The sequence below is a fragment of the Lygodium microphyllum genome, chromosome 20 (assembly GCF_053477565.2).
Source record: "Lygodium microphyllum isolate KBCC chromosome 20, Lygodium_microphyllum_v1.1.10, whole genome shotgun sequence".
Lineage (NCBI taxonomy): Eukaryota > Viridiplantae > Streptophyta > Polypodiopsida > Schizaeales > Lygodiaceae > Lygodium > Lygodium microphyllum.
The window spans coordinates 48,710,399-48,782,487 of record NC_141154.1 but is presented as its reverse complement, the minus strand read 5'-3'; positions in this window follow the sequence as shown (position 1 = coordinate 48,782,487).

Sequence of the window (72,089 nt, the reverse complement as noted above, 5' to 3'; positions counted from 1 at the left end):
TTTATGTAAATCATCACCGGAATAGAGATCGATTGAGAGATCATCCTATGCCTCCTAATGCCCGCGAATTTAAGGTTTTTCGGGTTGCACTGCTGTAAGTGGAGGCTATGGCAGTGCTTCATGTCATAAAAATTTACCTCCACATGTAAAGGGGGGCTATGCCAAAGGCTGACTTGCAGGTATTTATGGCCAACAGTGTGGGCTATTATAAACCATTTTCAGCTATGAATAGGGCTGAAAAAAAGCATTTATGTCATATGGAACGGGAGTTGAAGCAAGTTGATATTTTGGCTAAAAATGAAGAAATTTCAGGACTATTTTATGGGCTGACTTATAATGATACATTGGCTAAAATACATGCAGCTATTCATGCAGAAAATCATCAGTCCATACAAGTATGAAAATTGGATATTTATGACATAATTCAAGATTTTGTTGATCATGAAGCTTTTGGATAGTCAAACAGGGATGAGGCAAGAGTAGGAACGAAGTACAAGACAGTTGACAAGAAGGTCAAGCCCGTGGCAACTCCACTACCTCCCGAAAGTGAGGGACTGGCTGAAAGGGCATCCAAATAGCCAAGTCTTTTTGACCCCAAAGATATTGGTCACCAATTTATAGCTGAAAGCTTACGGGAGCTAAAAATTGGTGAAGAATCTTTTCTCTTGCTAGCTGGAAAGCAAGCTTTTATGCAAATATTAAAGAAACATGGAAAAGATTTTTCGTTTCAACCTCATGAAACTGACTGTGGGGATCCAAATGTTGTGGCACCAATGGTGATTTTCACGGTTCCACACATCCCTTGGAATCTTAAACCAATTTCGGTACCAAGGGCGGATCATTTGCCTAAGTTACTGGAGCTTGTAAATGAAAAGATAAAGATGCGAATATTGAAGCCATCTTCAGCTCCATATTCTAACCGATGGTTTACCGTGCCTAAGAAGAATGGATCTTTACGATTCATTCAAGATTTACAGCCTCTCAATAAAGTCAATATTAGAAATGTTGGTTCGGGACCAATTGTTGATGAATTTGATGAGGCTTTTGCAGGTAGAGCAATTTATTCCATGGGTAATTTATATTTGGGCTATGACCAATTTCGGCTTGCTTTGGAGAGCCGAGGCATTACTACAATGAAGACGCCTCTCGGTTTAGTCCGCATGTGTACTCTACCCCAAGGAGCTACAAATTCAGTGGCTCACATGATGAATGCCATGCATAAAGTATTGAGAGATTATATTCCCCAACTTATTCTCCCTTTCCTTGATGATGTACCGATCAAAGGATGTGAAATTCATGAGAAGAATGAAGAGCTCAATGAGCTTGGATGCTGCAAGTTTGTTTTCGATCATATTAATGATTGTGCTCAAATCTTGTCTAAATTGGAAGAAGTCCATCATACTCTTTCAGGAGCTAAATCTGTTTTTGGAGTTGAAGAGGTTCTTGTGGTTGGGCATATGCGTGGCCCATATGGCCGAAAACCTTGTCCAATCAAGATTGATACCATCAGCGAAATGCGGGAAATATGCACAAATGTTTTGGAGGTGAGAAGATTTCTTGGAGTGTGTGTTTTCTATCTTATTTGGATCCCACACTTTGCTCATGTTACTGAAAATCTTTATCAACATTTAAGAAAAGGCCAAAGGTTTCTGTGGGAAAAAGAGCATACTCAAGCTGTTCAAAAATTGAAGAAATTGCTGATTTCAGCCCCCACCTTGAAGAGGGCTGATTACTCTAATGGACAGCCTATCATCCTCATGGTAGACACAAGTCCTATTGGGGAAGGATGGGCTGTCGGTCAACATGATCTTGAGGGCAACAGGTATGCAATCCGCTTTGGAATGAAGGTTCTTAATGAACATCAAAGAAGGTATGCTCAAATTAAAAGAGAACTTTGAGGAGTTGTAACTGCATTGAAGTATGATCGGGAATACTTCATGGGTGCACATATAGTAGTTGAAACAGATTGTCTTCCACTCTTGGGCATGATTGCCAACTGTTCCACTCCCGACATAGCTATGCTAAGATGCATAGCCTATATTAAATCCTTAAATCCTGATTTGAAACATATTGCAGGAAGAGAATTCAGTTGCTGACATGCTTTCATGTGCTAGATATAAAGATGAAGAAGAGATGATAGATGAGGAAGTAACAGAGTCTATATTTGCTGAAAATGATATTGTAGTTGCAGGTTCAAATCTGAAAATAGCAAGTATAGCTGTTCTTAATGATGGTATAATTGTCATAAATGTAAGTATTAATTACGGTAAGTACAACAATTACTATTGTTGTAACAGAATTTACAGTACCAAAGAATGAAGAAACAACCATGGAAGGACGATGGGCAGCTGAAAGACAGCATGCTCAATGTTTTGTTTTAGTTTGTTCTCATTTTAAGGAAGAATATTATGCAGACGATTGGCAAAAAATTGGCCAATTCTTGAGCCCTATGAAGAAGAAGGAAGATTGGACTAATGAAGAGTTCAAGAGAATCAGGAGAAAGGCTTATGGCTTCTTTCTCAAAGACGGCTATCTTTGGAGGCATGCGAAGAAGAAAGGAGGAGTGCCTGTTCGTGTCCTAGGAGACAAGAAGACTCAAAGACAGGTCATGCAAGAATTTCATGAAAGCCTACTGGCTGGCCAATAGAGGCATATGGGGCACTTTTGCCAAAACAAGCGAGAAATTTTGGTGGCAAAACATGTATAAAGACATTGAGCATTTTCTTGAGACTTGTCATGTTTGTCAAATGTACTCTATGGTTAAGCATAGAGATGGGCTATTCATTACAGATGGGTTGTTGATTTAGTAACCATGCCTACAAGAATTTGGAACATGAGATATCTAGTGCTTACTAGAGAAGATCTTACAAACCAGGTGGAAGTAAAAGCCTTGACAACAAAGTCCACTCAAGCTGTTTGTAGATTTTTACTTGAAGAAGTGTTTTGCAAGTATGGCTGTGTTGCCAAAGTAACTGCTGATAGAGGAGAATTGGATGCCGATGAGCCTCACCATTTCTTTGCTCAATTGGAAATCAAGCTATCTCTTACATCAACCTATAATCCTGAAGGCAATGGTAAGAGTGAAAGAGGTCATCAACCGATTCTCAAAGCTTTGGCAAATTCTTGTAGAGGAAAGATGAGAGAATGTCCTAAAATGCTTCCATTCGCATTATGGGCTGATAGAACTACCCATAGTGCAGTGACAGGTTATATGCCAGCTCAACTAATGTATGGGCAGCCACCTATTATGCCTATTGAGGATTCTATTATCACATGGAGTATCTTGCCTTGGGATGAAGGCATAAATAGAGAAGAGCTACTGATTTTACACATAAGGCAGCTTGAAAGAAGGCCAGAGGATGTCAAGTCAGCCATTGAAAGGTTGAAGGCAGCAAGGTTTAAGAATAAGAAGAGGTTTGACAAGTGTCGTCGACTCCGTCCAAGAGCTATCCAAGAGAATGATTGGATACTTGTCTATGACAGCAACCTGGACAATCAGTATAGTGTTCATAGGAAGCTAGCCAAGCGATGGTTTGGACCATATGTGGTGAAGGTAGTTCATGATAATGCTACTTACACTTTGGCTGAAATGGATGGGACCATGATTAAGATACCAATAGCCAGCAAACGTATCAAGCTCTTCAAACAAAGAGAGTCTTCTACTTATGAGCTTGATGACTTGGATGCGAGCCATCTTCTTGAAGACAAGGAAGAAGAAGAAGACTTAGAGGATGAAGATGAAGATATGCAAGAAGAAGAGCCTCCTTAACTTGCAATTTCATGAAGTGGCATATGCCGGAGGATGTGCAGGTTAGGAGGGGGTGAATGTCAAAGGGTTTTCTGTTCATGGCATAAAATATGGAGTTCTTATGTTTGCAGAAGAACTTCATTAGGATTCACATGAGAAACTTTCATACATAATCGAGTCATTATTGACCTACATTTGTCTTAGATGCCATTTAATCTCATAAGTTCCTTTGTAACTTGACATGCAATTTTCAGTTTGTATCATGTAAACTGACAAAAATTAAGTCTATGAGGTCCTTTAACTTGATTAACAGGTGGAAATCGACAATTTACAAGTTATGACACATTGGTTCATGAGGTGTATTTGCTTGGAAATCAAGAAGAGTGCCCAAAGTCCATTTGGTTTGTATGGGACATGAAGTAATGGTTGTAAGAGACTTCTGTGACTTGCAAGTGACCTATATGGTCCACTTTTTGTGTGGAAGCAGGAGAGGAATGCAGCCTGCATTTTTTGATGCAATTTTTGAGCCTGCACACCTATGAGAGATGGAGGGAGAGCTGAAGATTATGGTGCATGCTCCAAAGCATGCAAATACCGAGCAAACTAGAGAGCAAACTGAAGATAGACAGAAGATACAAACAAAGAAGGTGAGAGTCCTGAAGATAGAGAGGAGATACAACTACAATCACAAATACGACGGCTACGACCACGACTACGACTACCACAACAACTCTCTCTCTCTACCACTACCACTACATAAACAAGAATAGAAGAAAAATCAACAACAATAACAATAACTACTACTACTACTACAACAAACAAGAAAAGAAGAAAAAACTACTACTACTACCACTACTACAACAACAACAAACAAAAAAACTAAACAACAATAAACAAGTAAGGAAAAAAAACTACTACTACGACTACAACAATAACAACAACAAACAAGAAAACTACTACTACTACTACTACAACCACGACTACAATGACTACAACTACCACAACAACAAACCACTACCACTACAATAAACAGGAAAAGAAGAAAAGACAACAATAACAACAACAACTAATACTACTACTACAATAGAAATAAACAAGAAAAGAAGAAAAAACTACTACTATTATAATAACAACAACAACAAACAAGAGAACTAAACAACAATAAATAAGAAAAGAAAAAAAAACTGCTACTACTAAAACAACAACAAACAAGAAAACTACTATTACTACTACTAGTACTACTACTACAATCATGACTATGACCACGACTACGACTACCACAACAACAACAAACTAGAAGAGAAGAAATTAAACAACAACTACTACCATCACTACCACTACCACTACTACTACTACGACTACCACAATAACAACAAACAAGAAAATAAAATATTAAACAATAACTACCACTGCCACTACCACTACCACTACTATGACAACCACAAAAAAAAGCAAAAAAATAAGAAATTAAACAACAACTACTCTACCGCTACCGCTACCGCTACTACTACTACTACTACGACTACTACTACAACTACCACAACAATAAAAAAAATTTAAAAAAAGAAAAGAAGAAATAAAACAACAACAACAATAACAACAACCTCTCCCTCCCTCTCTCTCTCCCTCCCTCTCCCTCTCCCTCTCTTTCCCTATTATGTTTAATGTTTTCTCCCTCTCTCTCTCCTTCCTTCTTTCCTTTTCTCTCTTCCTCTCCCTCTCTCAATACACATGATTTTTAACCAAAAAAAGTAAAAGAAACAAAGAAAAAACAAAAACAAAGCAAGAAGGAATAATGCACTCACCGTAAAGGCTCGAGGATGGATTCGGCGGCTCCTCTTCGCCCTCCGTACACTTTCTCCACTTCTTCGCGAATAGCAACGGCAGCGGTGAGAAGCTTTCCTTCTCCCTCTTTCTCTCTTTCTCTCCCTCTCCCTCTCAAATGCAAGATGGAGTTCGCTCTTCCTTTCGCTCTCTCTTTCGTTTGTTCGAACAAAATAATGCGCTCAGGTTTCGGCCTGCGTTTTTTCATCTGAGCACCGTCGCTATTTGCGACGCTATAAGGGACGCCACTATTTTGCATCGGAAAGTGCCGTCGTTATACCTCCGTATCCTTGTAGTGTTGGATGCTGATGAGGCATGCAACTTTTTTACTCAATTGGGTATCAAGTTGGCTTTAACATCAGCCTAAAATCTTGAAGGCAATGGGAAAGTGAGAGAGGGCACTGGCCTATTCTAAAAGCTCTAGCAAAGTCTTGTAGAGGAAAGATCAAAGAATAGCCTAAAATGCTACCTTTTGCATTATGAGCTGACCAGACTACTCACAGTACAATGACTGGCTATATGCCAGCTGAAATTATGCATGGACAACAATAAATTATGCCAATTGAAGAATCTATTCTCACATGGAGTCTTCTACCTTGGGAGGAAGGCATCAGTAGACAAGAGTTGCTGGCTTTGCGCATATGACAACTACAAAGAAGGCATAAAGATATTCAAGCAACTATTGAGAAGCTAAAGATAGCAAGACTAAAGAACAAAAGAAGATTTGATAAGTGACATCGACTTCGGCCAAGAGCAATTCAAGAAAATGACTGGATGCTTGTTTATGACAGCAACCTAGATAATCAATGCATTGCTTCTAGGAAGATGGTAAAGTGTTGGTTTGGCCCGTATGTGGTAAAGGTCATTCATGATAATGCCAAATATTGGATTGGCTGAATTGGAGGGACTAGCAAAAAGATACCCATAGTTGAAAAAAGAATCAAGCTCTTAAAACAAAGAGAAAATTCAACATATGAGTTAGAAGACTTGGATGTAATTCAAGAGCATGCAGACATAGAAGAAGAAGAAGAGGCAGAAGATGAAAACATTGACATGGCAAAAGATACTTCTTCTAACACTACAAATCCATAAGACTTTGGCACATGCCAGAGCATGTGCAGAGGTTAGGAGGGGGTGGATGTCATGCCGCTATGCACACACTGTGTAAAAAAATCTAGAGTGTGGCTTTATTATTGATTTTGAGAGTCAATGCCATTTTAGAAATTAGTGTTAGTGTCCATGGTTCAAAAATATTAGATTTTTGGTAGCCAAATTTTGATATTCTTGATATTATCTCTTGTAAAAATCCATAAAACTATAGACAGCTTCTAGATTAGAATGACATGTAAAAGGAATCATGTAGGTTTCAACCAATTAGACAGGATTTTATATAAAAAGAGAGATTGATAAAGTCACGTGACATAGGATCATTGTTTTCACGCAGTGAACAACACTCCAAAAGTGGAAGATGAAGAAGGAGTGATCCGATAGAATTTTGGCCAAGTATCCTAGTATTTTACCCCTCTTTTGGAGCCAGTGGAAGCATTAGATTGGTAATCTGAGCAACATAGAGGAAGGTATTATGTTATACATGTTTTTATCTATTAGAGTTTTATCTTTTCATAATGCTGAAATAAATTGACAGGCTTCATCTCTGTTAGTATTTTTTTTCATTTTCTATTTCTTTCTAGGAGTATTCTTCTACGTCTTCTATTTCTTCAAAACCCTCCTCTTTCGTCTACTCCTCTCCCTGAATCTACCTTTACCTGTTGTCTCTTACCCCCGTGGTGGTCTTTCAACACCAAACGCACCAACACCATGTTAGAGAAAGTTAATGCTATCAGCAGAGGTGAATTCCAGAAGATATTTGGGGCTGATATCTTCAGTCATATTCAAAGAGTTAGCTACAGCAGTGTTTTTTTAATTCATTTCTTACTGTTCAAAATACATCTTGTCGAAATATGTAAGCATTATGCGCTCCTATGTAGGGAAATGTTTGTAGATCATTCATAGATGCTTTGAGTTGAATTACGAGGAGCTTTTTCTCTTATTTCTTGGATGTAGTAACTTATCCTTATCAAAAACTCAATTTGAAGCTCTCTTGAAGTAAGTCTCGTTGCCGTACAAGCCTTGTAATTGAGTCGTAAGCTTTTGTCCCTAATATTCTACATTGAATGTAATCATGCAAAGTTGATTCATGCTATGGCATTAGGTATGAATGATGGGTTGTAGAGTAGTTTATGATACATGATAGCAAATTGCACTTGATTTTATAATTTGTGATTGCTCTTATAGTCAAGAAAACAACCTTGATTTGAGTTAGAACTTATGAGATAATACTCTTGTGATCTTTGCTAAGAAAATGCAGTTGGAAGCTCTATTAATATCTTCAAGAACTTGGCTTAAAACCTTCAACCCTTCTCTTATCTCTACCATCTCCAGAGTCTAAGATCTTGAAACCCCATACATTCTTCTCTCTCAAACCCCTATGATTTACCATGAAGTACCTCTTGAACCCTTAAACATTCATTGTAATTTACTTATCTCTTGAAGACACATCTCTATGTATCTTGTCTAGTCTTCTTGCCAAACCCCTGTGGTGACCTTGAATCCTACACGCTGCAACAACGTGGCACGTGCATAAGGATTACTATTATGACACATCTCTTCTATGGCTTAAATAGACCTACTTCTTCCACATGTAGTGGCTCCTTGATTGGATCTTGTTCACTCGACTTCTATTGTGCCACCTGCATGATGTTTATTTACTATTTTTTTATAGCCTTTTGGCTTGACTTGTAATAACTGGGAATTTAATGGTCTTTTAAGAAGGGATGATAAAAATATTTTCATTTAAGTTAATCCCTTTCATGGAGAGAGAGACACAGAGAGAGAGAGAGAGAGAGAGAAAGAGAACCCGGGGTGCTCACTATAGATGTTGTATGGTATCACTTGAGTGCAAGGGAGGGGGGCTTTTGGAAGGGGATACTTAAGTGTATACATTAGAGGTAGACCCCTCTTAATTTCCTATATTGAATTTAAATTTAAGGAGGGTATAGAGGGAAAAATGAAGGGGGGGATATGTTTGATCACCTCTCTCCATAGATTTATTTCTACATGGCAACCAAGAGACCTTGACAAGTAAGGTTAAAACCCTAAACCCCCACATAGTAGGGTTATTGAATTAATCATAGTGTGGGAGGGGGGGAGTTGGCACTCTCCCATGGTTTTGGTAGAGAGATTTAACTCCCCTTTGTCCAAAGAGAGCTTGGTGTAGTCACTTTAAGTATAAAGGGGTTTGATTCTCCTACTCTCTCTCCTCATGTGGTAAGGGGGCACGGGCACTCAAAAACATTGTGACACATACTTTGATGGCATCCAAGTGCCACTACATAAATCACTTTGTGATATGACCACTTTGATACTTTTAATTTCTTAGGATAATTCCAACTTTAAAAAGAAAGTTAGTATATGTTCTATGAAGACTTACATTGAAGAAAGGGGATACATAAAAAACCATACATGTATATATCCTATAAGCTTAAATAGGGGGATATATTAGTCTTACAAGCTTCATAAATAGGGGTATTTTTAGAAGTCCTTGCACGCAGGTGACATGTCTTCTTTACTATGAGTGAACCCGAGAGAGAGAGAGATTAAAGTCCATTGTAAATGGGAACATATTGTGATGTTATGCATATTTGAACATAGACTTTCAGGCCCATTACATTATAGTGAGGAATCCTTAGGATCTCAAGTGTAGATGTTTGCTAGGTAGACACATAAAAATAAATTTTTGGTTTCGACCAAAATGTGAAGCTTCTAACTCAATGAGGGATGCACCCCCACCCAAAGCATGAGCCTCATGCCAATCTAGGATGTAAGGGTTTTAAACCATCGCTATCTCTCAAAGGCTGACAACTTCTCCACCTATACTACAACAATTTGTTGTTATAAATTGATGTAAGGAAAATACTATGTAAAGATATTGTGTATGCAAAGAAATTGACTCCAACCTCCGAAATATGTCTACCTACACAACTGTTTTTTAATCTACTTGAATATATCTAAATAATATCATTGGGGTTCACAATGAAATGGGTGCATGTACATTCATTTGCTAACATTCACTTAAATTTGTTAAGGTATATGCACTATTTCTTGTATCATGTATGCATATGTGCTTGTGGAAATGAAAATGACAAGACAAATCTTAGTTTTTATAAATCATTCAAAGTCTCATTGTCATTGTCTCTCTCCACCTATTTCTAATCCTTGAAGTAGTTTTGACAACTTATTTATGTTATTTTCTTTCTTATTCGACATTAGGATGCCATATCAAGAGTTGGAATTGGTTCATGTGAAAAAGGTAAAACAGTCTCATGAAACCCAATGCAAGAAAAATGACCTCTTTTGGTTTCTTATGAATCTTGTTGTGGTGATCTATCTAATTTTGCAATATGGATTACCAGTACTTTAAAAAATAATGCTTTTGTAAGACTTCTACTATAAATTGAGAGGATTTTTTGGATGCTCTACCTAATCAAGGATTATTTGAAAAGTTATAGTTTGAAAAGTGGATGTAAATGAAAATATTGAGATGGACTTGGGATTGATACGAGTATGGACAACAATGAAAAATAGATCATTGTTATTCGAGTGAAGGCTACCTTCAAGCTTTAAGAAAAACTCGATTTTGATGTATCAAATAGACCTTGATATCATGGTGGATAGGGAGACATTGAGGCACTTTTTCACAATATTATCATACATGATCCATGATTTCAACCTACAAACTTAGGAAAAATGAAACTAGCTACTCAAGAACTACATGCAAAATGTATCCTCATCAAAATAAGTGTAGATGAAAAGTTTAGATGGACTCAAAGTGTACAAGATTTTGGATCAAATGACAAGGACATCCTTGATATAAAGGGTATCATCAAGTTATTCAAATCACCACATTCTAATGCATCAAATGGAGCTTGATCTGAAGGATAGGGAGAACATACTTATTTTCCATCAGATTAGTGCATGCAACCCATGTTCCTGATCAAGAAAGCCACCTAGATATGAATTTCTAATGAGTGTCATCTTGTTTCAAACATTTTACGTCTTGGTTTTATATTTTTTGGGGAATTTTTTGATGAGTTAAAGGGCACCATGGCCATAAGAGCTCATTCTATTTAACTCTAGAATCTTATTATTATCACAGTTTACTCTATCATGAAGTTTTCATTCATCAATAGAGAGACAAATAGAGAGAGTAGGAGGGAGAGAAAAAGAGCAAGATAGCACACATATATTCTCAGGGTGCATATATCCTTGGCATATATCTTAGTATTGGCCACCCAATCACAAAGCAAGATTAAAATGACTTGTAGTGATGAGGTGTAAGAATAATGATGGAGGAATTCCACACCAAATAGTAATGCAATAACAAGATGCATCAATACTATTGATAGAGCAATTGAAATTGGTGGAGCATAGCATCAATTGAACATTCTAAAAAATATGGAAGATGCCACTTTGGTATAAAGAAAAGTATTGTAATAATTGGAGATGAGACCCACTCATTTGTGAGCCACATCTTTTTTTAAATACTTATTTGAATATACTTTCCTTGCTTTCTCTTCACTAAATGTATAGCCATATGACATCCATGCCATCTCCAAATCCTTCACATCATTTGGAATGTACAACATTATGAAATCCACATAAGCCAAATAGCAACATACAGATCTTCCAAAAACTCATGCATATCAATATAGTGATACTTCTTAGATAATCACCTTGCATAAGTGATGAAAAATATAGCTTTATCCTATCTCACAAATCAAAATATTGATAACCACAAAAGCACACACCTAATCCAAGTACTCCCTCTCAAATCATAGGGTATCGAAAGCTCATGAAATTCAAATCGCACGTAGCCATTTGTATATTTCTCTAGGAAACTCATTGATCCACCAAGATCAAATGATGGTAGTATCGTGTCAAAAAGTTGTTGCATCCTAGAGTTGCAATTTCACCTGAATCATATGGTAGCATTGAGGCCTCCCACATCCCTTTTGAAATATTCTTAAATCATTTTATTCCATTAAACATATTCACATTTTTCCCAACATCTTGCATACAAAAGCATACATCCATGTTTCCTTAGTCCTCATATATATAAAAGCATATGATCCTAGTACCAATCAACTATAAAGAAGCAAACTACATTATATATATATCTTTATTTTATGCTAGCAAAACACCTTCAAAAGTATTTTATTTTGCTTGCATAGATTGAAAAAAATTTGCATTCTTCATAGCTATCTCCTTAATCAAATAATTATCTACATTCTATGTTAAGATATCATTTGCACTCAGGGACATACATTGTCATCCTCTTGGTTGCATTTACTCTCACTATATCATTTCAATTTTCAAAAAATGCATATCTATCCATGGTCACTATATATTCTACATTCATTGTGTTTATATCGTATGTATTCAAAAGAAATGTATCATCTCCATCTTTAGGCAAAGCATATATCCACAACACATTTGTAGCATTAGGTAACTCATCAAATAAGGTTATCTACATCTTCAATATATTGAGCATATTCTTCAAGTCATGTTAACTCCCACTGTAACTTATGCATTTTGTGCAAAAGTTCCTTAACTTTATCTTGCATAGTCATTCATGTATCCTTGCAAACTATCTCTTTTGGTATTGTTTATTGTTCTTCTTAAAGTTGTGTAGCCTTCAACTATAGCCATTAGGGGAGATTTGGGGTCAATTTTTGGTTGTGAAAAAAATTAAGCAGATGGAAAGTGTTATGCAATTTATAAAATACCTCAATGGGAAAATTTTACAATCTAGGGAAAATATATTTGTCTATCCCTGGTTGGTGCTTCCATTAGTTATTAATTTGGATTTTGAAGGAAACTACTTAGATAGAAAGATATTACTTTGTTTGTAGTGTGTTTTTCCACATTTAGCTAGGACTTCATGCAATCTGCCATATTGGTACATATGGTAAATGGTGACATCAAACCAATGTTATTACTCAATCTCATTATTTATATTCATAAGAGCTTGTTACTAGGTCGTGACCCTCATGTGGTTTAAATCCACAATGGGTCACTATGAAGCAAGAAAGGATTCTCCCAAGGGTAGAGAGTACCATATCACTTGCAGGTGACTCTTTTGTGTAGTGATCCCCATATGGGTCAGCACCAAGCGAGAGATCCCCATGTCAATGGTGGCGAAGGCCCCTCATATCACATGGTCATGACCCTCGTATGTGGTGAAGGTGAGAATTGTATTTAGGAGGTGAGAAAAGTCTATAGATTCAACGAGTGCTGAAAAGTACAACCCTACCTACCCTTCCTTTGTGTGCAGTCCTACATATGCATGGAAATCAAATTGCAGCCTTTTGTAATGCAGGCCAAGTTGAACACGAAGCCCTTCATCATGGAAGAGTTAATATTTTATATTTTCCTAGCCCTGCCCAGAAGGGGAACTTAAAAAAGTGCCCTTTGGAGTTTGACAGACTTGCAATTACATATGCTAGCTTACTTGTTTCCATGGAGATATAATAGGTTTCAAACCCTCAATAGTAGGAAATTGACTTGTAGGGATACAATCCAAAAACCCAAAGTAGGGTTATCATCTCAATTTTTTGTGGTTGTCATTGGTACTATCCTTTATAGAGCAATGCTCATTGCACCTAATTTTAAATATTGAGAATGGAGATGAGATGAGGTCTTGGACGAGCTTCTTGTCCATGATATAGTGTCTTGGAGTGCCACTAATTATAGGCTATGCACAACATGGGTAAAGCAAGGAGGCATTGTGATATTCCGATAAGATGCCACGTGAAACTCAATCTCACACCTTTTATTTCCTTTTACAGGTCAGCCAAGGAAGTTTAGTAAGACTTTAAGAGTTATTGAAATGATAACATCCACTAATTATCATCCAGTTTGCATGGCTTCATTGGGTGCTTGTCAGAAGTGGAAAAGTTTGAGGCTTAGGAGACTGGCTTTTAATTGTAGCCTTGAGATAGATAAAATTGTTGCATGAGCCTACATCTCCATAGCTAATATTTATGTAGCAATGCAAATGAAAGAGGATGCAAGAGAAATTGAAGTCATGAAAGTTGCAAATAAGACTTGGAAGAAGCCAAGATGTTGTTGGTCGATTGATGCCAAAAGAAACACTCAATCCTTTTTAGTTGAGGAAAAAAAGCATCCACAAAGCGAAATACACTTATGAGAAGCTACAAGATATTATAGGAAAGATGCCATGGTAAGGTTATTCTTTGAGCTAGGGTCTAGTTTCACAAAACATATCTGAAGACATGAAGAAGGATGTGCTTTGTGGGCACACTGAGAAGTTAGTAGACTTTTCAAAGCAATTTGCAACTCTCTGGTTCATAATTGCCTATACCTTGATAAACACATCAGAAGGGTTAACTATGATTGTTGTTATGAATATACTAGTTTGTAATGACTAGCGTAGAGATATAGTACTCATATCTAAGATAGAGAAGCAAAAATTGAAGGTTAGAGATGCTAAATGTGTTCATATCTTTGTACTTGAAAAATATTCATGTAAGAATCGAGTAGTGCAAGGTTCACTTTTAGAAGAGCAGGGAATTGTAGTAAGGCTACTACAATGCACATCAAAATTTGTTCCTCGAGATTCAAATAAGATCAACCCATTACTAGAAGGCCTTTTAATTAGGAATACACTAGTGCCATGTGGTTGCTTGCAAAACTTCTTGGCATATGGACCAATGTTGATTTGCTAATCTGCACCTTGGATTTACACAAAGTTGTATCGATTAAATAGAATATCCACCTTTATTTTTGAAAATATGTGTTTGTTATTGACTCTATATTTTTGTTTTGTATTTTAGCCATTTTGCTACTCCAAATTATCTTGCAACAAAGAGTGGATAGTGTTATAACCAACACTACAAGCAATGATGTTATAAGTACTTGTTCACAAGTTGTAAAAAAGTTTTAAGAATGTAAGGTTCTCTACACACTTGATTTACATAGTGGTGGAAACTAGAGTTGACTAGACTAGTGGCCATATTTACCAAATTTTGATAAAGAAAATGAGATACACTGCCACTACCATTAGTCCCATTGATGACCAATAGCCAATAATAATGCTAGGGAGGTGTGTCTAACGTCATCCAAAATTCTACTCAAAGTTGCATGCATTGTAGGGATGTTGTCTCCTATAATAATATCAAGTTTCTTACCTTCTGAGCTCATTGACAAATGTTCAACTACATTCCCAATGTGATTAATCCCAATGATGAATAGTAAATATTACCTATACACATCAATACAAATCTATGTTCATGTATAAACACACACACACACACATCCCAAAGGGGGTAAATCTTCCAATGCTTGCTTGTGCATATAGTGTGTTTGTTCAATGATGACATCAAAGCAACATTAGCTAATGGAATTACTTTATATCCATATAATTTTGGGTAGTTCCACCCCCCATACCATAGCCCAAAAAAACAAAAAACAAAGAAACTATATATATATATATATGTATATAATTGTTTTACTTTCAAGAGAAGGCCATGGTATGTCTAACTCTGAGTATCTATTGACATCTCTTTTACAGAAAAATAAAATGGAAGAGTATCCATAGCTGAGTAAATTTTCCTATACGGTGGAGGAGCTGGACAAGGAGTATGGCCTATGTCTAGAAGGGGTGCTTCCAAGGAACTTATGTGAGGTCGCTCTCTGTTAAGACTAGTGGTTGACTGTCTTCAAGCACAAGCACCGAAAGGGTGAAAGATCTATCTGAGCAACATGCATGGGGGGTTGGAAAAAGACATGGAAAAGGGTGAATGGTGCTTCTCAAGCTGGTGTCCCTCATGAAAAGAAGCCTTGCTTCGCAAATTTTGTGATCAAGATTTCTATAGAGCCGAGGCTTGGGTAGGTAGGGTCAATCTGTGATTACGTTGTGTAATATTCCCCCCCTGTGCCTCCCCCCCATGAGACCCCCCCTAAAAATTTTTAAAATTTTAGATGTAATATTCCCCCCCTCGTGCCTCCCCCCCATGAGAACCCAACCTATTTTTAAAAAAAAAAAATTTACTGTCCCTCTCTCTCCCCCTACTAATTGCATGGCGGGGAGAGAGAGAGTGTGTGTGAGTAAGAGGTAGAGAGGGGGGACATGCAGGCCCCCCAGGTCGAGGGTGGCGGCTGTGAACAACCGTCTCCCCCCCTTACCACCTCCCCCCACCTTATAAGGAAGCCCCTCCCTCCTCCTCGTCAGTCCGTAGCCCCCTCCTCCTTAGTCATCATCATGCCCCCCCTCCATCTTCGACAGCAGCGCCCTCCCCCCTGGTGGTCGTCAGCTTGCCGCAGTGCCCCCCCTGTGGCCATCGTCAATGTTGGACAGCGCAAGGGAGACGAGGAACAGAGGAAGAGAGAGGAGAAGAGAGATATGAGACACCAGAAGTGGAACCCCAGAAGTGTGTCAACTGAGCACACATGATAGGAATATATAGAGGGGACCTGGGGCACTATATATAGACAAACTATATATAGCTAACAGGGGCGCTATATATAGATAGACTATGTATAGCTAACACCCCCGCTCAAATAAAGGTCCCTTACGATGGATGAAAAAACCGTGGGGGCTCAAGGGAAAAACCCACAGCTCTATATAGGCCTACCGTTATATTAATATTGAAAATATAAAATTACAAAGGTGAACTTACAAGAGCCTATTCATAGGAATCAAAGGAGCTACATCACTCGGGAATTACAACAACATCACTTCTGAATTACAACAGCCTATTCAGAGGCATCAAAAGAGCTTTATCACTCCTTAATATATAACATGTAAAATAAGGATAAGCGACATCACTGCAAAAGATAAAATCTCCAAGAAATTCCTTCAACTGAACTTGGGATGTAAGCAGTATATCTATCACATCAAAACTTAAAGAAAAACGTTACAGTGACATTAGAACAACACAAGGTCTATAGAGATGGTTCGCGACGCCGCTCTATATACAACATAACAGATGTGGGGCCCCATGAATAGAATATAAATAAAACAATTTGTCATCAGCTGGAATATAGACGCTCATCAACTAGAAAGAATATAAACGAAATAATGTGTCATCAGTTGGAATATAGACCCTCTCATCAGCTGGAAAGAATATAAACGAAACAATGTATCATCAGCTAGAATATAGACGCTCATTAAGTTGAAACAACTAAAACCTGATAGCTATGGTCATTCGACATCATGACATGTAATCCTGTGACAATGTCATTTCATAAAGGCTTAGCTGTAACCTATGAGTACGCCAAAAAAACCAAAATACTATGAAACTGACTTAAGAATGATGGATAGACAAGAGAGAAAGAATTACAGAATCCCTTTATAAGGCAGACAATAAAGAGTCAAATGTTGCCAAGTTTTACTTGCTCAAAGCTAATAATGAGCTTTGCAGAAGCAAACCAAGAACTTGCCAACTGTGGGACTTCAGTCTCCAATTGTTTTGGCATAGATTTGATTGGCATTGAACCCATCAAGCAACTAAGTGTCATTGTCACAAAGCATTCACATTGACAAACAGGTCTGCAGAGAAATCTAATTGTGGTCACACAGTATCTACCACAATAATAGTTGTTTTTGAGCAACTCTTTCTATTGCAGACGGTACAGCTCAGTGTTTTGATAGCATTTATGGAGGCTGTTTTGCAAGTATCTCCATGTGCCCATCAAGCAACTAAGTGTCATTGTCACAAAGCATTCGCATTGACAAACAGGTCTGCAGAGAAATCTAATTGTGGTCACACAGTATCTACCACAATAATAGCTGTTTCTGAGCAACTCTTTCTATTGCAGACGGTACAGCTCAGTGTTTTGATAGCATTTATGGAGGCTGTTTTGCAAGCATCTCCATGTGCAATTGTCACATACACTGTATCTTTTTTTAAAAGCAAATTCAACAAATTGCCTTACGGCATATCAGCAACCTTAACCAAAAGCGGGAGCACATTTCACAAAGACTCGATGACTCGATTAGGTCTTTGTCCCTGATGCATAGATGCTCATCTCATTCATCAGAGTCACTTCAAAATGTTAGATTCCCTCGATGGAATCTACAAGAGCTAAGATTTACGTTGATGTCACCAATCGAACACGTTGCTTCATGTTTAACATTCTGGACTTCTGTCATCCATGCCTCCCTCAAAGGGAAATTTTTATGATGCGGACTGGGAGCACACACTATTCCACAGCTAACGATGTTTCTTCCACCACATTGAGATGGCAGGATTGTGATGCAGAAGGACGAGGCAAGGAAAGATTGCACAAACCTCGACTTCCTGGAGAGGCTTGCATTGCAGGAGCTGAGCGATCTACGCGTCCAGTTGGAACAAGAGATCTCAGTGTCGTACTCGGCCCTGACCTTCTGGGACTTGGCGACAAAGGCGCAGGCCGTGAGGCTGCGGAGGGGCTGGAGGCCATGAAGATGGAGGGGGAGGAGTCCCGCAGCCCGCACAAGCAGGCATCGAGCATGCCCTTGATGGAGAGCACCCATTCCTTCTCCTCCAGCTCGGGCGTATTTGTGCGCTCTGATTGGATGTGACTTGGGTCCCATCCTACGGAAGGGTGGTCACGGTTAGCTGGAAACTTTTCTCAAAAGAATAGCTAATGAGACTATGAAGACCTAGCATCACTAGAGTTAGAAAATCCGATTTATGTTGTTTTAAGGGAACAGAATGGGACTATACCTTATGGGCAGAGAGGTTGAGCTTCGCATCCCTCTCGTTTTCCATTCTCCATGAACTAATTGCAGCACAAATCCGCTTTGACTCCATCATTCCTATGCAAAGTGGTTCATCTGGAGCTCGACGCTAGCTATGCTTAGAGACTTAGTTGATAGGAAAGAAACCCTGACTTTAGGTCGGTCCTAAGTGGGAATGGCCGAACTCTTTCGCTCGGGGCAGACTTAGGAAGACCTAGATCACAAACCCTGTGACATTCCTTGCGAGTGCCACGCAGTGCTTTCTAGACTCTCTTCCCGATGGGTTGCTAAGATGTGTCCCACAAGTGGACGAGCGGACAAGTTATTGTTGGTATCAGAGCAAACCAACGAGATCTAAAGATTACAAGGGAACTTAATGGAGGAAAATAAAGGGAATAAGGGGATAAACAGGGGAAGGTGAGTAGAATAGAGCAGTGTTTTCTATTGAAAATATTTCTTTACTCACTTATGGATGCTGGGTTACAGAGTCACGAAGCATGAAGCAAGTTCTTGGTATTCCATGTCATGTTCATGATTGCAATGCACGCTTCGAATTATCACCAGAGGCTTGGCATGATGGATATTCTGGACCGCATCTATAATCCATCGCCCCTGTATGTGGAGCGGAGATGGACGGGAGACTCATGAACATACTACATAGCAGCCCACCGACTCGCGTACCTTCAGACCAACTTAAAGAGAATCAAGTGGATGGAGGATTTAAAGATCATGAAGCTGTTCATCTTTGTCGAAGCTCGCGTAAATGCAACTTTGCACGTTAGCGGTTGGCAAGTCAAGCAGAACAAGTATGTCTATGAAGAAGTGACTTGGGTGATCTCTACTGATAGAATCAAAGTGTTAGGGCGCTATGAGAAGAACGGGTATCAAAGGAAGGGATACCCCAAGCTTCCTATGACTTACCGTTTCCTGAAAATACATGACCCCACTCCATATTATTATTCCGTCCCTGTAGCCGATTGTAACACAATCCTATTTTTCCCAAACTAATGATCTCGTAGGGAACAGTCACTTGGGAATAGCCTAAGGAAACTGTGCAAGGGTGGTATCTGCCACCTGCCTACCACACACAAAAGATGAATGAATTCTATGACTTGAACCAGCTAGGATTATCCCTGGAAGCATATTATTCGAAGTTCATTTCACTCCTAAAGTATGCACCTCCAATGGATATGATAAAACAAGTGTCAAAATTCTGTGTTGGGTTGAATCCACCCATAAACACTCGATTGGAATCAATGCGCCCAATGGACCTACACGACGCACTCATTCGAGCTGCTCCAATAATACAGGAGATGCAGACCAAACTAAGGAACAATAGGATTTGGCCTTACAAATATCAGAACAAGGGTATGTCTATGGCTCAGACTAAGAGAGCACAGGGTCAGAATCAGGGCCAAAGAAAGAAAGCTAGGGCCAATGATGTCAATAACTTTATTCCAACACAAAGCCATGATCACAACCCACGTTGCTTCCATTGCAACGAGCCTAGACACTTCAAGAGGGAGTGTCCCAAGCTTAGTAGAGGACATCGCCAAGGGCAATCCCAAGGTCAAAATAGAGCTGCTCATGGCCAAGGAACCACTTTTATGGCCAGAGAAATAACCTCCAGTGTTTCCAACAAGGAGCTGGACAATGAAGAAGATCCATCCATGGATGTTGACATTGAGAGGGCAACGGTTCACGCCATTCTTCAGAAGAAGCATCCGAATCGCCAATTTTCTGTGATTCAAACTCCATTAGAATATCAAGGTAAGAGCTTCAAAACCCTGTTTGACTGTGGCAGTACAGATTCTTTCATTTCACCAATCTGTGCAAAAAGATTAGGGATAGCCACAACAACTGCACCTACTTTACTTATGGAATTAGCAAATGGTCGTGAAGTCACTTGTACTAGGCAAACTGCTAAGGTGAGATTCCTACTGGGTGGGAAGCCAACTTCTGTGAGATTCAGGGTAATGAACCTAGGTGTCCATAAATGTTTACTCAGAATGGATTGGCTAACACCCAATGATGCCCATATCCACTATGGAAAGGGCTAAGTCTCCTTTCGAAATTTTGAAGGGGAATTAGTCACGACTCAAGGTGAGGTCGGTAAGCCAAAAATACAGTTGGCAAAGGCAACACGGATAATAAAAGGTGTTCAAAAGGGTTTACCTATCTATTTGATTAAACTGAATAAGCTAGATCAGAATCAGGAATTTGGAGAAGAACCTTCATGGCTAAAGGAATACGCAGACGTATTTCTTGAAGATCTGATGGAACTTTCTCCTCAAAGGGAAGTCGACCACGAAATCAAACTTGTGCCAAGAGCTGCACAGATCGCAAAGAGGCCCTATGAGATGTCCATCCCGAACTGAAAGAGCAACTCAAGCAACTATTAGAGCAAGGCTACATCTGTCCTAGTAGTTCACCATGGGGAGCTCCAGTGTTGTTCCAAAAGAAGAAAGATGGAACGCTTCGCCTATGCATTGACTATAGAGGGTTGAATCAAGCAACCATAAAAAATAAATACCCAATTCCAAGAATAGATGAATTGCTTGACCGTCTTCAAGGGGCGAAGATCTTCTCAAAGATAGATCTCAGATTCAGATAAGGATCAAGGAAGAAGATATCCCAAATACTGCATTCAGTACAAGGTATAGACACTTTGAATTCCTAGTGATGTCATTCTCGGGCTAACGAATGCTCCTGCTACCTTCAACAGGTTAATGCATGATATCTTTAGGCCCTATCTTGATGACTTCGTACTCGTCTTCTTTGATGATACCCTAGTCTACTCGAAACAGGAAAAAGATCATGAACCCTAGCTTTGCATTGTTCTTGAAACAATGAGAGCACACAAGCTTTATGCCAAAAAGAAGAAGTGCGCATTTTTCAAGCAATAGATTGAATATCTGGGATTCATTGTATTAGCGAAAGAAATTTCAATAGATCCACCTAAGGTCACAGACAATCTTGAATGGCCAACACCAACTTCTGTCAAAGAAATACACAGTTTTCTTGGGTTGACAAGATGGTACATAATTTTCATCAAAGATTATGCTTTGATTGCAACACCTCTGACTGATCTACTAAAGAAGCAAGTAGCAACTGTATGGTCACCTGCCGAACAGACTAGCTTTGACAAACTAAAGCAAAGCTTAGTATCAACACCCATCTTGAAACTTTCAGATCTTAGTAAGGAGTTTGTAGTGGTAACTGATGCTAGCGCACTTGCTTTAGGATGTATACTTATGCAAGAAGGTCATCCCGTAGCAGGAAAATTAAAGAGCCATGAAAGGAATTATGCTACCCACGACCTGGAGCTGTTGGCTGTCATCCATGCTCTCAAACTTTGGAGGCATTATTTGCTTGGTAACAAATTTTCCTTAGTAACGGACCACAAGATTCTTAAATAGATCTTCACCCAAAATGAGCTTAATATGAGGCAACGTCGATGGATCGAAGTGCTGGAAGAATACGATTTTGAAATCAAATATAGGCCTGGAAAATAGAATGTGGTTGCCAATGCTGTAATATTCCCACCCGTGAATATTGACTTCCCGCACACGACGTAAACCTTGTGCAAAGGTTATCTCTCGTATTGAAATTATCGGCGGTGTAATGTGTGACCTGCATGCGAGAAATGAGGTCCTCCGCATTGGTAAATCAAACCCGAAAGTTCGAAACCGCAAGTCTCACATAAACACCCTCTTGGAAGGGGCAATTTGAATATTCAAGGCAAATTTTTTTTATTTTTATCCCTTTTTCCCCAGCCGATGCACGACTGGAGAAAAGGGAGTGTGGGTGTAATATTTCCGCACACTGCGTACCGTAAATATTGACTTCCCGCACGCCGTGTAAATCTTGTGCAAGGGTATCACCTACATCGTATTATTGGTAGCTTAATCCATACCATTCACGCTCAAAAATGAGGCCGCCACATTGTAAATTAGAGGCTGGGGTTGAGGACCGTAAAAACCGCGTGGGAACACCCTTTTTGAAGGGGCAATTGGATAAATTCAAGGCAATTTTTTTTTAATTATTATCCCTTCCCCCGGCTGATGCATGGCTGGAGGAGAGGGAGTGTGGGGGGGGAATGGCCAAGGAGGAGTGAGTTGGACTGCATGAGGGGGAGTCCTCCACGTGTGTGGAGGCCCTCTTCCCCACCCCCCCCAAGGCCTATAAAAACTCCCCCTCCCCAGGGAGTCAGGGAGAGAGGAGGGCGGGCTGTGAGAAGGAGGAGGTCGCCGTCGTGAAGCCGCCACGCTGCCGCCCCAGTCCGCCAGCCGCCAGCCGCCAGCCGCCATAGCTGCCGCCCCAGACCGCCAGGCCACCTCAGTCCGCCGCTGCCCGCTGGATTACGACTTCCCCCCCCCCCCCCCTCGACGTCGCTGCAGAAGCTCAGAAGCTTCTTAGAAGCTTCTTAAGAAGCTTCTAAGGAGGGGGCTTCCTTAAGCCCCCTTCCCACTACATCCCCCATAGACCCATTCATACCCCCCCCCTCCCCGGGACTTTGAAGAGGAGAAGGTGAAGCCCATAAAGACCTCCCACAAGACCCTTCGTAAAAGGCTTTTTCGCAAAAAGACTTCAAAGCCCACAAGCCATCCGTGAATCAATTCCGTGCCAACCCGGGTTTTCCCTAAAGAACTCATAAAGCCCTCTTCCGCAAGCACCATTTATCCAAAATCTCGTAAAGGAATCTCCTGCGTACGAGGGAAAAAGGCAAAGGTCGGGAGGTTGCATGCCAAGGCAAGTCAATTCGTAGACCGCAAAGGCTAACCAGAAGCCGAGACCACGCCCACGATGGCCCCAAAAAGATCACAAGGTGCGCCTGCGGGAGGTTCATCTCCGAGCATACAAGTGGACATCTCCCCGAGCCCACAAGTCCAGGTTTTTTTTTGAGTTTATTCTCGCATAAAGAAATATTTAGGCACGCTTAATTCCATAAGGAAGAACGCATTTTACGCATTGTGGCAGCGTTAAAAATACATTTGATAAATTATCTCTTTAAACATTAGATAAGGTTGATGCATATCATGAATTTGAAACGGTTGCAAGTCCAGAGTTGTCCGCCTTAGAAGACTAGCTGCATGTTGATATTTTGGAACATTATCAAAGTAATGAGTCTAAACATATAGGGCAAAGAAGTGAAATTGATAAGTGCATTTGGTTACTAAACATGGTAGGAATAAGCGTGTGCCGCATTTTAGGCAACATCTTCCTTGTAATGATTCATAAGGAGGAGTTAACACCCATAAGATATTATCCGAAAAGAAATAGAAGAGTATGAAAATGACCTTATGAACTTGCAAGTAGCATGTAACATGGAATAAGTTAACACTAGCTTTAGTTGGTATGAACTTCATTAACTACATTGTAGCTAGGGGAAAGTTGCATAGTCATCATGCAAAAATTTCATTCATTCCAGGAGCCGTATTTAGGAAAGGTCGCATGGTTTATCAAAGCACGAGATTCCAAAGTGCAGACAACAAGGTTGTAGGCATGATTATTTGATGTAAGTCCTAGTAGGTCCTAGGAAAGTTAGTACCCAGATTATCATGCATTTTTACGATACAAGGAAAGATAGAGTCATTGTGAACCATGTGATGCGTAGAGGCGATGAATCACATGTTTACAGGTATTGTGGTAGTTGCAACTATTTTTCCTCTTTGAGATCTAGTTTATTGTCTCTAGGAAGGATTCATCCTTGTCGCAAGACAAGCATAACGAATTACCCAAATCATCTAGCCACAAAGGATTTCATATGAGCATGGTTCAGTCAAGACGTTAGATACCCCAAACACTAACTAGGGGTTGGCGCGTTAAGGATTCGGCCAAGTTTTCCCATTGTCGCTAAGTCAGAACCTTCAAACCCAATAGTCCTGACCATATTCCCAAAAATGTTGGGCTAATTGGATGCTCATGTAAACAATAATCTAGGATTCCTACCTTATGGACCAAGCATTCAGGAGGATGAATCTCGATTTGAGTTGGACTAAACGCTGTCGATTTAGTGAAATTAAGGATGGGTGGGTAAAAAGACACCCTAAACCCTCCTTCTCGTCTGAAGTTAATTCCGTGACCTGAATACGCCATTCATTAGGTGAAATGATCTCTTAGAATGGAGGCGACACTTGTGCAATACATTGCAACGTCACTTAGCTTTGCGGTTTGATCGTAAGAAGTTTTGCCATTCCGTGGATTAAGGTTGGCAGGTTCTTGCGCCAGTTTAAACTCGCAAGGGGAAAAGGGTAGTCGTCCTTTTACTCTATCCTCATTAGGGAAACTTTGTCAAGTTAAGGGAAGCTAGGCATTTGCTTGGACGAAAATGATTAATCAATAAACTAAAGCGACATGGTCGCCGGAATTTACCATAAACCAAACCTAAAGTATTGACAGGGTATGACCCTAGCCCAAGGACGATAGGAATCTTGCCAAGTTGCAATTGATTCCGGATCGAATGCGGGTTGCATTCGGAGAAAAGGAGTCACTCCTTACCAGTTTGCCAGCTAAAACGACCACTGGAATTGATTGTGCTTGTAACAATTTAGAAAGCACTGTTTGCATTGTTTGCTCAATGAACTAAAGGATGAAACGATATCTAAATACTTCAGGTTGAAGGCCTGAAGGGAGAGGCAGCTTCAGTTACCCCCGACTGCCTGCCTGACCCTAACCAAGGGGGTTGTTAACCGCGCCGGGAATGTGGACCGAACCCGCCATGAGAGGTCTCTCCGTTGAGTTCTACTTGGAGCAGGAGGACGCTTGGGTGCCAGAGGGGGCTCTGGCCGTAAATCCCTCGCCTTCCGGGCCCTGCAAAAGAGGCTAACGTGACTCGGGATTGGATCTCGAGGCCCGCATACTAGTCTACGGGCAGAAGCTTGGATTAGTGATTCCTGGTGGATTACTGGATAGGCTTCGGGCGGATTATGAACAAGCCTATGGGCGGAACTCCTTGTATTTCAAAGATAAAAGGATAAAATGATAATAAAGAAGTTGTTTGACATTGTTTTCTTCATGTCCTGTGATAAGATTACGTGAAGGAACCAGTGCTTAACAGGGCTAATCAAAGAAGCTGTTTGTTATATGTCAAATTAATGTGGTAGGTAATTACATAACTAAAACAAACCGAGGAAAGTGCGGAGGATGGACCATGGGTCCGTCCTATGGATGGGTGGTCCCGGTTAGCCAGGAACTTTTCTCAAAAATCTTCAACGAACAGAGGGATGATCATCATCGCCGAGCGAATAACGAGAAGGATGACTTAGATTTACCTGTTACCTGATTCACGCTGTTTTAGGGGAACGGAATGGGACTATGCCTTATGGCAGAGAGGTTGAGCATTGCATCCCTCTCGTTTCCCATTCTCCTTGAACCAAGTGCAGCGTGAATCCGCTTCGGACCTGGCGTTTCTGCGTAAAGTAGTTCGCTCGGGTCTGACGCTAGTTGCTGCTAGCTAATGACCAAACAGGAGAACCCAAATTCAGGTCGATCCTAAGTGGGAACGGCCAGGATACTTCCGCTACGTGGCAGACGCGGGAAGACCTAGATCGCAAGTCCCGTAACATTCCATGGGAGTGCCGGGCGGAGCTTTCTAGACAGCCTTTCCGATGGACTGCCAAGACGTGTCCTAGAGGATTCTAGTGGACACGTTACAGTTGGTATCAGAGCAAACCAACAAAGGATTTGTTTTTAGAAAATTTTACGAAGTAAAGAAAACGCTACTGTCCCAAACATTTCCTTACTTCAATGCTGTCTTGTAGAATTACGAAGCATGGAACAAGTTCGTAGTGTTCCGAGTCATGTTTATGACCGCGATGCATTCCACGGATTATCGACAAAGGGTTGAGATGATGAACATCCTAGACCGCATTTACAATCCATCGCCTGTGTACGTGGAACGGAGATGGATCGGTGTTACAGGGATCTATTACATAACTGCCTATCGACCTGCGTACCTTCAAATTAACTTGAAGAGAATCAAGTGGATGGAGGATTTGAAGATCGTAAAGTTGTTCCTCTTTGTTGAGGCTCATGCAAACGCGACCCTACAGGTTGGAGGTCGAAGGGTTAACCAGAATAAGTATGTGTACGGGGAAGTGATTCAAAGAATCCCTGCCGACCGAATCAAGGTTTTGGGACGTCATGTGAAGAAGGGATATCAAAGGAAAAGATACCCTAATCTTCCAATGAACTATCGATTCCTGAAAATCGATGACCCCAATCCGTACTACTACTCAGTTCCTGTAGCTGAATGCAATAATATCTTATTCTCTTCGAATTAATGTATCAACTTGTTCCATCGCCCCAAGAAATAATTGTATCTCGAAAGGGCTATGTTGATATGAATGGAATAAAAATTTTTCTTCCGATTGTCTTGACTATGAATATTGATAAAGAAGTAAAGTGATTTGGTCACTTGGCTGAAGGAATACGTGGACGTAGTTTCTAAAGAGTTAACAGAACTCTCGCTTCAAAGAGAAGTAGATCATGAGATCAAGCCAGTAATAGGAGCTGCGCCAATTGCGAAGAGACCATATAGAATGTCTATATCGGAAGCAATTGAGTTGAAGGAACAACTCAAGCAACTACTAGATTAGGGCTACATCCGTCCTAACAGTCACCATGGGAAGCACCAGTACTGCTCCAGAAAAAGAAAGATGGAACACTTCAACTATATATTGATCACAGTGGGTTGAATCAATCAACAGTCAAGAACAAATATCATATTCTTAGAATAGATGAGCTTCTTGATAGTCTTCAGGGTGCCAAAATCTTCTCCAAGATTATCTTAGGTCTGGTTACTATCAGATAAGAATCAAGGAAGAAGATATCCCAAAGACGACCTTCAACACTAGATATGGACACTTGAGTTCTAGTTATGTCATTAGGGCTTACGAATGTGCCTGCCACATTCAATAGGTTAATGAAGGATATGTTTAGACCATATCTTGATAAACTTTGTGCTCGTCTTCTTTGATGACACTTTAGTCTATTCTAAACAGGAAGAAGATCATGAACTTCAACTACGTATTGTTTTGGAGACAATGAGGTCTCACAAGCTGTATGCAAAAATGAAGAAGTGTGCATTCTTCAAACGTCAGATTGAATATCTAGGATTCATAGTATCATCAGAAGGAATATCAGTAGATCCAGCCAAAGTCAGAGATGTGCTTGAATGGCCAATACCAGTATCCGTCAAAGAGATACGTAGTTTTCTTGGCTTGACAGGATGGTATAGGGTCTTCATCAAAAACTATGCTTTGATTGCAGCACCTTCGACAGAATTATTGAAGAAGCAAACATCCATTGCATGGTCAACTGCCGAACAAACTAGCTTTGATAGGTTGAAGCAAAGTTTGGTATTAGTACCGATCCTAAAACTCCTAGACCACAGTAAGAAGTAGAGGTAGTAACTGATACTAGCATGCTTATGTAGAAAAGTCATCCTATAGCCTAATCTTCAAGAAACTGAAGATCCATGAAAAGAATTATGCTACCCATGATCTTGAATTTTTAGTTGTCAAGCTTTGGAGACACTACTTGCTGGGTAACAAGTTTACACTAGTGACTGATCATAAAAAGTCTCAAGTGGAACTTTACCTAGAACCAGCTCAACATGAGGAAATGTCGGTGGATTGAAGTGCTAGAGGGGTATGACCTTAAGATCAAGTACCGACCTGAAAAGGAGAATGTAGTTGCTGATGCACGTAGTCGCAAGGCATTCCTTAACTCATTAATCTCACAAAATCCATCAATAGCTAGATCTCTAGCCACAAAGGTATAAATACCGAACAACCCCATATTTGAGCTAGCTAGAGAGGGAGGATGCCATGATCTAGCCTATCAAAGGATGCCAAGGAAAATCTCTATCGAGGATCAGTAACAAAAGCTAGAGGCTAAGTATCATGAATTCTCTATCAATAGTGGACTTGTCTACTATGGGATGAGAGTATGTATACCAGCAAGCCAGTCACTTAAGTAGAAGGTATCGTGGGAAGCTCATGATTCCCCTTTCTCAGGACATCCTGGCTATGCCAAGACTCTCATTACAGTTAGGAAAACCTAAAGGTTCATAATGTATTCCCTATCAGTCTATTGAAGAATGAAGTATGTATCTAACCCAAACCATGTACTTGATGACCAACAAATTGTAATGCCTAGTCAAGGAGTCCTTGAGCTACGGCCTAACAGGATCTTAGATGTTAGGGAGAGACAGCTAAGATCTAGAACCTTGAAGGAATACCTCGTCCAGTGGAAAGATTATCCCGAAGAGGATGCTACCTGGATAGATGAAAGCTCTCTCAGTCTTCAATATCCCCAGTTTTTCTCGAGATGAGGACATCTCGATTCTTCTAAGGGGGAGAGAATGTAATATTTCTGCACACTGCGTACCGTAAATATTGACTTCCCGCACGCCGTGTAAATCCTGTGCAAGGGTATCACCTACATCGTATTATTGGTAGCTTAATCCATACCATTCACGCTCAAAAATGAGGCCGCCACATTGTAAATTAGAGGCTGGGGTTGAGGACCGTAAAAACCGCGTGGGAACACCCTTTTTGAAGGGGCAATTGGATAAATTCAAGGCAAATTTTTTTTAATTATTATCCCTTCCCCCAGCCGATGCATGGCTGGAGGAGAGGGAGTGTGGGGGGGGAATGGCCAAGGAGGAGTGAGTTGGACTGCATGAGGGGGAGTCCTCCACGTGTGTGGAGGCCCTCTTCCCCACCCCCCCCAAGGCCTATAAAAACCCCCCCTCCCCAGGGAGTCAGGGAGAGAGGAGGGCGGGCTGTGAGAAGGAGGAGGTCGCCGTCGTGAAGCCGCCACGCTGCTGCCCCAGTCCGCCAGCCGCCAGCCGCCAGCCGCCATAGTTGCCGCCCCAGACCGCCAGGCCACCTCAGTCCGCCGCCGCCCGCTGGATTATGACTTCCCCCCCCCCCCTCGACGTCGCTGCAGAAGCTCAGAAGCTTCTTAGAAGCTTCTTAAGAAGCTTCTAAGGAGGGGGCTTCCTTAAGCCCCCTTCCCACTACATCCCCCATAGACCCATTCATACCCCCCCCCTCCCCGGGACTTTGAAGAGGAGAAGCTGAAGCCCATAAAGACCTCCCACAAGACCCTTCGTAAAAGGCTTTTTCGCAAAAAGACTTCAAAGCCCACAAGCCATCCGTGAATCAATTCCGTGCCAACCCGGGTTTTCCCTAAAGAACTCATAAAGCCCTCTTCCGCAAGCACCATTTATCCAAAATCTCGTAAAGGAATCTCCTGCGTACGAGGGAAAAAGGCAAAGGTCGGGAGGTTGCATGCCAAGGCAAGTCAATTCGTAGACCGCAAAGGCTAACCAGAAGCCGAGACCATGCCCACGATGGCCCCAAAAAGATCACAAGGTGCGCCTGCGGGAGGTTCATCTCCGAGCATACAAGTGGACATCTCCCCGAGCCCACAAGTCCAGGTTTTTTTTTGAGTTTATTCTCGCATAAAGAAATATTTAGGCACGCTTAATTCCATAAGGAAGAACGCATTTTACGCATTGTGGCAGCGTTAAAAATACATTTGATAAATTATCTCTTTAAACATTAGATAAGGTTGATGCATATCATGAATTTGAAACGGTTGCAAGTCCAGAGTTGTCCGCCTTAGAAGACTAGCTGCATGTTGATATTTTGGAACATTATCAAAGTAATGAGTCTAAACATATAGGGCAAAGAAGTGAAATTGATAAGTGCATTTGGTTACTAAACATGGTAGGAATAAGCGTGTGCCGCATTTTAGGCAACATCTTCCTTGTAATGATTCATAAGGAGGAGTTAACACCCATAAGATATTATCCGAAAAGAAATAGAAGAGTACGAAAATGACCTTATGAACTTGCAAGTAGCATGTAACATGGAATAAGTTAACACTAGCTTTAGTTGGTATGAACTTCATTAACTACATTGTAGCTAGGGAAAAGTTGCATAGTCATCATGCAGAAATTTCATTCATTCCAGGAGCCGTATTTAGGAAAGGTCGCATGGTTTATCAAAGCACGAGATTCCAAAGTGTAGACAACAAGGTTGTAGGCATGATTATTTGATGTAAGTCCTAGTAGGTCCTAGGAAAGTTAGTACCTAGATTATCATGCATTTTTACGATACAAGGAAAGATAGAGTCATTGTGAACCATGTGATGCGTAGAGGCGATGAATCACATGTTTACAGGTATTGTGGTAGTTGCAACTATTTTTCCTCTTTTAGATCTAGTTTATTGTCTCTAGGAAGGATTCATCCTTGTCGCAAGACAAGCATAACGAATTACCCAAATCACCTAGCCACAAAGGATTTCATATGAGCATGGTTCAGTCAAGACGTTAGATACCCCAAACACTAACTAGGGGTTGGCGCGTTAAGGATTCGGCCAAGTTTTCCCATTGTCGCTAAGTCAGAACCTTCAAACCCAATAGTCCTGACCATATTCCCAAAAATGTTGGGCTAATTGGATGCTCATGTAAACAATAATCTAGGATTCCTACCTTATGGACCAAGCATTCAGGAGGATGAATCTCGATTTGAGTTGGACTAAACGCTGTCGATTTAGTGAAATTAAGGATGGGTGGGTAAAAAGACACCCTAAACCCTCCTTCTCGTCTGAAGTTAATTCCGTGACCTAAATACGCCATTCATTAGGTGAAATGATCTCTTAGAATGGAGGCGACACTTGTGCAATACATTGCAACGTCACTTAGCTTTGCGGTTTGATCGTAAGAAGTTTTGCCATTCCGTGGATTAAGGTTGGCAGGTTCTTGCGCCAGTTTAAACTCGCAAGGGGAAAAGGGTAGTCGTCCTTTTACTCTATCCTCATTAGGGAAACTTTGTCAAGTTAAGGGAAGCTAGGCATTTGCTTGGACGAAAATGATTAATCAATAAACTAAAGCGACATGGTCGCCGGAATTTACCATAAACCAAACCTAAAGTATTGACAGGGTATGACCCTAGCCCAAGGACGATAGGAATCTTGCCAAGTTGCAATTGATTCCGGATCGAATGCGGGTTGCATTCGGAGAAAAGGAGTCACTCCTTAACAGTTTGCCAGCTAAAACGACCACTGGAATTGATTGTGCTTGTAACAATTTAGAAAGCATTGTTTGCATTGTTTGCTCAATGAACTAAAGGATGAAACGATATCTAAATACTTCAGGTTGAAGGCCTGAAGGGAGAGGCAGCTTCAGTTACCCCCGACTGCCTGCCTGACCCTAACCAAGGGGGTTGTTAACCGCGCCGGGAACGTGGACCGAACCCGCCGTGAGAGGTCTCTCCGTTGAGTTCTACTTGGAGCAGGAGGACGCTTGGGTGCCAGAGGGGGCTCTGGCCGTAAATCCCTCGCCTTCCGGGCCCTGCACAAGAGGCTAACGTGACTCGGGATTGGATCTCGAGGCCCGCATACTAGTCTACGGGCAGAAGCTTGGATTAGTGATCCCTGGTGGACTACTGGATAGCCTTCGGGCGGATTATGAACAAGCCTACGGGCGGAACTCCTTGTATTTCAAAGATAAAAGGATAAAATGATAATAAAGAAGTTGTTTGACATTGTTTTCTTCATGTCCTGTGATAAGATTACGTGAAGGAACCAGTGCTTAACAGGGCTAATCAAAGAAGCTGTTTGTTATATGTCAAATTAATGTGGTAGGTAATTACATAACTAAAACAAACCGAGGAAAGTGCGGAGGATGGACCATGGGTCCGTCCTATGGATGGGTGGTCCCGGTTAGCCGGAAACTTTTCTCAAAAATCTTCAACGAACAGAGGGATGATCATCATCGCCGAGCGAATAACGAGAAGGATGACTTAGATTTACCTGTTACCTGATTCACGCTGTTTTAGGGGAACGGAATGGGACTATGCCTTATGGCAGAGAGGTTGAGCATTGCATCCCTCTCGTTTCCCATTCTCCTTGAACCAAGTGCAGCGTGAATCCGCTTCGGACCTGGCGTTTCTGCGTAAAGTAGTTCGCTCGGGTCTGACGCTAGTTGCTGCTAGCTAATGACCAAACAGGAGAACCCAAATTCAGGTCGATCCTAAGTGGGAACGGCCAGGATACTTCCGCTACGTGGCAGACGCGGGAAGACCTAGATCGCAAGTCCCGTAACATTCCATGGGAGTGCCGGGCGGAGCTTTCTAGACAGCCTTTCCGATGGACTGCCAAGACGTTTCCTAGAGGATTCTAGTGGACACGTTACAGTGGGGGAATGGGTCAAGGAAGAGTCGTGGGCTGCATGGGAGGGGGGGGGACCCATGCAGTGGCCACGTGGTGGGGCTCACCTCTCCCCCCCTAGGCCTATAAAAACCCCCTCCCCAGGGAGCCAGGGCCGGGGGTGTGGCGTGAGAGAAGGACGATCGAAAGGAGAGAAGGGAGCGTGACCACGTTGCAGCCAAGCAGATCGCCGCCACAGTCCGGCAGATCGCCGCCACAGTCCGGCAGATCGCCGCCACAGTCCATCAGGCCGCCGCCGTCCTCGCCTCGATCACGCCTTTTCTTCCCAATCATTGGGACCCCCCCCCCCAATGTTGCTGCAAACTCCCAGAAGCTTCTTAGAAGCTTCTAAGGGAAGGCCATAAGCCTTGGTCCTATGCGGGCTTCTCAGTCTTAAAACCGGGCCTTCCATACTCCCAAAAACCCGTGAGGCCGGTACTCTCAAGGGTCCGCACTAGGGAAAGGATCTCCGGCATACGATTTTGAAGCGGCTCGCAAAATTGAAGAAGACTCATCGAACGTGTAAGGGTAAAGGCAAACCGGAAGTCCGTAAGCACGCTAACGATGGCTCCCAAGAAGTTGCAAGGCGCGCCTGCGGGAGGTTCATCTCCTAGCATTCAAGTGGACATCTCCCCGAGCCCACAGACCCAGGTTTTTATGATTTTTGATTCTACGCAAAAGTAATGCATTAGGTAAGATAACTCTCACGGAATAGAAAGCACCTATGCATGTTCAAATTTACCAAGCCGAATTAAAAGGAAATTGAGGAAAACTTGTCTATTTGATCGATTACTAGAATTATCTCATGACATGAAATGGAGTTATTAATATTTTCAATATGATGAACGTGAGTTGTCTATCCATCTTACGACCTTAGTATTATGTTGCCTTATCATGCATTTCAAAGGACGAGCCTAGAACACCTACCGCCTATCATTATAAGGCTGAAGTTATTAAGTGTATTTTTGACTAGACATGAAAAGAATAAGCTTAAGTCGCAATTTAGGAAAAATCTTTATTGTAATGGTTCATGGGGGAAAAGTTGTTAACACCCGTAGGAGGTTATCCGAAAAGTAATGGTGGTGTATCAAAAATGAATCTATGGATTGGCATGTGGCATGTGCTTGCAAGAAAGAATATACCAACACTAACTCTACAATAATCTCATTTATCTACGTTGTAGTTATGAAAGGGTTGCATGTTGCACTTTCATCGTGCATAAAATTCATTCATCAAGTGTTGCATTTGGGAAAGGTTGCAGGATTTAAACAAGGCATGAGATTCTAAAGTGTAGATAACAAGGTAGTAGACATGATTATTTGAAGTAAGTCCTAGTAGGTCCTAAGAAAGTTGGTATCCAGCTTATCATGTATTTTTACTTTACCAATGAAAGATAGAGTGAGTCGCATGTTTACATGTATTGTGGTAGTCGAAACTATTTTTTCTTCTTTAGATCTAGTTTATTATCTCTAGGGAAGGATTCATCCTTGTCGCGAGACAAGCATAGTGAATTACCCAAATCACCTAGCCGCAAGGGATTCGTATGGGCATGGTTCAGTCAATACGATAGATACCCCAAACACTAACTAGGTATTAGCACGTTAAGGATTCGGCCAAGTTTTCCAATTGTCGCTAAGTCGAAACCTTCATGCCCAATGGCCCTAACCACATTCCCGAAATGTTGAGTCAATTGGGTGCTCATGCAAACAATAATCTAGGGTTCCTACCCTAAGGACCAATCGTTCAAAATGATGAAACTCGAATTGAGTTGGAACCCTAGGACTAAACGTTGTCGATCTAGTGAAATTAGGGATGGGTTGGGTAAAAAGACACCCTAAACCCTGCTTCTCGTCTGAAGATAATTCCGTGACCAGAAAACGCTATTCAATAGGTGAAATGATCTCTTGGAATGGAGGCGACACTTGTGCAACAAGTTGCAACGTCGCATAGCCTTGTGGTTTGATCGCAAGAAAGTTTTGCCATTCCTTGGAATGAGGTTGGCAGGTTCTTGCGCAAGTTTAACTTGCAAGGGGATGGTTAGTCATCCTGTTACATCGCCCTCATTAGGGAAAATTTGCCAAGTTAAGGGAAGTTAGGTATTTGCTTGGACGCAAATGATTAATCAATAAATTAAGCGACATGGCCGCCGGGATTTACTATTAATAAAACCTAAGGCATTGGTTAAGTTGGGTTAACAGGGTATGATCCTAACCCAAGGACAATAGGAATCTTGCCAAGTTGCAATTGATTCCGGATCGAATGCTGGATGCATTCGAAGAGAGGGATTCACTCCTTAACAGTTTGCCAACTAAACGACCACTGGAATTGATTGTGCTTGTAATAGTTTAGAGAGCACTGTTTGCATTGTTTGTTCAAGGAACTAAAGGATGAAAGATATATAAATGCTTCAGGTTGAAGGCCTGAAGGGAGTGGCAGCTCAGTTACCCCCGACTGCCTGCCTGACCCTAACCAAGGGGGTTGTTGACCGCGCCGGGAACGTGGACCGAACCGGCCGCGTGAGGTCTTTCCGTTGAGCTCTACTTGGAGCAGGAGGACGCTTGGGTGCAAGGGGGGGCTCTGGCCGTAAATCCCTCGCCTTCCGGGTCCTGCACAAGAGGCTAACGTGACTCGGGATTGGATCTCGAGGCCCGCATACTAGTCTACGGGCAGAAGCTTGGAATAGTGATCCCTAGCGGATCACTGATAGCCTTCGGGCGGATTATGAACAAGCCTACGGGCGGAACCCTCTGTATTTCAAAGATAAAATGATGATATGATAATAAAGAAGTTGTTTGATATTGTTTTTCTATATCACGTGATAAGATTACGTGAAGGAACCAGTGCTTAATAGGGCTAATCAAAGAAGCTGTTTGTTATATGTCAAATTAATGTGTTAGGTAATTACATAACTAAAACAAACCGAGGAAAGTGCGGAGGATGGACCATGGGTCCGTCCTATGGATGGGTGGTCCCGGTTAGTCGGGAACTTTTCTCAAAATCACTCGACGAATAGCGGGATGATCATCATCATCAAAGCTAATAATGAGAACGATGACCTAGAGTTACATCCTACCCGATTTACGCTGTTTTAGGGGAACGGAATGGGACTATGCTTTATGGCAGAGAGGTTGACCCTTGCATCCCTCTCGTTTCCCATTCTCCTTGAACCAAGTGCAGCGTGAATCCGCTTCGGACCTGGCATTTCTGCGTAAAGTAGTTCGCTCGGGTCTGACGCTAGTAGCTGTAGCTAATGACCAAACAGGAAAACCTTAATTCCGGTCGATCCTAAGTGGGAAACGGCCAGGACACTTCCGCTACGTGTCAGACGCGGGAAGACCTAGATTGCAAAGCCCGTAACATTCCGTGGGAGTGTCGGGCGGAGTTTTCTAGACAGCCTTTCTGATGGACTGCCAAGACGTGTCCTAGAGGATTCTAGTAGACACGTTACAGGGGAAGACCTAGATTGCAAAGCCCGTAACATTCCGTGGGAGTGTCGGGTGGAGTTTTCTAGACAACCTTTCCGATGGACTGCCAAGACGTGTCCTAGAGGATTCTAGTAGACACGTTACAGTTGGTATCAGAGCCGACCAACGACAGAATTGTTTTTATAAGATCTCAATAAAATGAAGGAAAAAAAAAAATTTGTTGCTCATCGTCAATACTGTCTTGCAGAACTATGAAGCGTGGAACAAGTTTTTGGTGTTCCGGATCATGTTTATGACTGCAATGCATTCTCCGCATTATAGGCAGAAAATTGAAATGATGAACATCCTGGAGCAGATTTATAATCCATCACCTTTATATATAGAACGAAGATGGACTGGGTCTTCAGGAATCTACTACATAGCTGCCCACCGGTTCGCTTATCTACAATAACCTAAAGAGGATCAAGTGGTTGGAAGATTTGAAAGTCGTGAAGCTGTTCATTTTTGTGGAAGCTCACGTAAATTCGACTTTGCATATTCAGGGTCGGAGGGTTGAATTGAACTCATATGTATATGAGGAAGTAACCCGTGTAATCCCAGCTGACAGGATTAAGGTGTTGGGCCGCCATGGGAAGTATGGATTCCAGCGGAAAGGATATCCTGAACTTCCGATGAATTATCGATTCCTAAAGATTCATGACCCAAAACCCTACTATTGCACAGTTCCTGTAGACAAATCCAATACAATGTTGTTCTCCCCAAACTAAATGTAAGGATTGGATTATCATCACACGAGATGTTGTATAAGGCTACGCCCATGTAAATATAAATAAGGACTTCTTTTATCAATATCCGATTGTGCATCAGGGTTGTTACGAAAAGTTAAGTAGCTTCATGACTTACGAGATAGCTGAACTAAAGATAAGCTAATGTCAATTATCATACAATAATGTTAAGAAAACTTTTATCCAGGCACAACCCCAGGTACAGGTTCCAAATTCGCCCCCTACATCAAGTACTGATGTGATCCAGGAGAAGAAGTTCCTCCTCAAGCAGATAAAGCCACCCGAGTTTGACGGGAAAGGCAGATTCGTCCAGTCTGATGCTGAAATTTGGATTGAATCTATGGAGGATTACTTCGAAGCCGCTGGTACTGCTCCCACCAATCAGGCCATGCTCGCCAAATTAAAACTCACCGGTGAAGCTAGATTATGGTGGAAACAATGGTGCAGGGATCAAGGGACTTCAGAGGGGTCCGTTATCTGGGAGAAGTTAAAGCAAGCCGTGCAGGGGAGATATTTGCCACCTGCATATCGTACACAGAAAATGAATGAGTTCTATGAGCTAAAACAGTTAGGACTCACCCTTGACGCATACTACTCTAAATTTGTCTCACTCTTAAAGTATGCGCCACAAATGGACACGACACAGCAGGTGTCCAAATTTTGCGCGGGCTTAAATCCACCTGTAAATACTCGTCTCGAATCTATGCGACCATCAGATCTTCAGGATGCACTCATTCGAGCGGCACCTATAATTCAGGAAGTGCAAGCTAGACCGAGGGGTAACAAAAATTGGTCTTATAGCGACCCGAACAGAGGGGCATTCAGACCCCAAGTTAGGAGAGTTCAAGGCCACAATCAGGGACAAAGGAAGAAAGCAAGGACAAATAACGTCAATAACTTTGTTCCTACTCACAGTAATGGCCGAAACCTCCGATGTTTCCACTGCAATGAACTCGGTCACTTCAAAAGGCAATGTCCCAAGCTCAGCGAGGGACACCGTCAAGGTGCAGGCCGCGGTCAGGGAGCCGCCACCCGTGGAAGAGGAAGAACTGCCTACGTTACCAATAGGCAAAGATGTGAAGCAGAAGAAGAGGAAGATCCGACTATGGAAGCGGAATTCGAAAGAGCGACAGTCCATGCCGCTTTACACAAGAAGGGGCCGAATCGCCAGTTCTCGGTGATTCAAACACCGTCGGACTATCAAGGTAAAGGGTTCAAAACCTTGATTGATTGTGGCAGTACACATTCCTTTATCTCACCAGCGTGTGCTAAGAGATTAGGAATAGCCACATTAGAAGCACCTACCCTACTTGTGGAATTGGCAAACGGTCGTGAGGTAACTTGTACCAGGCAAACTGCTAAGGAGGAGTTCTATCTGGGAGGAAAGAAAACCTCAGTCAAATTCAGAGTCATGAGTTTAGGTATCCATGAGTGTCTACTCAGGATGGATTGGCTTAAGCCTAATGACGCTCACATCCACTGTGGGAAGGGTCAAGTTTCCTTTCGGAACTCTGAAAAAGAGTTTGTTACGACTCAAGGTGAAGCGGGAGTGCCGAGAATCCAGTTAGCCAAGGTATCGCGGATCATAAAAGGGGCTAGGAAAGGATTACCTGTGTACCTGATCAAACTCAACAAATTAGATCAAAGCCAAGAGTCTCATGAGGAACCCTCTTGGCTAAAGGAATACGCTGACGTATTCCCTGAGGAATTAACTGAACTTCCACCTCCAAGAGAAGTTGATCATGAGATAAGGCTAATGCCTGGAGCCGCGCCAATTGCAAAGAGACCTTATAGAATGTCCATACCAGAAGCTATTGAGTTGAAGGAACAACTCAAGCAACTGTTAGATCAGGGTTACATCCGGCCTAGCAACTCACCATGGGGAGCTCCAGTACTATTCCAGAAAAAGAAAGATGGGACACTTCGACTATGTATTGATTACCGGGGGCTGAATCAATCAACAATCAAGAATAAGTATCCTATTCCTAGAATAGATGAGCTTTTTGATCGTCTTCAAGGTGCAAAGATCTTCTCCAAAATTGATCTCAGGTCAGGTTACTATCAAATCAGGATCAAGGATGAAGATATTCCAAAAACGGCCTTCAATACAAGATATGGGCACTTTGAATTTTTGGTTATGTCATTCGGGCTTACAAATGCACCTGCCACCTTCAATAGATTAATGCAGGATATTTTTAGACCATATCTTGATGATTTCGTGCTTGTCTTCTTCGATGATACTTTAGTCTATTCTAAACAGGAAGAAGATCATGAACCTCAACTTCGGATTGTCCTTGAAACAATGAGGTCTCATAAGCTGTATGCAAAAATGAAGAAGTGTGCATTTCTTCAAACGTCAGATTGAATATCTAGGATTCATAGTATCATCAGAAGGGATATCAGTAGACCCAGCCAAAGTCAGAGATGTGCTTGAATGGCCAATACCAGTATCCGTCAAAGAAATACGCAGTTTTCTTGGCTTGACAGGATGGTATAGGGTCTTTATCAAAAACTATGCTTTGATTGCAGCACCTCTTACCGACTTACTAAAGAAGCAGACTTCTATTACATGGTCAACTCCCGAACAAAATAGCTTCGACCAATTGAAGCAATGTTTGGTATCAGCACCTATTCTAAAACTTCTTGACCTCAATAAGGAGTTCGAGGTAATAACTGATGCCAATATTCTTGCCTTGGGGTGTGTACTTATGCAGGAAGGTCATCCAGTAGCATATTCTTCAAGGAAATTGAAGAGTCATGAAAAGAATTATGCCACGCATGATCTGGAGTTATTACCTGTCATCCATGCTCTAAAGCTTTGGAGACACTACCTGTTGGGTAACAAGTTTACTCTAGTAACCGATCATAAGAGTCTCAAATGGATTTTTACCCAGAACGATCTCAACATGAGGCAACGTCGATGGATTGAAGTATTGGATGAGTATGATTTTGAAATCAAGTATCGACCAGGGAAAGAGAATGTAGTTGCCGATGCACTCAGTCGCAAGGCATTCCTAAATTCCCTAATCTTGCAGAATCCATCAACGGCCAGATCTCTGGCTACAAAGGTATCTATGCCAAGCAACCCTATACTCGAACTAGCTAGAGAGGAAGCATGCCATGATTTGGCCTACCAAACCATGATAAAAGAAATATCTACCAAGGAGCAGAATCTGAAGTCACAAGCTAAGTATCGGGAATTTTCCATTGATAATGGACTTGTCTACTACAGAACAAGGCTATGTATACCAACAAGCCAGTCACTTAAGCAGAAGATATTATGGGAAGCTCATGATTCCCCCTTCGCAGGACATCCTGGCTATGCAAAAACTCTTAATGCAGTTAGGAAGAGCTACCATTGGGAGAGGCTCAAAGGTGACGTTCTCAAATATGTCACTGAATGTTTGTCTTGCCAACGTATGTAGGCTGAACATGTCAGGATGCCAGGAAAATTGCAACCACTTGACATTCCCCAAATGAAATGGGAATTCATCAGTATGGATTTTGTGGTGGGCTTACCCCAAGTCCAAGGAGGATACAACTCCATTATGGTTGTAGTTGACATGCTTACTAAGGTTGCACACCTGATTCCGGTAAAGACAAACTATAAAGCCTCCGACATTGCAAGAGTGTTTATCAAGGAGATATTCAGGCTACATGGGTTACCTAGAAGGATCATTAGCGATCGAGATTCTCTCTTCACTTCACACTTCTGGAGAGCTGTCTTTGAAGCTATTGGAACTCAACTCTGTTTTAGCACCGCCTACCATCCCCAAACGGATGGACAAATAGAGCGAGTAAATCAAATCATTGAGGATATGCTTAGGGCATACTGCTGTCGGGAGCCGAAGAGGTGGATTCAGTACTTGCCGTTAGTGGAATTTTCCTACAATGCTTCTTACCAGCAGAGCATTCAAATGACCCCTTTCCAGGCATTGTATGGTCATGATTGTCGAAGTCCCCTAAACTTTTCTGATCCTACCCTAAGAGTGGAAGCTTCAAGACAAATGTTGGAAGACATGGATGACCAAATAAGGTCAATAAGACAAGACATACAAGCAGCCAAAGATAGACAAAAGGCATATGCGGATTTGAAGCGCCAAGAGAGGATCTTCGGAGAAGGAGACATGGTCTTCATTCGTGTATGCCCAAAAAGGAGTTCTCTATCTCTAGGACAATGCAAGAAGCTAAGTCCAAGGTATTGTGGGCCGTATAAAATCCTCAAATGCCTGGGACCCAATGCTTATAAATTGCAACTTCCGGATAACCTAAAAGTTCACAATGTATTCCATATTAGTCTCTTAAAAAAATATGTGCCCAACCCTAATCATGTACTCGATGACCAACAAATTGTAATGCCTAGTCAAGGAGTCCTTGAACTAAGACCGGATAAGATTTTAGATGTTAGAGAGAGACAGTTAAGATCTAGAACCTTGAAAGAATGCCTCGTCTAGTGGAAGGATTATCCCGAAGAGGATGCTACCTGGATGGATGAAAGCTCTCTCAACCTTCAATATCCCCAATTTATCTCGAGATGAGGACATCTCGATTCTTCTAAGGGGGAGAGAATGTAATATTCCCACCCGTGAATATTGACTTCCCGCACACGACGTAAACCTTGTGCAAAGGTTATCTCTCGTATTGAAATTATCGGCGGTGTAATGTGTGACCTGCACGCGAGAAATGGGGTCCTCCGCATTGGTAAATCAAACCCGAAAGTTCGAAACCGCAAGTCTCACATAAACACCCTCTTGGAAGGGGCAATTTGAATATTCAAGGCAAATTTTTTTTATTTTTATCCCTTTTTCCCCAGCCGATGCACGACTGGAGAAAAGGGAGTGTGGGGGAATGGGTCAAGGAAGAGTCGTGGGCTGCATGGGAGGGGGGGGGACCCATGCAGTGGCCACGTGGTGGGGCTCACCTCTCCCCCCCTAGGCCTATAAAAACCCCCTCCCCAGGGAGCCAGGGCCGGGGGTGTGGCGTGAGAGAAGGACGATCGAAAGGAGAGAAGGGAGCGTGACCACGTTGCAGCCAAGCAGATCGCCGCCACAGTCCGCCAGATCGCCGCCACAGTCCATCAGGCCGCCGCCGTCCTCGCCTCGATCACGCCTTTTCTTCCCAATCATTGGGACTCCCCCCCCGCCCCCCCGACGTTGCTGCAAACTCCCAGAAGCTTCTAAGGGAAGGCCATAAGCCTTGGTCCTATGCGGGCTTCTCAGTCTTAAAACCGAGCCTTCCATACTCCCAAAAACCCGTGAGGCCGGTACTCTCAAGGGTCCGCACTAGGGAAAGGATCTCCGGCATACGATTTTGAAGCGGCTCGCAAAATTGAAGAAGACTCATCGAACGTGTAAGGGTAAAGGCAAACCGGAAGTCCGTAAGCACGCTAACGATGGCTCCCAAGAAGTTGCAAGGCGCGCCTGCGAGAGGTTCATCTCCTAGCATTCAAGTGGACATCTCCCCGAGCCCACAGACCCAGGTTTTTATGATTTTTGATTCTACGCAAAAGTAATGCATTAGGTATGATAACTCTCACGGAATAGAAAGCACCTATGCATGTTCAAATTTACCAAGCCGAATTAAAAGGAAATTGAGGAAAACTTATCTATTTGATCGATTACTAGAATTATCTCATGACATGAAATGGAGTTATTAATATTTTTAATATGATGAACGTGAGTTGTCTATCCATCTTACGACCTTAGTATTATGTTGCCTTATCATGCATTTCAAAGGACGAGCCTAGAACACCTACCGCCTATCATTATAAGGCTGAAGTTATTAAGTGTATTTTTGACTAGACATGAAAAGAATAAGCTTAAGTCGCAATTTAGGAAAAATCTTTATTGTAATGGTTCATGGGGGAAAAGTTGTTAACACCCGTAGGAGGTTATCCGAAAAGTAATGGTGGTGTATCAAAAATGAATCTATGGATTGGCATGTGGCATGTGCTTGCAAGAAAGAATATACCAACACTAACTCTACAATAATCTCATTTATCTACGTTGTAGTTATGAAAGGGTTGCATGTTGGACTTTCATCGTGCATAAAATTCATTCATCAAGTGTTGCATTTGGGAAAGGTTGCAGGATTTAAACAAGGCATGAGATTCTAAAGTGTAGATAACAAGGTAGTAGACATGATTATTTGAAGTAAGTCCTAGTAGGTCCTAAGAAAGTTGGTATCCAGCTTATCATGTATTTTTACTTTACCAATGAAAGATAGAGTGAGTCGCATGTTTACATGTATTGTGGTAGTCGAAACTATTTTTTCTTCTTTAGATCTAGTTTATTATCTCTAGGGAAGGATTCATCCTTGTCGCGAGACAAGCATAGTGAATTACCCAAATCACCTAGCCGCAAGGGATTCGTATGGGCATGGTTCAGTCAATACGATAGATACCCCAAACACTAACTAGGTATTAGCACGTTAAGGATTCGGCCAAGTTTTCCAATTGTCGCTAAGTCGAAACCTTCATGCCCAATGGCCCTAACCACATTCCCGAAATGTTGAGTCAATTGGGTGCTCATGCAAACAATAATCTAGGGTTCCTACCCTAAGGACCAATCGTTCAAAATGATGAAACTCGAATTGAGTTGGAACCCTAGGACTAAACGTTGTCGATCTAGTGAAATTAGGGATGGGTTGGGTAAAAAGACACCCTAAACCCTGCTTCTCGTCTGAAGATAATTCCGTGACCAGAAAACGCTATTCAATAGGTGAAATGATCTCTTGGAATGGAGGCGACACTTGTGCAACAAGTTGCAACGTCGCATAGCCTTGTGGTTTGATCGCAAGAAAGTTTTGCCATTCCTTGGAATGAGGTTGGCAGGTTCTTGCGCAAGTTTAACTTGCAAGGGGATGGTTAGTCATCCTGTTACATCGCCCTCATTAGGGAAAATTTGCCAAGTTAAGGGAAGTTAGGTATTTGCTTGGACGCAAATGATTAATCAATAAATTAAGCGACATGGCCGCCGGGATTTACTATTAATAAAACCTAAGGCATTGGTTAAGTTGGGTTAACAGGGTATGATCCTAACCCAAGGACAATAGGAATCTTGCCAAGTTGCAATTGATTCCGGATCGAATGCTGGATGCATTCGGAGAGAGGGATTCACTCCTTAACAGTTTGCCAACTAAACGACCACTGGAATTGATTGTGCTTGTAACAGTTTAGAGAGCACTGTTTGCATTGTTTGTTCAAGGAACTAAAGGATGAAAGATATATAAATGCTTCAGGTTGAAGGCCTGAAGGGAGTGGCAGCTCAGTTACCCCCGACTGCCTGCCTGACCCTAACCAAGGGGGTTGTTGACCGCGCCGGGAACGTGGACCGAACCCGCCGCGTGAGGTCTTTCCGTTGAGCTCTACTTGGAGCAGGAGGACGCTTGGGTGCAAGGGGGGGCTCTGGCCGTAAATCCCTCGCCTTCCGGGTCCTGCACAAGAGGCTAACGTGACTCGGGATTGGATCTCGAGGCCCGCATACTAGTCTACGGGCAGAAGCTTGGAATAGTGATCCCTAGCGGATCACTGATAGCCTTCGGGCGGATTATGAACAAGCCTACGGGCGGAACCCTCTGTATTTCAAAGATAAAATGATGATATGATAATAAAGAAGTTGTTTGATATTGTTTTTCTATGTCATGTGATAAGATTACGTGAAGGAACCAGTGCTTAACAGGGCTAATCAAAGAAGCTGTTTGTTATATGTCAAATTAATGTGTTAGGTAATTACATAACTAAAACAAACGGAGGAAAGTGCGGAGGATGGACCATGGGTCCGTCCTATGGATGGGTGGTCCCGGTTAGTCGGGAACTTTTCTCAAAATCACTCGACGAATAGCGGGATGATCATCATCATCAAAGCTAATAATGAGAACGATGACCTAGAGTTACATCCTACCCGATTTACGCTATTTTAGGGGAACGGAATGGGACTATGCTTTATGGCAGAGAGGTTGACCCTTGCATCCCTCTCGTTTCCCATTCTCCTTGAACCAAGTGCAGCGTGAATCCGCTTCGGACCTGGCATTTCTGCGTAAAGTAGTTCGCTCGGGTCTGACGCTAGTAGCTGTAGCTAATGACCAAACAGGAAAACCTTAATTCCGGTCGATCCTAAGTGGGAAACGGCCAGGACACTTCCGCTACGTGTCAGACGCGGGAAGACCTAGATTGCAAAGCCCGTAACATTCCGTGGGAGTGTCGGGCGGAGTTTTCTAGACAGCCTTTCCGATGGACAGCCAATACGTGTCCTAGAGGATTCTAGTAGACACGTTACAAATGCACTCACTCGTTCGCAAGGCATTTCTAAATTCTTTCATTTTGCAAGATCCATCAACAGCAAGGTCTCTAGCCATAAAGGTATCAATACCAAACAACCAGATTCTCAAGCTAGCAAAAGAAGAGGCATATCATGACCTAGTCTATCAAAAAATGCTAAGGGAGATCCCCATCAAGGATCAGGACCTGAAGCTAAAGACGAAGTATCAAGAATTCTCCATCAGTAGTGGGCTTGTCTTCTTTAGGACAAGATTATGTATCCCTGCAAGCCAAACTCTCAAGCAGAAGATATTGTGGAAAGCCCATGACTCCCCTTTCTCAGGATATCCTGGTTATGCTAAGACCCTTAATGCGGTCAGAAAGAGCTATTATTGGGAAAGGATCAAGGGAGACGTACTCAAATATGTCACGGAATGTTTGTCTTGTCAACGCATTAAGACAGAACATGTTAAAATGCCTGGGAAATTGCAACCACTTGACATTTCCACAAATGAAATGGGAGTTCATTAGTATGGACTTCATTATTGGCTTACCCCAAGTTCAGGGAGGATATAACTCTATTATGGTTGTAGTAGATATGCTCACCAAGGTCGCACATCTCATCCCTGTCAAGACGAACTATAAAGCTTCAGACATCTCAAGATTATTCATTAAGAAAATATTCAAACTTCATGGGTTACCTAGAAGAATCATTAGTGATCGTGACTCTCTTTTCACATCACACTTCTGGAGGGCTATCTTTGAGGCTATTGGAACTCAACTCTGTTTCAGTACAGCTTACCATCCCCAAACTGATGGTCAAACAGAACGAGTCAATCAAGTCATTGAAGATATGCTTAGGGCATACTGCTATCGCGAACCCAAAAAGTAGATTCAATACTTACCACTGGTTGAGTTTGCTTACAATGCTTCTTACTAATAGAGTATTCAGATGACCCCTTTTCAAGCATTGTATGGGCATGATTGTCGTATCCCTTTGAACTTCTTGGATCCAACTTTGAGGATAGAAGCTTCAAGACAGATGCTGGAAGACATGGATGATCAAATCAAATCAATAAGACAACACATTCAAGCTGCCAACGATAGACAGAAGGCTTAGGCTGACTTGAAATGGCAAGACAGATCCTTGATTGAAGGTGATATGGTCTTCATCTGTGTACCCCCTAAAAAGAATTCACTGTCCTTGGGAGAGTACAAGAAGCTAAGTCCAAGGTATTGTGGACCCTAGAAGATCACCAAGTGCCTAGGGCCTAATGCTTACAAACTACTGCTGCCTGCAACTCTAAAGATTCATAATGTATTCCACGTTAGCCTATTGAAAAAGTATCTACCTAATCTGAATCATGTACTTGATGATCAACAAATTGTAATGCCTAGCCAAGGAGTCCTTGAGCTAGGGCCTGATATAATCCTATATGTTAGGGAGAGGCATTTGAGATCAAGGACCTTGAGAGAATATCTCATCTAGTGGAAATATTATCCAGAAGAGGATGCCACCTGGATTGACGAAAATACTCTCAACCAACAATACCCCCATGTCTTCTCGAGATAAGGATATCTCGATTCCTCTAAGGGGGAGAGGATGTAATATTCCTCCCCATGCCTCCCCCCCATGAGAACCCCTCCTATTTTTTAAAAAAAAATTAGAACAAATTTTTTTACTCTCCCCCTGCCGACTGCATTGTGGGGAGAGAGAGAGAGAGAGAGAGAGACTAAGAGGTAGAGAGGGGGGCATGCAGTTCCCCCAGGTGGACGGTGGCGGCTGTGAATAGCTGTCTCCCCCCCTTACCAACTCCCCCCATCTTATAAGGAAGTCCCCCCCCTCCTCCTCCTCGTAAGTCCGAAACCCCCTCCTCCCTGGTCATTATCATGCCCCCCCCTCGATCTTCGACAGCAACGCCCTCCCCCTTGGTGGTCGTCAACCTGCCACAGTGCCCCCCCTGGTGATTAGCGCTGAGGGAGAGAGAGAGAGAGGAGAAGAAGAGAAGAAGAAGTAGAAGAAGAAGAAGAGGGAGAGAGAGAAGGAGAAGAAGAGGGAGAGAGAGAAGGAGAAGAAGAGGGAGAGAGAGAGAGGAGAAGAAGAGAAGAAGAAGAAGAATAAGAAGAGGGAGAGAGAGAAGGAGAAGAAGAGAAGAAGAAGAAGAGGGAGAGAGAGAGAGGGGAAGAAGAGGAGAAGAAGAATAAGAAGAGAGAGAGAGATAAGGAGAAGAAGAAGAAGAGAGAGAGAGAGAAGGAGAAGAAGAAGAAGAAGAAAAGGGAGAGAGAGAAGGATAAGAAGAGGGAGAGAGAGAGAGGAGAAGAAGAAGAAGAAGAAGAAGAAGAAGAAGAAGAAGAAGAGGGAGAGAGAGAAGGAGAAGAAAAGAAGAAGAAGAATAGGAAGAGAGAGAGAGAGAGGAGAAGAAGAAGAAGAAGAAGAAGAAGAAGAAGAGACAGAGAGAGAGAAGAGAGAGAAGAGAGAGAAGAGAGAGAAGAGAGAGTAAGTGAGGGAGAGAGAGAGAGAGAGAAGCTTCTGAAAGGTTATTCTCCCTCCTCTACTTAAAGAGAGGTCACACACCCCTCTTGACATCTCCGGAAATACGCCCCTCCCCCCTTCAATCTCTTTCTCCACTCAAGGAGAATTGGCAAGAAATCTTGCATAGGAGAGTGCGAGAACTCTAACACTCGTATACGCATCTTTGAGTATGGCCCCGAAGCGTAGTTCCACAAAGATGGCCCAAAACCCTGCAAGCGAGGATGAAGGTTCGAAACAAGGTGGCACCGCAACCGCGAATGGTTCATCAGGCATCAATACCACTGGAATCACGGCATCACTCCAAACCCAGGTTACTCTGTTATTAGATCATAGGTTATAATTATCATGGCAAAAAATCATATTCACATGCATCACATTAAATTGCGTGTTTGATAATTTCCTAGGTATGAACTTAGTTGTGATGTATGTAATTTCCATTGTAAGATGGCATCACAATAGGTGAAATTGATTAGATAATTGCATCATAATTTACCAAAAACGTCTTGCAAGAATTCCTGCATAAAGTGCATTGTTCCTTGCACAAGTTCTTGCTTAAATGCATTTCAGAGGACATTGAAAGAAACAAAAGTGCATCTCTGTATCGCAAGAAGGATTCTAAGGTACATGTAATAAGCTGCAGAAAAGATTAAAGTGCAGCTAGGCTCATACAATAATTACATTAAGTTATAAATGTCAGATCATTCAAGAAGGTTATGGGACATGTAAATAATTACATAGAGGATAATGTTAAGGTTGCAAGGTTCACAATACATGAAGATCTCCACCAAGTGATAATAGGCCATATCAACATGATGGTCACCTCCTCAATATAACTCCACAAGATACCATAGTCAACATTGAAATTTTTAAGAGTCTAGAGATCACCACCTATAGCCATCAACAATATCATATTACACTTGCCACTTGTGGTTCTCAGCCTTCCCACCCAAGAGGATCACCACCAAGTGGTAGAAGGGAACTCCACTACTCTAATGGAGCCCTTTCACTTTGTGGTGAGCCATGCAGGGTTCACACCACATGCGAGTCACTACACCAAGTGATAAACGGCCATATCAACACAATGGTCACCTCCTCAACATAGCTCCCCAAGATACCATAGTCAACATTGACATTTTTAAAAGCCCGGAGTTCCCTACCTATCGCCATACCTGCAATATCATTTCACCACATAATCACAATGTAATCATATAATATAGTGCCTACATGGAGAATGAGGCTTTGTAGTTCTCTAATTATCTCATGGTGTCTCATAGTTCTTATAGTGCATATTATAATACCGTAATCAAAATTTATATTTATAGAATCTCATAGATCACTACATATTGCCACCCACAACATCACATCACCACATAAGTTACAAGAAGTTGAGATTATTAGAAAAAGGAACGAAATTAACCATGCCCAGCTCATAGACTTATTGTTTTAGCTAGATAAGGAAAAGGTAAGGATGTAAGCTCATCAAAATCAAGCATAGACGAAGGTAGCCTTCATGGGATTACTTTATAATTGGGATGAGTTTGAATACTACAATCCATGAAATGAAGGAAGGAGCCAATAGAACCTATGAGGGAATATTATAATGATTGACTACATGCTTTGCACAATCTCTTCATAGGGAAAGTCATCTTAAACTCCATGTAACAACATACAACCAAGTAATTTTTCTAAAACAAGAGTTCTATCACCATGCTATCTATAGTGTATCTTCTAGAAACATAGAGGATGTGCATGAACTAAAGACCTAGTTGGGATTAACAACTAGCACATTGGCCAAGTTGGACCAAGGAAAAGATCTAACACTAATGACCTCAAAACCAACTCAAACAACTCATGCATTTGGCCTTTCAAGCCGATACAAATAGTCCTCCTTTTGAATGAAGTAATTCCTCACTGCCATAGATAAGTCATCTTCAACGTCATACATGAGACATTTTCTACTATAGGCTAGTGGGCAGAGTTCTTTGAAACCTAGCTTGTAAATGACAAGGTTAAATGATCTTGTCACCAAAATTGCCCAAAATGAGATTCAACCAATGACTATCTCTCTTTAGCAATTGCGGGATAAAATTCTATTCCTTGCTCATGTTTTTGCCTAGTCTAATGTTGGAGTCCTCTTTGAGGAATTTGAGGATTACATAACATCACCACTATCTTGGGAAGAATAGGAACATCTCAATGAGGAATACAATGATCAAATAGATAGCTTTCTACAACACATTCTAGAAGAGCAAGTTGAGGACCATCATCTAATTCCAACATTCCACAATCCATTATGCCCTCCAACGATTAAGGAATTAGTAGCCCTCGAAGAGAAGACAACAATTGGTAGATCATTTCAGCAAGTCTAGTACACCATGAGAACCTCAATAACTGAACTCGAAAGTCATATCATGACCATGTCAGAGCAAGGATACACTATCTGGATATTTTAAATTGACCCAACATATGTAGCTTTGTTGACTTTGCTTCGACTACTCGCCATTCTACAAGGAGTCATGCCAACTAGATCTCTCTTAGACCTCCCCTTACTTCATAAGATCCTCATAGAAAAGATATCCATGTCGCTATTAAATTAAACTAAGGAGGTTTTGTACTTGATGTTGCTACGTATTTAGTCTTAATGGAAAAATTACCACATCTTCTTAATAAATATGCTACACTTCACTACAATCCTAGTTTTTATCAATGGCTCATATCTTGGCAGAGTAGCCCTATACCATAAAACCTTGAACATTACAAATTTATATACAATTTTTTTCTAAAAACCAACACTAAAATGAAAAAATAAAAAACATAAAAGAATACATGCACGCCACACTATTAGTACCCTTATAATGCTCGAAAGCATTGTAATATTTTTTTATGTAGGGAGGGAGAGATTGGAAGCAGCCAACCATTAATAACACGAACATGTGAGTTCTTATTGAATTTGACTACATATGATCTCAAGCTTTATCAAGTGAATGCAAACAAACAAGTGGTGAATGATATAGTTAAAGAAACAATAAAGAGGTAGTAGAGTCAATGAAATATGAAAGATCTAATTGACATAAGCAAGATCAAAGCCACAGACATGTAGGATTCTCAACAAACTCTAAGGGAATGTAAGAAGAAAAGCTGGTATTAAGGAGTTAATTTTGTTGAGCAAACATCATCCACTATCTCAAGCTCTCTACCATTCTAGCATGAAGAGCAAATACTATCCTAGAATTTTAACTATCTCTCAAACTTCCCACTCTTCATCAATATTAGATACTTCGTAACTTTAAATCGAGGCTTGAAGATCAAGAAATTCTACCTTCTCAACAAGCAATCATTTTCAACCTTGCAAGTCCTTAAAAATTTACTATTTCTTTGCAAGACACAAGTCCCATTGTATGGTATTGTTGTATTATTCTTTAAAAAATAAAATAAAATAAAAATAAAAAATAAAAAAAATTTACATGCACACTTAGTGCACTATACCTAATAGTCCTCAAATTAGGTATGCTCAATGGCCTTTGTGAGCTTGCTCCATCCCTAATCCCCTAGCCCTTTTGTTCATTTCCTCCACACTCACTCGAGGCACATCAAGGGCAAGGCATGCCGAGGAAGCATGCTCTGCCTATGGTTGGACTTCTGCACCTAGGACACATACACGCTTCCTTTCTCTTAGACCACATCAATGCCCTCCACAAAAAGTAAGGTTGGAGAGTGCTGGAAGAAGAGATCATTCTCTTCAAGCTCGTTGAAAGTAACTTCAACTATTAAAGACCCTTATTCTTAAACCATTCAATTAGAATGCATCATATCTAGCTAATGATGACATCTTCAAAAACTTCTTTTTCCATCCCTTTGTCAATGACATAACTACGAGAAACGAGAATGACTATTTCCTAACTAAGTAATACCTTAATATTCATGTGCACTCTTGTAATATCCACACCATAATCTATGCAAGGCTTGGGTCCTCAAGCATGGGAAAATAGTATTGGCTTGCTTAAAATTCGACTCATCTCCCAAACCAACAAAATATGTATTGTGTATAATAATAAGACTAGCAATGCCCCCTAAGGAGAGACCACACGAGAGGTTTTTAATTGGAGGAACTAAAGATTCCAAGGAGTAATACACTACCAGCTCTTCAATGACCTTAGCCCAATACTTCTTTCCTTCATCTCACCATCAAAGCCTGCCAAGAGAATAATCACCATCAAAAGTCACCAAGAGAATCCCAAAAGCATCAACAACAATAGCCATGATAACTACCGAGAAAGTACTAGCCAGATGACCAACTACCACAACCATATCACCTAGTAATCACACCTAAGCAAGCATAACAAGCATTCTTTATCAACAACTCCACCAGTATTCCTCCAAGGCAACACATAATTGTCCTTAGCATCCATGTTTTTAGTGCAAGTTGAAGCCTTCACCAATGATGGAGAGTGCCATGGGACTAGCACTCATCTAGGAGGGGGATAATATTAACTGTAAGAAGTTTGTGATATACAATGTGCAAGCAAGCACACGAAGGAGCCTAAATTTTTGGAAATAGTCTTTGGATTATTATCCATAATATAATTTGCATGAAGTACATGCACATTTGAATTGCTAAATGGTTGTAATAGTTGTATTGATCTATCCACAAGGCATGCAAGTTGTAATGATAACATAGGCTCTTGTGTAAAAACCACAAAGGTTCTAGTTCATTTTAACCATAGGAAATGCCTATGCATGCAATAAGAAATGACCCAACTTGAGGCCCTTAAGTGGATTGGATGCCCAAGAAAGATGGGAAAACCCAAACCCTAGAAATCATGCATTGAAAAAATGAGAATGAATTGAACAAGCTATTCATGTGTGTGCAAACTTTGTGCACTTGCATTCCTACTTTTATTGTGAGAGGGTAAGTGAGGGTGAGAGTGAGGTGAGGCCAATTTCACATGTTCAAATAGTCTCTAATAGGATGCCAAATCAAGATGTGTTTTTATAGACCTCACTAATTATAGGATACCCAGAGCAAGGGCACCCTGAGCAAGTGGAAAGCTATGTTTATAAAATGTGAATGGAGGGCATTTAATTGAATCTATCATATTTAAGAATAGCTTGAAAGCTTGTAACTCTCTTGGAGATTTGGAAAGTGGGTAAATTGTACATATAAAAATAATGAAAAGAGGATTTGATAAGGAGTTTGATGTAGCTAGTAAGCTAGTGTCTATCTAAAGTAATTTTGGATCCTTCAAGAAACACATCATATTTATAATAGCTCCCATGTCAAAATACAAATGCTTGGAATGCACTAATCATATTCGTGCAAATGTCAATAAACAACTAATTGCCTAGTTCTCTCCTTCAATGGTGCACTCAGTTGGCTTGGTCTCTTTCTATCTTTGTCCTTCGTCTACACACGAAGAAAGTGAGCTCCCCCTAAGACATGTTAACTATTTTTTTGCATACATAGGCCTCCCATAAGTGATGCCATCACTTATGTGATACCTAATAAGTTGCAAACATCATTAACAACATTGCCAACAATGTTGCTTTCAATGACATCCTTTGCAATGCAAAGGATAATCACATAAGCAATGTTAAAATTATGTTTTGATGGCATGTTGCATAAGCGACACACGGTACTAACTTCTGGAACGCTGACTATTTTCCTCTGTGTCGCTCACCTCGCCTCTTTGTTGTAGTGAAACCTCAAGAACTATGACTGTAATCTCAATCACAATCGTACTAACCAAACTATGTACTAATGAAGAATCCAATAAGGAAACCAAGCATTGAAGAGACTTGACCATGATCTTGAAGTCTAGCACAACATGAAACACATGTTTTAGAATGGACATGATACATTTTTCAAGAATATAGATTCTCTCTCTCTCTCTCTCCGAGTGTGCATGCATGGGCACAATACTTTGATATTGATCAAATCCCTCCTTGTTGAAGGAGAGCTTGCCAAAGCAGATACATCATATATAAGAGGCTACACCAAGTCAATAAACAAACAGAAAGTCGAAAGAAGCTCTATAAACTTTATGTGGCCAGATGATGAGCAAAGATTTAGCATGCCAAGTAGATTATCTTAGAAGTTGCAAAAGCTCTTACAAATATTTTATGGTTAGCCTCTGGTGGGCAGACTTATAGCACATCAAAGTAGTAAGTAGTGAGTGGACTAGTAGCTAAGGAGCTTTGCTGCGCCTCGGATGAACTTCGACAGCAGCTTTATTTATCCACCTTTAATTATTTGTTCAGGCAAGTGTTTAACGGAAAGAAACACCAATACGAGGACTGAAGCCACCCAATCTATCTCCCGGATAGATAACGGGTCCTGGACCTCCTGAAGAAATCAGGGGTCGTCCTCCGGAAGAAATAACGGGTCCAAGGCCTCCCCATATCGTTATACCATGCGTCGAAAGCGGCTGAGCTGATCGAGTGTGCTCCTGTGCGACCTTGGCCAAGTAGGCAGGCAAGCTGGCCAGCAATGCGGGCAGTCCCTGTGAGAGGATAAAGGCCTTGATGGCTGACATTCCAGCCGCTTGCGCCAGGGTCTTTGCAACGGCACCGGCGCCACCCGATGCTGCGCCTGAGAGGGCGACATCGATGATGAACTCCGTGGCGGAGATGTCGCCGACATCCGCCTTGATTTTTGGGTCGCTAATGTACTGCGCAATGGCCTTCTGAATAAGGAGGCCAGCGGCTTTGCCCAGAGCACCACCGATCATTGCGCCGGCGGGCCCCGCGACGACAAAGCCTATGCCGGTGGCAATGAGGGTAACGATGGCGTTGAGGTTTCTGGCCAAGGCGGCGGTGGCCTGGTCCGTTTTGCCTGCAATGTAGTAGATGCCTGCCACCACAAGGCCCACGCCAGGGACATTTTCCAGAAACTTGGTCAAGCCCGGGAATCTGTTGAACACTCCTTCCACCACAGCGTTGGCCACCTTGGCCGCCTCCTCGCCGAAGGCCTTGGCCGCGTCCGACAGCCATTGCACGGCCCCCTTTATCCAGTCCCACGCGTCGTCCCACCACGTCAAGAACATCACTGCCGACGCGAACGTCGGAGAGCTACGGAGTGTCTCCACAAACTCCTGCCCGCGCGGCCCTTTTGCAGCCTGGGCGGCCTGCTCCGCAGATGTCATCGCGCTCACCTCTGCCAGGAAGCGTAGGGCCGACACGTCGCTGCTGTTGGCCGCCAGCATGGCCGGAAGGTGCTGTATCTTCCCATCTGGTGTCAGCACGCGCTGCCGGAAGGCTTGCAAGCTCGCCGGCGCTGGGCGCGGGCCCGCTCTGCTGACAGCTCCAGTGTAACTACTAATGAACACATCCGGCCCGATCACCAGCCCGTGCAAGGCCTTCACAGTTGCGCGCGCGTTCATAGTGAACAGCGCTGCCTCATTCTCTGCATGATCATCCAGAGTACGTCCGCCGGCGCTGCTGATGCTACTGTGCACCTGCACTGCTCCCGCCAGGAAGCAGCTCAAATGCGGCGCGGCCTCCACAAACTGCGTCACCTTCTTGTAATCATATTGCCCCGACCCGTCCCCCGCTGGCGCAGTCGTTACTGCTGCCCTCAACAGACTCTCCAATTCGTCCACACTCCCTTCCCCAAACTCCTTGCGGACAAAGGACAGTGAAGATGACGCGGCTAATAATTTCGAGGAAGCCATAGTGGCAGCCGCGGTAGATCGCTACTATTCTGCTCTATTTGCTGAAGGAAAAACCGGCCTGAGATTGTAGATTCGGGAGTTTGCAGTATACTGACTACTCTCTCATACGTCGACGTGCTAAACGATTGCCTCGTATTTATATGCGTGCAAGCTTGTAGATTGAATCGATGAGAATCATCACTGTGTCAGCCACCTTATTAAAGTTATCGATCATTACCTGTCCTTTAGAAGAACGTCTCATCAGAGCTTTATAATGGAACCACTCGCCCACACCGGCCTTCTTCCTACAAGACTTGCAATGGTCCCGGTGTCCAGATGGGTCCAGTGAAAATCGCCACTCAAATGTCTGATTTATCTCGGAGTGGATCAATCATCACACCCGAATAGTCGATCAAGATGGGCCTAATGATAGTCAGCCAAATGCACGAACGATAGTGGGTGCAATTATCGTTTTAAGGAACTGCGATATCGACGACGTATATTCGCAAAGGAACTTCCGTACAGCATGGACACCATGACCTGCCTTTTTTTAAAATAATGCGGTAGTTGTATCAACCAAAAGGGTTTAAACGCATTGGAATATCGATGGCATATATTCGGAACTTCCTTACAGCATGCACACCATGAGTTGCCTTGTTTGAAAATAATGAAAATAAAATAAAAACTACTAATTTTTTTGAATAGCATCATATTTGTCATTTTGAGAAGTACCTTGATTTTAAAAGAAAATTTAATAAGAAACCATAAAAGAAATATACCAACTTTATCCATCACGTAAAACTTAGAACTCAATATGAGAAATATAAACTCCTAGATCATTCAATATACAAAAGAGTGGAGCTTGTACATTTGTTCTTTATGTTGGAGCAGCGCATCAAGGGGCCAATCCTCGAGATGTAGGAGAGTTATAGTGGGGCCATGGTACTCAACTGAGAGGTTGCCTCCTATGTCTGTGATATGTGGTAGATTATACCAATGTGTATGGGATCTCCCTCTGAGGAGTAGGGGAAGGCAAACGTTAGATTGTATCCTATTACAAATGCAAAATCGATATTAGACTTTAGTGTAGTATGAGCCTTAGACGCTCCTGGCCGCGAGGCCATGTGGGGAGTATCCTATATGTCTTAGAGGTCCGGATAGTGCTAAAGAGCTAGTGTCGGGACCTAACGGTCCCGACACTCTACCACTACAAGATATAGACCTTATACCGACGTTTAAAGCGACGAAAATACAAACAACAAAATTTACCCCCGTCGTCGCAAAAAACGTTGTTATTAATGATGCCATAGAAACGTCGATATTGGCGACCACTACAACAGAAACGAGGCATAGACGCGCATGTTAGACGCGCAAAGTCGGGCGTGTCTATCACAGCGTCTATAAGTGTGTATAAACGTGCATGTAAATAGACGCGAATTTTGCGTCTATATATCCACGCAAATAGATGCTAATATAGACGCGCCAGCAGACGCACAATTATTTAACCACCTAAAATTAGCAATTCACATAATTAAAAAACCAAAGTTAATAATTATTTAACCACTTGAAATTGATTCTTGAGTATGCACATGTGCGCATGATAAAAACCATAGAATTAAGAATACAAATTGAATCATTGAATTAAAAAAATAGAGTTAATAATTACTTTTTCATTGCTTTCTAATGAATGGCAGTTCCTCCAGTTGACAAGCCTGATATAAGTAATTAGCGGCAAGCGACAGAAACCTTACAATTAGTAGCAAGCATTGCAATATGTATCTCGTAATTTCTCTACGTACTTGAAGATGATAAAAGATACTTCCTTTTTATTATGGAAAATTCAATTTAGCTTTAAAATTGACTATTGATTCTTGAGTATGCACGTGTGCGCATGATAAAAAGCATAGAATTAGGAATACACATTGAATCAATAAGCAAATTAAGTATGTTACAGTGAATGATCCATCTCATCTTCAATGAGATCAGCCCTTGCTAAACTATCTACTTCTAGGTCTATGTTACCAAGAGGTAACGAAACAAATAAGTCTATCCCACTATCAGATGTGTTGCTATATTAACTTCATCAATATCATCGACAATCACATTATTGTCTTGTTCTGCGTTTCCTTGAACATCCTCGCGAGGTTCATCTTGTACTATATCACGCATATCATCCATTATGGTGTCATCATGCACATCATCATTAATTGTTGGATTATCATCTGCTATCTCCATATCGATAATATTACCATATATTGGTTTTGATTGATTAGATATAGGGATGACATACCACCATCGGTTATTGTTTACCATTGGATGATACACAACCTGTATTTGAAAAACAAAAGCAAAAAACTTAAGTACTTATCATATTGTGTATATGTATCACATGTATACATATAAAAAATTAGCCTTTGCATAGATACCTGCTCGCATTGTTGAGGTAGTACTAATGTGTCATTCTTGTTTTGGTGAAATTTTGTACAGTCAATGATTACAAAACCACTTGGATGACATCTGATTGTGCAATGCTCACCATTTGTTACCACTTCTTTAAACCACTTCACATCCAGCACATATATAAAGAATCGTCTGAAGTCAAGCTTCAGAATATCTTGGATCAAGCCACAATAACCTTCCATGGTACCATTGGCATCCTGGAAGTGAGCAAGGACACCACAATCTTGGGTATTTCTCTTTTCATCTATATGTTGAGTTCGAAGATGTTTACCCTCACACCAAAGTGCATTGAATAATGTGCACTAGTAGTAAAAGATAAAAGATCAAACATGTTAATTATTTATATAAAATAAAACTTATAGAAACAAATTAATTGATAGTATGTCTCACCTTTGATAAGAAACCTCATGCGTATTCCCACTCTTCTTGAGATATATTAATTTCCTCCTCTTTTTCCATTCTCTCCATTTCCTCATGTAACCAATCTATATCAATATGACGTGGGAGCGCATTTAGATGATCTGAAAATGAGACATTACGTCCATATCTAGTGCGAAATTCTTGTCTTTCGCTTTTTCTTCTTGCCCTTGCTTCATTATATAGTGTCACCCATTTGCTCATTACATCACTATTGAGCACACAAAAACTATTTAACGTACGAAGTTCTTCTTTTGTTAGCACTTTACTCATTCCTTTTCCTTGAGGTACTATAGAGGTCATCCTCAAGTCTTCATCATCTTTCCATAGTCGTGGTTGAGAGGGATCCACTTCAGCAAGATATTCAGAGATATAAACAAGGGATGATTGCACTAACCAACCCTCAGCCATGCTTCTCTCAGGCCGTGTTTTTTGCCTCACAAAATCTTTCAAGGTTTTCATGAAGCGCTCAAGAAAAAAACATCCACTTTACATGAACTGCCCCACAAAGTGCCATCTCATCAATCAAATGTACAAGTAAATGTAATTGAGTAGTCAAAATGGATCGAGGAAAAATTTCCTCCACCAAACAAACCACCTCAACAGATAATACTCGAGCATCTTGCAATGTGTTTGGATCAATTTCCTTCGAGCTCACGTATCTGTCAAGATGTATGATGTGCTTGTTTATTTTTGTGTAGAAATTCAAAGATATATAATGAAAAAATACAATGTATACACACCTCACAAGCTCTCCCATCTTGTAAATGATATCACGTATATCTTTGGATACACAATGGGATATGCTAGTAGGAAGTACGAACTGAATGTAAACAATATTCATAGATCAAATGATTAGTTGAGGAAAAAGTCATCATACCCCAAAGTTTACACATAGTTACTCCACTAATTACTATATTCATGGTTAGAGATACCCTTACTTGAATCATTTTGTGCCAATCGTGGGACTTCAAACCAGATAGTTGCTCCACACCTCTTTTCTTTTTCTTTATGAAGGCTCCCTTGAGACATCTCATACATCCTGTGGGTGTTCGAAAGCTATATATTTGTTCCTTCACTATTTTTTCCTCGTTCTTTGACAACATCCAAGGTGCATGGGGTAGCTCAATCTTTCCTCTGGGTCCAATGCGTGCCCAGGCTTGTCTCATGCGACCAATGTTACGTAAATCCTTCCTTACATTAACTGAATCACGAGCCCCTATCAAGTGATCCCATAATGTAGATACAACATTTTTGAATATGTGCATGGGATCCAACAGGTGATTGATCTTGAGTTCAGTCTAGTACGGAAGACGAAAAAATATAGAAAACCTAACAAAAAAACAATATATTATGTAAACAATTCATCATGCTAAATACTTTAAAGTCAATCGAGAGAAATGCACTTCTTACCGACTCATGCCGAGTGGAGGGTGGCTATCGGCATTAATCCATCTCTCCTTCCAATCTTGAATGGTTAGAGATTGTGGAGTCATTCCATTAGTAGGGAGAACATATTTGGGATGGTGAATAGGAAGAAATCGATGATGATTGTCGTAGATAACCTTCTTTAAACGTGCCGGCCTAGAGGAAACTAGAGAGGGACCGCAAATAGGACATGCATGATATCCTGACGTGGTTAAACCTGAAAAAACACGTGAATTAATAAAATGCAATTGATTCAAGTCTTGAATTTCAAATATAGAGTTATATACATGTACCTGAACACTCTCTGTATCCTGGAAAGTCGTGCATGGTCCACAACAACATGGCCTTCAATGTGAAATCTCTAGAGGATGCAGATGCACTTATATCTTGCACCTCAATACTTCCCATAACATTTCTAACTCTTCAATCAAAGGCTCTAAGTAAATGTCCATGTTTTTTACCTTGTGCTTTCCAGGAATCAGAAGGGACAACATCACATGTCTCTTTTTAATTGCCATGGGTGGAGGAATATTATAGTTCACAAATACCACTGGCCATACACTGTATAATGTGCTTTTGATGCCAAATGGATTGATTCCATCCATACCTAAACAAATCTCAAATTTCTTGGCTCTTCTTTCAAAACGGGCTACAAATTATCTATATGTTGCCATGCCGGTGTGTCTGCCACTACAACAGAAACGAGGCAGAGACGCGCATGTTAGACGCGCAAAGTCGGGCACGTCTATCAGTGCGTCTATAAGTGCATGTAAACGTGCGTGTAAATAGACGTGAATTTTACGTCTATATATCCGTGCAAATAGACGCGCCAGCAGACGCACAATTATTTTTACATAATTAAAAAATCAAAGTTAATAATTATTTAACCACCTGAAATTGATTCTTGAGCATGCACATGTGCGCATGATAAAAACCATAGAATTAAGAATACACATTAAATCATTGAATTAAAAAAATAAAGTTAATAATTACTTTTTCATTGCTCTCTAATGAATGGCAGTTCCTCCAGTTGATAAGCCTGATATAAGTAATTAGCGGCAAGCGACAAAAACCTTACAATTAGTAGCAAGCATTGCAATATGCATCTCGTAATTTCTCTACGTACTTGAAGATGATAAAAGATACTTCTTTTTTATTATGGAAAATTCAATTTAGCTTTAAAATTGACTATTGATTCTTGAGTATGCATGTGTGCACATGATAAAAAGCATAGAATTAGGAAGAATCATCTCTAAAACCCAAGACTTATTAAACCCCATTCTTTTCTCTCTCTCTTGACCTTGAATCCCTCCCTCCTCTTCTGCTCTAAAAACCCAGTGGTAGACCTTCGACCCCCCAACACGATGACAATGGTGAACTTGACGTGAAGGTCGATTACAGAAAAGAAAGTACAATGGGAGAATCATCAAGTTTGGGAGGAGATGCCTTGCAGCAGTTGGTTGGTCTGATGCAAGAGAACCAATAATAACAATTGCAATTTCAGCAGCATATGCAACTGCAGCAATAGCAGAGACAAGATGAAGAGCAGAATGATGCTGCTGCCATTAAAGCTTTGGAAGCAGTTGGGTAGGAGCTCAAGTAATTTAATGGGCAAGATGTGTCCTGTTTTATCCGCCTCTATACTGACAAGATAGTCTTCTTTGGGGTCTCTCATCATGCTTGGAGCTGATACTTTGCCCATTTGGCCGTGTATGGCCTCCAGGACCGGATTCATGGTCTTTTTCAAAAAGATGCAAGATGGTCTGCATTCAAGAAGGCTCTTCGAGAAGAATTCTTTCTTGAATATTTTGGCCTCATGACGAAGAAAATCTTCACTAAATGGATTGAAGGGTCCAATAAGGGACTAACTGCCACCGTTCTTCACCGCAAATTTGAAAGAAAAATTGCTCAACTAGATCCTAATGATCAGCAGAGTATGGAGAGCCAGAAGATTGAATTGTTTCTGAAGGCTGCGGATCCTTTTCTTCAAGAGAAGCTGACTAATCGGCTTGAAGATCCTAACTCTGAGACGGGATTGAAGACTACTTGGGGTGATGTCACTGAAGCAGTTAATATGATTGCTCAGAGAGAGTGGATGCTCCTAAGGTGGGGTTCTACCTCTGCACCATGTGAGTCCATAAAAGAGCATGTTCATGTATCTGGACCTCTTGTTTCTATGGTCGAGCAACCAAGATATCCTGTTGTTCCACCGACAAAGAAGGATGTCATGGATGAGTTGATCAAGAGCATGCGGGATCTCCATCTTAATCTAACGGAGATTAATTCCAAGGTGGAAAGGCTTGATGTGAAAGTGGAAGAGAGAGGACCAAAGACCCATACGAGAAGGCTTCAAAAGACGTTGTATCTGGTGTGATATCCTACAACATGATAAGAGGGAGTGCACTGCATTCCGTGAAGCTGAGGTACAAAAATTAGTCTTTTGGAAGGATGGTAAAATGCGACCGAAACTGGCCTTCCTCTTGAGCCAAATTTCAGTAACGGTGGCATGAAGAAAAGACTGGAGGATTTGGCAACAAGAACAACCTATGCAGCTGTTGATGCAGCTACCTATGCGCTGCAAATTGAGCCAATTAATGAAATTATTAAAGAATGTAAAGTGTGGATGCAAGCCTTAGATCGCATGGAGCAAGGCAAGGCATCCAAATATAATTTAACTATTGCCATTCAATGCATCAGAGGAAGAACCGGATGGACCGAGCCAGTCGATTCATTTTCAGCTTTCGCTCGGTTGTCTGAAATCAATAATCAAGAAGCTATGGTAGAGGAAAAGAGAAGAAGAGATGAAGATGTTGCCGGTCCCTCCTCTTTGGGGCCAACCAATCCCCACAAGCAAAAAAGACGGAAGGAAAGAGAAAAGGTAAACATCCCGGCTACAAGCTGCAGTCTGACATAGAGACTACGAAGAATCTCAAGCGGATCCTAGAAGAAATGATTCTTGGAAGCAAAATTGAATTTACATTGGGGTGAAATCCTCAGAATTGCAAAACAAGGATTTCATGATGTAATAATTGATGTAATTAGATGGAAAAGACAATATGTTGGTGAAGAAACTGAAGAATCTGTATATGCTTTTTTGCAAGCTCTTCATGTGTATTTGTAGGATGAAGAGAAGCTGAATACTCTAGGGATTCGATTGGAGGCAATCAAAGAATTGATTGTAGCCATAGAAGCCAAAGATGAAGACATCTATGAAGCTGAAATTGAAGAAGCTATTGCAGAGAATGTTATGGTGGGGTCTTCTCAATCCAAAGAGTAGCCCATGCTTAAGGAAGAAGCTCGTCTTCACAACATGCAAGAAGAGATTGATGCTCATTTTATTCCAAGTAGTCACTACTCCCGTACCCATTGGGCAAGGGCGACCACCGAAACCATTGTCAAGATTAGAGAAAGAGAGACTCCATGCATTGCCCTTATAGACCATGGTTCAGAGATCAATGTCATGTCAAGAAGTCTCTATGAGAATGGCAGATGGCCCATAGATGTGGACCCAGGATGGCGCATGAAAGCAGCCAATAATTCTTCTGGCGATCTCTATGCGGCATGTCCTTATGTACGGGTTACTATTGGTAATGTAAAAGATGAATTTCATTTCTTTGTTCAAGATTCCTGTAGCTATCCTATCATTCTTGGTCAACCTTTTATTTCTGAGTCTCTCTTGGAGACAAAGGCCCTTGATGATGGTTCATCTTATGCTCGGATAAGAAGTAAGGATAATGACAAAGCTATCCAATTTCTGATTGTTTGTGTAAATCATCACCGGAATAGAGATCGATTGAGAGATCATCCTGTGCCTCCTAATGCCCGAGAATTTACGGGTTTTTGGGTTGCACTGTTGTAAGTGGAGGCTATGGCAATGCTTCATGTCATAAAAAGTTTCCTCCACTTGTAAAGGGGGCTATGCCAAAGGCTGACTTGCAGCTATTTACGACCAACAGTGTGGGCTGTTATAAACCGTTTTCAGCCATGAATAGGGCTGAAAGAAAACATTTATGTAATGTGGAATGGGAGCTGAAGCAAGTTGATATTTTGGCTAAAAATGAAGAAATTTCAGGACTGTTTTATGGGCTGATTTATAATGATACATTGGCTAAAATACATGCAGCTGTTCATGCAAAAAATCAGGCTAAAAAACAGTCCATACAGATATGCACATTGGATATTTATGACATAATTCAAGAATTTGCTGATCATGAAGCTTTTTAACACCCAAACAGGGATGAGGCAAGAGTAGAAACGAAGTAGAAGACAGTTGACAAGAAGGTCAAGCTGGTGGCAACTCCAGTACCTCCCGAAAGTGAGGGACTGGCTGAAGGGGCATCTAAACAGCCAAGTCTTCGTGACTGCAAAGATATTGGTCACCAATTTACAGCTGAAAGTTTACAGGAGCTAAAAATTGGTGAAGATTCTTTCCTCTTGCCGGACAAAAGGCAAGCCTTTATGCAGATATTAAGGAAACATGGAAAAGCTTTTTCATTTCAGCCTCATGAAATTGGCTCTGTGGATCCAAGTGTTGTGGCACCAATGGTGATTTTCACAGTCCCACACATCCCTTGGAATCTTAAACCAATTCCCGTACCAAGGGCTCATTTACCTAAGTTACTGGAGCTTTTAAATGAAAAGATAAAGATGCAAATATTGGAGCCATCTTCAGCTCCGTATTCTAAGCGATGGTTTACCGTGCCTAAGAAGAATGAATCTTTGCGATTCATTCAAGATTTACAGCCTGTCAATAAAGTCACTATTAGAAATGTTGGTTCGGGGTCAATTGTTGATGAATTTGCTGAGGCTTTTGTAGGTAGAGAAACTTATTCCATGGGTGATTTATATTCAGGCTATGACCAATTTCAGCTTGCTTTGGAGAGCCGAGACATTACCACAATGAAGATGCCTCTTGGTTTATTCCGCATGTGTACTCTACCCCAAGGAGCTATAAATTCATTGGCTCACATGATAAATGCCATGCATAAAGTATTGAGAGATTATATTTTCCAACTGACTCTTCCTTTCCTTGATGATGTACCGATCAAAGGATGTGAAATTCATGAGAAGAATGAAGAGCTTAATGAGCTTGGATGCCACAAGTTTGTTTCCGATCATATTAATGATTGTGCTCAAATCTTGTCTAAACTGGAAGAAGTCCATCTTACTCTTTCAACAGCTAAATCTATTTTTGGAATTGAAGAAGTTCTTGTGGTTGGGCATATGTGTGGACCATGTGGCAGAAAGCCTTCTCCAATCAAGATTGATGCTATCAGCAAATTGCGGGAAACATGCACAAATGTTTCGGAGGTGAGAAGATTTCTAGGAGCATGTGTTTTCTATCTTATTTGGATCCCACACTTCGCTCATGTTGCTGAAAATCTTTATCAACTGTTAAGAAAAGGCCAAAGGTTTATGTGGGAAAAAGAGCATACTCAAGCTGTTCGAAAATCGAAGAAATTGTTGGTTTTAGCCCCCACCTTGAAGAGGGCTGATTACTCTAATGGATAGCCTATCATACTCACGGTAGACACAAGTCCTATTGGGATAGGATGGGCTGTTGGTCAAGATGATCTTGAGGGCAACAAATATGCAATCTGCTTTGGAGCGAAGGTTCTTAATGAACGTCAAAGAAGGTATGCTCAAATCAAAAGAGAACTTTAGGGAGTTGTAACTGCATTGAAGTGTGATCAGGAGTACTTCATGGGCACACATGTAGTAGTTGAAACAGATTGTCTTCCACTCTTGGGCATGATTGCCAATTGTTCCACTCTCGACATAGCTATGCTAAGATGGATAGCCTATATTAAATCCTTAAATCCTGATTTGAAACATATTATAGAAAGAGATAATCCAGCTGGCATGCTTTCGCGTGCCAAATATAAAGATGAACAAGAGATGATGGATAAGGAAGAAACAGAGTCTATATTTGCTGAAAATGATGCTGTAATTGTATGTTCAAATCTGAAAATAGCAAGTACAACTGTTCTTAATGATGGAACAACTGTCATAAATGCAGATACATCATTAATTATGGCAAGTACAACAGGTACAGCTGTTGTAACAAAATTTATAGCAGTAAAGAAAGAGGAAACAACCGTGGAAGGATGGTGGGCAGCTGAAAGACAGCATGCTCAATGTTTTGTTTTAGTTTGTTCTCAGTTTTTTAAGGAAGAATATTATGCAGATGATTGGCTAAAAATTGGCCAATTCTTGAGCACTATGGCAAAGAAGAAAGATTGGACTAATGAAGAGTTCAAGAGAATCAAGAGAAATGCTTATGGCTTCTTTCTCAAAGATGGCTACCTTCGGAGGCATGTGAAGAAGAAAGGAGGAGTGCCTATTCGTGTCCTAGGAGACAAGAAGACTCAAAGACAGGTCATGCAAAAATTTCATGAAAGCCTATTGGCTTGCCATGGAGGCATATAGGGCACTTTTGCCAAAATAAAAGAGAAATTTTGGTAGCAAAACATGTATAAAGACATTGAGCATTTTGTTGAGACTTGTTATGTTTGTCAAATGTACTCTATGGTTAAGCATAGAGATGGGCTTCAGCCTACCTTTCCTTTATCTATTCATTATAGATGGGTTGTTGATTTAGTAACCATACCTACAGGAATCTGGAACATGAGATATCTAGTGCCTGCTAGAGAAGATCTCACAAATCAGGTGGAAGGAAAAGCCTTGACCACAAAATCCACTCAAGCTGTTTGTAGATTTTTATTGTGTTTTGTAGGTATGGCTATGTTGTCAAAGTAACTACTGATAGAGGAGAATTGGATGCTGATGAGGCTCGCCATTTCTTTGCTCAATTGGGAATCAAGCTATCTCTTACATCAACCTATAATCCTGAAGGCAATGGTAAGAGTGAAAGAGGTCATCAACCGATTCTCAAAGCTTTGGCAAAGTCTTATAGAGGGAAGATGAGAGAATGGCCTAAAATGCTTCCATTCGCATTATGGGCTGATAGAACTACCGATACTGCAGTAACAGGTTATATGTCCGACTGAACTAATATATGGACAGCCACCGATTATGCCTATTGAGGAGTCTATTATCACATGGAGTATCTTGCCTTGGGATGAAGGCATAAATAGAGAAGAGCTGCTGATTTTGCGCATAAGGCAGCTTGAAAGAAGGCCATAGGATGTCAAGTTAGCCATTGAAAGGCTGAAGGCAGCAAGGTTGAAGAATAAGAAGAGGTTTGACAAGTGTCATTGACTCCATCCAAGATCTATCCAAGAGAATGATTGGGTACTTGTCTATGACAGCAGCCTGGACAATTAGTATAGTGCTCATAGGAAGCTAGCCAAGCGATGGTTTGGACCATATGTGGTGAAGGTGGTACATGATAATGCTATTTACACTTTGGCTGAAATGGATGGGACCATGATCAAGATACCAATAGCCGGCAAACTTATCAAGCTTTTCAAACGAAGAGAGTTTTCCACTTATGAGCATGATGACTTAGATGTGAGCCATCTACTTGAAGTCAAGGAAGAAGAAGAAGACTTAGAGGATGAAAATGAAGATATATCAGAAGAAGAGCCTCCTTAATCTGCAATTTTATAAAGTGGCACATGACGGAGGATGTGCAGGTTAGGAGGGGGTGAATGTCAAAGGTTTTTTTGTTCATGGCATAAATTATGGAGTTCTTATGTTTGCAGAAGAACTTCATTAGGATTCACATGAGAAACTTTCATACATAATTCAGTCATTATTCTCCAACATTTGTTTTAGATGCCATTTAATCTCATAAGTTTCTTTGTAACTTGACATGAAATTTTCAATTTGTATCATGTAAATTGACAAAAATTAAGTCTACGGGGACCTTCAACTTGATCAACAAGAGGTAATTGATAGTTTACAGGTTATGCCACATTGGTTCATGATATGTATTTGCTTGGAAATCGAGAAGAGTGCCCAAAAGTCCACTTGGTTTGTATGGGGCTTGAACTTATAGACTTGTGTGACTTATAAGTGACCTATATGGTCCACTTTTGTGTGGAAGCAGAAGAGAAGTGCAGCCTGCATTTTTTGGCGCAATTTTCAGGCTTGCACACCTGTGGAAAATGGAGGTGAGATGAAGGCTATGGTGCATGCTCCAAAGCATGCAAACACAGAGCAAACTGAAGATAGAAAGGAGACACAAACAAAGAAGGTGAGAGTTCTTTTTTCCCATCCATTTGGTATGACGAAAATGAGTGGTATGACAGTCCATAAAAGGGGAAAACAGAGATAAAGTATTCAGCCTGCTCTTATGAATGTCTTCTTCCATTCCCTTACCGTATTCATGGACCATTGAAGCCCCTCTTGTGCCCACTTGAGTGACTTTGAGGCAAGTAAAGGGGAGATCTTGGAGGTTTATGGGGCTGTTTTGGATTGTTAAAACCTATCATAAGCAGGGCAACCCACTGTTCTTGTCTTCTTGAAGGGAAATCAAGTGATCCATGTGGTTGCAAGTGATGGTATTGTCCTCTAAACATCAAGGCTTCATTTGAGAGTGATTAGAGAGGCTTATTCTTGAGTTTATGTGCATTTTTGGAGCTTGTTTATGGGCTGGAAATTACTGTTATAAAACAGGGCTGAAGTGAATTAAAAGCTTTATCAGTGCATTTCAAGAGTTTTTGGTCTATGTCTTGGAAGTAGTGGAGTCTACCACTCAAATACTTGTATCTTGGAGTTGTTGTTCATTGGCATTCATGAAATTGAAACCGTTTGGGCTTGCATTTGAAATATGTATTTGGATTAAATCTAAGATAAAATCTCTACATGTATTGGTCTATTAACCTCATATGCATTTGATGTAATTGAGTCAAAGTCTTTGATACCATTCATGTATGCTAAGTAAATGAAAAATCTTGAGGTATTCTTCTCTAACTGAATCATCTCTAAAACCCAAGACTTATCAAACCCCATTCTTTTCTCTCTCTCCTGACCTTGAATCCCTCACTCCTCTTCTACTCTAAAACCCAGTGGTAGACCTTCGACCCCCGATACGACGACATCGTGTAGCGAGCCTATCTTGTTGTTATATCCCTCACCATAGGTATCGCAAGTGGATTCATTCAAGATCTAAATATTTTAGCTAGATACCATTCATTGAGAGTTCATTGGTTTATTACATGGACTACATTATAAGTTGTCACAGCTTTACGACAAGAAAAATTTCAGGCATTATACTTCTTATAGGAGGGAACATGTGTATTAAATGGTAATAGGATATTTGGATCTTCATTTCGATGAGTTTTCAATCATCTACAAGTGTTATAGGTTGTCACAGACAAGTCTTACACAAAATATTGCACTCAAATAGTAAATTGGAACCACTTTTCAAATACTTTTTCCTTGGTGATAGGTGTTACATCATATTTCAAAGAATTTTTAGGACCTATACAAGATATTGCAAGTTATATTTAGCTCATACATGTCGTATATAGGGAACTATAGGGTTGGGAGACCTTATCTTAAACTTAGGGAAGGTGCATACACAAAAACAATGCTTTTATAGGGTGCATGACTGTTCTGTTTGGTAGTAAAAGAAGATTTTTTTTTAAAAAATTAAAATTTAATGTATAGCTCATCGTGAAGAGCTATTTGTTGTCTTTTTTTTAAATCAAAAGGTTCTTGATTCCAATATCAAAGCCAAAAGTTATAGCCATTTTTGTATCACGGGGTGTTTTAGGACTACACTGTACTAGTGAGTAGAAATGGCTAGAAACAAGGGAAAGAAAAGGCCTAATGATAATGTTCAGAAAAAAATTAAGGAAGCACATGAGGCAATGCCTAAGGCACATCATGATGATGAAGCTACTCTTTGTAAGCATGAGACTAGGCATTCTATTAGACATATGGAATTAGTTTCTAAATTGGATCAAGTGGTTAAACAATTGGTTCAATCCAATATACAAGCCAAGAAAGTCACGAAGTAGATGGCCCCATTTACTAAGGATTTCTTAGAGAAGTTTGTTTCTTCCACTAGAGATTCTTTGGACAAAGTTAGTGCTCAAATATCTATGCTTGTGGTAGCACAAATGGTAGACAAAGAGAGTAGAGATAAACAATTCTTTCAAGCATCAAATAATAATTCTTAGCTAGGTATCAGTAGGAAGAATGGGATACCACATAGCAGTTATGAGTTTGGGGAGACTTCTTTTAGGGTTAATGAGACTATTTTGAGGACTCATGGGTCAAATCCTCCTCAAACACTACAAGCTAGCCACCCATTCCTCCAAGCAAGTTTCAAACCAACTATCATAGAAGTGTCCCTAATCTTTTAAACTCCAATGGTAGCTACATAGACATGTAGTCCGAATTAACTAATGGATAACAATGCTTTCTTGAGAGGGAAGTATGTGATAAGATTGTATTAACCAAATATAATGACTATTCATCATCATCTATTGATTTAGAGGAGCGGAATTCAAAATTAGAGTCCTACTTTAACATTTTTCCTAGGTTCGATTACCAAAAGATATTTTTGCTACATTTTACCTTGAGGGCTTTGCTCATAAATGGTGGAGGTACATAAAGAGAAAAAATTAGTAGCTAGATAGTTGGGAGGATTTCAAAGCTAAGATGGCTCACACAGATGATCGGACACATGCAAGGCACTCAAGAGTGGGGTTGCAAAGCCCAAGTGGTTAGATACAGACGACTTGCGCCGACTGAGGGAGGAGGCTACAGATTCTCCAGGATGTTGGAGTCAGCAGCGCAACGCGGTGAGGGCATGAATCGAGGCCGAAGTGGTCCATCATCTTGGGAGTGGCGGCCACAGGACATATTTAGAGGACTTTGTAAGTTTTTCTTTTGTTTTGCTTGTTTATTTTTTTGCAATATCCTTTGTACTGACAATCATGTTTCTAACAGTTAGTATTTTGTTTTCTTTGCAGCACTCCATTACAAATCACGATCCGACTGGCCTTGAGACTCGATATGCAGAGAGGCACGGTCTCACTGCATTGATCGACCGATTGTATAGACACGGCAGCCCTATAAGTCACTCATCTTTCTTGTCCGTAGTTACCATGTTTAATTAGAATGCATTATTGTATGGTGGACTGATGTGTTGTTGTTTCTTTTTTTGCAGAGTCCGTTCGATGCTCCTTTCTGGCGGAACAAGCTTTTTCATGGCGAGGATATGTAGCTCGCCCTTGGATCCCTGGAGCTTACATACCTTTCTTTTTTGGTCGCCTGATCTGTGTAGACATTTTCTATGTATTAGTGATATCTTGTTATGATTGTACCAATCGCTTTCATTATGCAATCGTGTATTTATTTCATGTATCAGTGTTATGATTTCAGTATACTTTTTTTTTGTTTGCACGAGCTCTGTACACAGTGCAGAAACTATTTTGCATGGCCCAAATAAAGCACACAGTGCTATATGTGGCAGGGCAGCTTGCTACCTTGCCACAATTTTTTTTTCCCTGTTACCGTCGCTATTAGCGTCGCAAATTTACTGCTCATGTCGTTATTGGTGTCGTTATTATCGTCGCAGAATGTCGATATGAGCATCATTATTGGCGTTGGTATCAGCTGTTAGCGACGCCAATAACGATGCTGATACCAAGGCTGATACCGACTGTTCTATGGCATCGCCAATAACGACGCTTTTTGCAATGACGGGGGTAGATTTTGTTATTTACATTTTCGTCGCTTTTAACATTGGTATAAGGCCTATATCTTGTAGTGTTTCTTTGTGATTGGGTGGCCAATACTAAGATATATGCCAAGGATATATGCACCCTGAGAATATATGTGTGATCTCTTGCTCTATTTCTCTCCCTCCTACTCTCTCTATTTGTCTCTCTATTGATGCATGAAAAATTCATGATAGAGTAAATTGTAATAATAATAATAAGATTCTAGAATTAAATAGAATGAGCTCTTATGGCCATGGTGCCCTTTAACTCATCAAAAAGTTTTCCTAAGACTATAAAACCAAGACGTAAAATGTTTGAAACAAGATGACACTCATTATAAATTCATATCTAGGTGGGCTTTCTCGATCAGGAACATGTGTTGCATGCACTAGTGTGATGGAAAAGTAGTATGTTCTCTCTATCCTTGAGATCAAGCTCCATTTGATGCATTAGAATGTGGTGATTTGAATAACTTGATGATACCCTTTATATCAAGGGTGTCCTTGTCATTTTATCCAAAATCTTGTACACTTTGAGTCCATCTAAACTTTTCATCTACACTTAGCTTGATGAGCATATATTTTTCATATAGTTCTTGAGTAGCTAGTTTCATTTTTCCTAAATTTGTAGGTTGAAATCATGGATCATGTATGGTGATATTGTGAAAAAGTGCCTCAATGTCTCCCTATCCACCATGAAGCTCTGTTTAATACATCAAAATCTAGTATTTCTTAAATCTTGAAGGTAGCCTTCACTAGGATAACAATGATCTATTTTTTATTGTTGTCCTTACTCGTATCAATCCCAAGTCCATCTCAATATTTTCATCTACATCCACTTTCCAAGTTGCAACTTCTTAAATAATCTTTGATTAGGTAGAGCAT